The sequence below is a fragment of the Uranotaenia lowii genome, chromosome 1 (assembly GCF_029784155.1).
Source record: "Uranotaenia lowii strain MFRU-FL chromosome 1, ASM2978415v1, whole genome shotgun sequence".
Classification (NCBI taxonomy): Eukaryota; Metazoa; Arthropoda; class Insecta; order Diptera; family Culicidae; genus Uranotaenia; species Uranotaenia lowii.
In genome coordinates, this window is record NC_073691.1 from 210,688,319 (window position 1) to 210,760,407 (window position 72,089).

General features: G+C 35.8%; 3 protein-coding genes across 3 annotated transcripts in view; 2 read left to right on the plus strand and 1 right to left on the minus strand.

Moving 5' to 3' along the window:
• The window catches only part of LOC129738356 (uncharacterized), a 12,348-nt gene extending 1,313 nt beyond the window's left edge, over positions 1–11,035 (plus strand). Inside the window, exon 2 of the mRNA XM_055729539.1 lies at positions 9,744–11,035. Within this exon, the coding sequence (XP_055585514.1) occupies positions 9,744–11,035 (1,292 nt within the window). The remainder of the gene's footprint in view (positions 1–9,743) is intronic.
• Positions 11,036–25,267: 14,232 nt separating this feature from the next.
• LOC129739840 (TP53-regulated inhibitor of apoptosis 1-like) lies at positions 25,268–33,078 on the plus strand. Its single transcript, XM_055731368.1, has 2 exons — positions 25,268–25,519; positions 32,577–33,078. The coding sequence occupies exons 1-2, from the start codon at positions 25,373–25,375 to the stop codon at positions 32,673–32,675; spliced, it is 246 nt and encodes an 81-aa protein (XP_055587343.1). The 5' UTR covers positions 25,268–25,372; the 3' UTR covers positions 32,676–33,078.
• Positions 33,079–70,817: 37,739 nt separating this feature from the next.
• LOC129739843 (cuticle protein-like) lies at positions 70,818–71,807 on the minus strand. Its single transcript, XM_055731373.1, has 2 exons — positions 71,749–71,807; positions 70,818–71,678 (listed from the first exon to the last, which is right to left on the minus strand). Exons 1-2 carry the CDS (start codon positions 71,758–71,760, stop codon positions 70,917–70,919), a joined length of 774 nt encoding a protein of 257 aa, XP_055587348.1. The 5' UTR covers positions 71,761–71,807; the 3' UTR covers positions 70,818–70,916.
• Between the last annotated feature and the right edge of the window lie 282 nt (positions 71,808–72,089).

Here is a 72,089-nt window from a genome sequence, read left to right on the forward strand (position 1 = left end):
AAATGAATTAGAGGAATATTGTTCATCAGGTTACGTCATTAGACGGAGGTAAATTTATTAAATAAATAACGTTTGACAAACGCCTCTTTTAGAGGCTTTACATAAGCTGGGAACAATATTAATGTTAGGAGTAACAAATCATGAATGAATTAATCTCAGTGTGTAAATCGACGAACATTCAAACACCCTTCGTTATGTGTCAAAATATATCGGATATTTCTCCCACTGGGCATCCAACCAACACGGTTAGGTCAAGTCTGATGTAGATTTTTCACAATGATGATCCTGCCAGGAGTATTACTAAATTATTAGCATGCATAATGCCGAGTTTAGAGGAAATCTCTGATTGCTCTGGTGGAAAAATTGCGGTGAGTGTTTTTTTTTCAAAGTGAATCTTAAAGTTCAAAAGTGTGATTGGGTTTAAACAAGTAATTTTATAACCATTTTTTCTTCAAATAGAGTTATTCAAATATATTCCGAATTTGTTGAATATTTTTGGCATTTTTTTACATAAGAAAAAAAATTGTGAGAAAGCGGTTGAAGAGCGGAGTCATGGACTTCGCTCCAGTTAGGACTTTGTTCCAGTTTGGAACTTCAGTCCAGTTTTGGGCCTTGGTTCAGTTTAGGACTTCTGACCAGTTAGGACTTCGGTCCAGTTTAGGAATTCGATCCAGTTTAAGACTTCGGTCCAGTTTAGGGCTTCAGTCCAGTTTAGGAATTCGATCCAGTTAAGGACATCGGTTAAGAACTTTGGTTAAGGACTTCGGTTAAGGACTTTGGTTAAGACTTCGGTACAGTTCTGTGTCGTAGATATATTTATTAAACTTTTCTTCCTGCGATGTAGAACTGCGTCCTTCATCTTCAAATTTCATGGATAGATGAACGCGTTTTTCAATATCCTTTTGTAATCCTTTCCTTAAGAATGTATTGGTTCAATTTGCACGGTGTTGTTCGAAATTTACCACTACAGTTAATTTCAATAAAATCCAACATAAAAGAAAGTTCATGTTTTTTTTCAGTGCTTTCACATTACCACAGTATATTATGTTTCTGTGTTTTCATTAAACTGATTCAACTTCATCCAAGTATGCATTGATCAAAATAGTGAATTTCGCTCAAAGGAAAGGAAATAAAAACATATTGAGAAAGGTATAAAAAGATCATTTGAAATTACAACTTGTTATATGTTCTAGGGTCCTTCTACTACATTCAGGACTTCGGTCCAGTTCAGGACTTCGGCCAGTTTGATAGTACATTGGTGCACATAAGGCAAGTCTTTTGGGGATTTTGGTCCAGATTAGGCAAGTTGACGCAAGGTTGCCAGTTAGGTATCAGATAAGGCAAAGTTACCAGGATGGTTTTGGATCAGTTTGGACATCTGTTCAGTTAACCTTCCAAAGCTGTTCGCAAAATTTCCGTACAAATCTATTTTAGATAAATTTGACCTGTAGTTTACGTACGTTCTTCTGGCCGCAAATATTGACCGATTTCGATGATTTTTAATTCATTGTATAGATAATTTATTCTAGTTTCTCAATATTGAAAAAAAAAATTCGAAATATTTTACGAGATCACCAGTAGCTGATTCCGAATTGAAAAAAAGTCCGAAAAAGAGCTCTTTTTAGAATGCTTATAACTTGTGACAAGTTCCAAATATTGAGCTGATTTTATAATATTTGGAATTGTCAAGAATAAATCTATCCATGGATGTATAATTTTTTGGTGGTCCAAAGGAAATTTTGGCCGCTATCCCGGAACTTCCGGTAGAAAAAATTCTTACTTCAAAAAAGTCACCCTATTTTGGCTTTGCTCGCTTACCAATGGTCCGATTCTCTAAATTTAAATTTTAGTTTTTTTTTCGTTAACTTTATTATTATTGTCGTAGAACATAGTTGGTTCCTCAAAAATCTCAGTTGTTCAGTATATGGTAATGAAACTCACATCTTTTTTGTCATTTTTCAAACTCCCCCACGTGTCAGTGGGTTAACGGGATTTTGTTAGCGTGATTTCTCTAAAATTTGAACTCAAACTGGTCACTTATTATATATCTAGAGATTCATTAGAATCTCCTCTTTCGATGGACATACTTTTTGTGTGGTGTTTTGAAAATTTGTAGCAACGTTTTTCGAATTTACTGAAAGCTGCCAGATTTCCACCAGTTTGGCCTACGTTTTCAGCAGGATGGTGTACAAATCTCGCACCCCTCACGTAGCCGCGGAAGAAACAAACCCTTTAGCTCTCTTTTTGTCGCTCACCAAATCTACCACCCAACCCAGCAGCAGGAGGAACTACCGTCTCGCCGTGTGGTTTGTTGATTGATTGTGCTGATGCTGATGCCTCTTACAAGTGATAATGCAAATTCATTATCACTTAGCTTTTCGAACATACTAAAGTTTGTATCTAGTGTATTTGTGGATTTTCCTTTACATTACCATCCTACTAAATACAAACATAGAGATAAAAGGGCACTCGAGATTGAGACAAAGTTCATGTGGTATTTAAGCAACGGCCATTTCTCTGTGTATCGTGAATTCAGTGTTTTTAATTCTCTTATGAGTTGAATGATCATGACAGAATGATCCGAAGATTCCGTTCAATAAGGTCGTTTGAAGACGTCACCTGTTATAATTTCTACATTTGGGAAGTCCTTTGCTGGAACATTTCCAGAAGTATTGCCGGCTCATCGGTATGAACCCTAGTAAAATTAAGAGATTGCAGGCAGTGGTCGGAAAATCGCTCAAGAAAAGCAATCAGGAATGGTTTCTAGCTAGAATGATGCTACCTCCGAGTGCTGTGATACGCACGTGGTAAAAGTACCCATTGAATATATGTCGAAAATCAACACTAACTTGATACAAGAAGATATACCATGCCCCACCGGAGGCTACCGTTGCTATTCGTCACGTGGCTAATCGACAGTGATCGACATACTTGGTGATACATTTTGAACGTCGCTCCCTCGATCATTCCCGAACGTCTATCCTCGCATCATTGTTGATAATGCTCGTTATTGATAGACGATCATTAATGTTTCAAAAGGAAAAATCTGAATAAATACCAGGACCACATGTTCAAAAAAGCTGTAGCACATGCTGGACAGTTCATTGCGGTTACCTAGTCATGATTTTGTCCTTCTAGGCAAAACGAAAAATAAAAAATCATCTGATAGCCTACATAGATCGCTCAGAACTGATACATATCAGTTATGATCCTAAAGGTTGAAAGTCGTTAGGGGAAGGAAATCAGCATCGAGACGTTCGTTGCTGATAGTCTGCGTCCTTTTTTACCTCATCATGTATCGCAAAAGTGTTTCAAATACAGAAGCGTCGTTGTCATGCATGATTGTTTGTATGATTTGGTTGAAGAAGGAAAATTTGACTGCTTTGATTTTTTGGCTCTGAATGTAGTCAAGCATGGCTCAGTGAAAATGATTGATTTTCGGAAGCATGATTGCAGGTATTCGCTATGGTGACGGTCGCCAAATGAAGAGACAAAAACTAAGTTCTAGAAAATACCATATCATAAAATCATTGATTTTAAGGCTACATTTATTTCAAAACCATTCAAATTTGATAGGATTGTTAAGCTTCTTAAATGACTTTTGCCTGATTTTCTTAAGTAAAACAGTATTTGTGAAATTTTGAAAGTTAATTGATAAACGGACTTTTTCATGCTGAGATGTTATTTTAAAGGATCGACCGAGATGGCCGCTCCCCAGTAGTAGTCAAAAGGCACCATCCACATCACGTGACGATGATTGTGCTAGATGCTGTCGGACAGATGAGAAATTGAATGCAAATTTGCCACTTCTGGGGGCCGCTGCCTGCTTCTGGGTTTTTTTTTGCGACGACCGACAGATGGATGATAATGGCGGTGGGAAATAAGCATTCTGCCTTCCTTCTCGGTGATTGTCTTATGCAAGGTTCGCAAACGAACGAACGAACGAACGAACGAACTTCCTCTTCAGGCAGGACATGATAATGGATGGCATTACATGTACGCGTGACAATGGCTTGAAAGAGCGTGGCGTGGAGTCCGCGTTCACGAGCTCATATCAACGTGATTTGCGGCGCTTGCAGGCTCTAACGAGTTTCGTTAGAGGTATTTTCCTGAGGATGATTGAAAAATTATGTTTGCATTTGAATTTTTGATATAACATCGAGGCGTGCAACAAGATTTAAAAGCTAGGTACGACGGAATGGCCGCAGAGACAATTTCGCTTGATTTTTTTTTTAAACTTCCAATAACTTGAGAAAGAGTACGCGTTGACGTCATTAATAAACCATAAATACTTTAGCAAAAAATTATTTTCAGATGTTAACGCATAGAATCAACAACATTAAACAATGCAGAATTTTTTTTTTAAATAATTGAGAATTAACATTGATTTACACTCTCTGGAGCCATGAAATCAACTGACAGCAACTAAACTCTATGGAGCCACTCTTCCAAACTGTATGTTCTACAAAGGAAAAAAAAATCAACATGTCATATTCAGAAACAAAACTACGTTAAATATTTTTGTATTTTTGCAGTCAATTTTATCATAATTTTTAAAAAAATCTGGGTCATTCTTACGACCATGCATCGTTATTACGACCCGAAAAATGATCCTAAATTTGATTTAAAATTTCTATTCCGCCGGTTCCACATCTGCAAATTAGCTCAACTGGTTTGTTTCTGACTTCCCCCAACTCATTCCTGCCACTTTGGCGTGATTAAAATTGCTGAAAATAGTTTCTGCCCTATAAAGAAAAAATTTTACAGATCATCCTACAAACAATATACCTAATTAATTTTAAAGGTATAAATTCCTAATTTTTCAATGCCTTGCAGTTCTATTTTCTGTGTAGTTCAACAACTTAAAAATATTTTTCTGATGGTATATCTCAAGTTCAAGAGACTAGAGACATTTTAGGTTAGTGTCGGTTTCGCTTTACTCTTATGTCCTGGTTAAGATAACAAAAACTAACTAGCGCTGCTGCAATTGTCTTAAGCATTTTTTTTGACCGGTTCCAGACGACGACGCTGAGAAGGTAAAATAGTCGAAAAAAAAATCCAGCAAACAGGAATATAATGAAAGCACATTACCAACCATAAAAAGCACCCGGAATGATGATCGTACACATTCTCAAGTTCTCTCTGCTTCACTAAACGATCCTTTTTCTCATTCTGGAACGTGTTGTTTCTTTTTTTTTTCGTTGTTGTTTTCTCCCCTCATCTCAAAGCCTGTCTCAGCTTCCATATTGCATTGTTGCTCGGTGTCGCTCGAAGCTGGGGCCTCTTGTATTTGCAAATAGATTTCGTTATTATATGAAATGTTTAAAAGCCAACTGAGCGCAAATAACAGCAGCAGCAACAACAACAAACGACTATTGCGACTTTGCCTGAGCTCGAGAGAAAGAACCGTGTGAGTGGCTCCAGCAGTTCTTGGTTTTTTTGTTTTTTTTTTCATTGAGCCAGCTTCTCGGAATGGCATAAGAACGTTGGCAACGAGGGTTCATTTTTAACGGAGCTGGAAACGTATAGACAGACTTTTAAACACCCATTGGTGGGGAAAATAGTTTCTATTTTTCCCTCCGTTCTTAATTCACTTTTCAGAGGAAGAGGTCCATTATGGGGACATAAAATGCACGAACAAAGTTAAGCCAGAGCGAAGATTGTTTGCTCGAGGGTACATGATTGTGAAAATAAAACCCTTAGATAGGTGGTTTCATCTGGAGTAATTCAATAAACATGGAGAGCTTGTTGATAAATTTTCGTTAGAGAGTGGTTGAATGAGCATTATTATTAGGCGTTGGCTTAGATTTGCGAATGGTTCAATGGGTTCCATTTTTATTTGAGGTTATGTAGTGTTTCCACTATTAGAAAGATTTATCAAACTATTCTTATTGAATCAAACTGGAATAATTGTGTGTTCCAAATCGAAGCGCCAAAGACATCGTGATAAAAACTCAAAACTACCTTATCAAGTACCACCAAATGAGCGCTGTTTGTTATCAATTTGATTCATCTGTCCCCAGGGGGCATCTTTATCGTTGCTGCTGCCCCTGTATAGCTTTCAAAAGTTTTTCCCTCAGCTCAAGACGCCACATTCAAGATGAGAAATCATGCAAAAGCGTTCTACTGGATGGCATGGCCCCCACGACTTTGGATGAGACTTTTCACTTTCGCTACAAGACCTCTAATTGCTATACCTTCTGATTGCGGGTGTGTATGTGTGTTTGTGGCAGAAAAGTTTATATTACTGGAATGTGGTTTTCCACCAATCCAACAACGTGAGGAGGAATGTGTGTATCCATCTTTGTGTAACACGAAGGGAGGTTAGCTAAATGCTAGCGAAGGAAGAATAAAATAAAAAGATCTAGTAAATTAATGGTTGCTCTTGACTTGTTTTTTGTGTTTCGGAAAATGTTGCATCTCCTAGAGCTGTTTAGTTTAGTTTGTTGGCATATTCCAGAACCATCATCATCGTTCGTTCGTTCGTTTGTCGTCGACAGGAATTTTTGGGATGCTGGCTCCTGCTAGATATACTTATGTAGTACCCAAGCAAAAGTCTTCTGCATACTACCCAAACATTTTCTCGTAGCAGTAGTAGCACCAGGCAGCCCAAAACATTCCGGGGACATATGTTCTGATTTGGCTTAATTTATATCGAGTGTGTCGGGCGAACTCCCTGGCTGCTCATTTTCCAGGGGGTTGAACAATGTCGTTCCAGCAGCCGAAAACATCGTCTTCTCATTAATGTAAGCTCCCGCTTGCTCGCTGCTCAAGAATTTTCTTCTCGGGCAGCTCGTTGTTGTTTGGGGATGCCATAAATGTTCCAGGTGAGCTGGCAGGTTGAGTTATCGAGAAATGTCAACCGAGAAGGAGGATGGTGAATTCTTCCCTAAGGAGAAGCTTCAGATTTTCTTTGGAAAATTCTTTTTTCAAATGAGTATGATTAGCTTAATCGGGGCAGTTCAACGCCTCAGAACTTTATATTAAAGATGATTTCAACCAAAACTTTAAAATGCGCCAAAAATTAACTCTGTAACTCTATGCAAATGGACCTATTTTTTGAAAAATAATTAATTCGGTAGTCTCATAAACCTTGGTCAATGTGTTTTTCGATCTTAAAAAAATAATAGGCAGTAAGGTCAAAGAGTTACCACCATTCTGGATTGAATTTTTTAGAACAAAAAACCTTTGTCAGGAAGGAGAGATGAATTATCAACTTTTTCTATAGGTGGGGATGGAAAAGAACGACAACAATTCGAAAAATATGTACAATGTTTACTTTTCAATTAAGTTGAAATATCTCAGTTATTTGTGGGCCAACTTTAACAAAAATTGTCAAAAACTGTTTCTCATCTATGAAGTTCTTCGTAGAACGAAAGTTCTTTGTAAAGACCCATTTACACTTCACGTGAAAATGAACGTAAAAATCTTATTTCGTCAAAAACTTAACAACGCAACGAAACTAGGTTTTGTGACGTAGTGGAATCGATGGGGAAAGGTCGAGAGATGAAATTCCTGTAGGACTCCTTCCTTGAAACCTGATTGAACTTTTTTATTCCGATTCCCCCGCCATGCCGACATTTCCGCGGTGGGGGAATTGAAACAAAAACAGTTCTGAATCGAAGAAACAAGGAACAAGCTCGGATGGAATTTCATCTGTCAACCATTCCCCATCGATTCCACCATGTTACACATGCTAGTTGTGTCACGTTTTTGAGTTATTGATAAAATAAGATTTTTTTACGTTCATTTTCACATGATGTGTTAAGTACTCTTTAGATATAAAGTTGTGGCTCTTAAGCTCACTGCGCAAATATAATATATGTATAAATTTTTGAATAAAATATTGAAAAAAAAATATGTTCAACCAATAATTAATTGAGTCTTGTGACCAGGCACACGGATTTTAGTAGGTTCAGAAGAAAATTTGAAAATAGCATCTGCTGTAGGAACAAGCGAAAAGGACCAAACGGCAAAGTTGGAGCTTTTTGAAGCCTAATTTTACAATTTTCGGCTTTTCACTGCATTTGCATCCGCATAGAGATCAAGATTTAATTTAGCACTAACCTTTGATGCAAAGAATAACTGTTGTTTTAAAACAATAAAAACTAAAATCGAATTATTTATTTCCGTATATATTTTTGAATCAATCGTACACAAAAGTTCTAAAGCTCAACTCAACAACTCAACAGAAAAATAAGAGTTTTTCATTTACAAAAAAAAAAAAATAAATAAATATAGCCTCTGTTTTGTTATTAAACAACGTAACCCTCATTAATTTTTTATATTTTATGCTCTCGCAATCACTTTTTTGCCCTTTATGAAAAATATTCAGTTGGAATTTCCGAAATCATATTTGAATTAATCAACCATTACGAAAAATATTCACAACTTTGATGCGTAACAACATAAAAATATTGGAAATGATTTATTTGAATTTGAAAACGATAATTTTTATGTATCTGAATAATGACTTCATAAGCATAGCCGATTTTCCGAATCTATCCGGGCTTGGCTTTGCTTATGGACAAGCAGTTGGTAACCCTTTCTATGCCTTGTATCCGTTCCATTTTCCAATGGCGTTTAGTTGGATCATACCCCTTTGTTAAGTTAGCGCTCTGTTTGTATTTTTAATTTAAATCAGCTGAGTGTCTTGTTTTTTTTTTCAACCTAGCTGGTAGAAGGAGATGTTTCAAGAAAAAAGATTTTTTTCTACAAACTTTTTTTTTAACAATTTTGAGCTCGGTAGGCTGTGCTTGTAAGTGACGGACACGTTTTTTTTTTGTGCTGAAAAATCATAAAAATTGAAAATCAAGTTTTGAAGAAGAATCAGTTTTTTTTTCTATTTGGATTGTCCCCCGGATTTTGCGGAAAGCATGAGCGCCTGGAAATGCTGTGGTCACCGAATTCAAATGATGCCCACCAGATCAAAACGACTCTTCGAGAGACAACAATTTAACCTTAACCTTCAGAACCAAGGGATCCGGAATCGAAAAATACGGATGAGTATCGTTTTTTTAGTGGGGAAGAGGGGGATCATTGCCAGAACAATTGCTACTAGCTGGTGATCGATACTTCGATATTTTTTATAAATTTGATAGGATAAAATTAAAAGAAAAACCTAACTAACTAACCTGAATCTTATTTCAAAGGTAAGGTAACAGGTGGTGGTTCAGAGGAAGGCTCCCAATTGCCATGCTACGGCAAGTATTTATTCCATTCGAGCACTTCACCCAGTCACACAAACATGCTTTCTAGCTCCATTACATACGCGTTGGATCAGTGGCATTCTCCTCCTACACACAACATAGCCGAAAAACCGTCGATTGGATTTCCGGGGCGCATCGAAACCAGCACAGTGGAGGCCCCCGAGCCCTTCGTCACAGTCGCGCAGTTTCCAGCCAGCGTCAACAGTCGTCCCGGCCCTGTGTTCGAAGAAGGCAACGGGGCTCTCCAGCCTGTGTCGTCAGGCAAGTATCCTTCTTTTAATTTTGATTCGTCCAGTGACTGCCCTACCCCTTCCAGACCTCTCGTATTCGACTATCGCTTGCATGCAAGGAAGACTGTAAAAGGACCTCTCGATGAATTGGATGTTCGCTCAACTGAAAATTTTGCTGTTATTTCGCCGATTGGATTACCGGGATGCAACGAACCAAGCACAAGGGAGGCCCCAGAGCCCTTCGTCACAGTCGCGCAGTTTCCAGCCAGCGTCAACAGTCGTCCCGGCCCTGTGTTCGATGTAGGCAATGGGGCTCTCCAGCCTGTGCAGTCAGGCAAGTACCCTTCTTCAGCTTCCGTTGCGTTCAGTGACTGCCTCTCAACTTCTAGAACTCGTCCCAACGATCATCGGAACACATCACGACAAATAATTGACGCATCTAATTCATCTAATGGTCTGCGGCTGTACTACCAGAACGTGCGTGGTTTGAAATCCAAAATCGCTGAATGCTTCGTTGCTTCATCAGAGCTCGGTTTCGAAATCTACTCATTCACCGAAACTTGGCTCGATTCATCCGTACCGTCAAGTCAGCTATTCAGTTCTGACTATAACGTATTTCGTTGTGACAGAAGTAGTGCCAATAGTCGTCGTAGTAGAGGTGGTGGGGTCCTCATAGCGGTTTCAAGCACGCTTAGCTCATCAATCGTAGCTTGTAATACTAATAGCATAGAAAGTTTGTGGGTGAGAGTGTCAAATGATCACGGCTCATTTTTGATCGGAACAGCTTATGTACCGCCGGAAAAAAGTTACGATTGTACAATTATCGATTTGCATGTTGATGCATTATCAGATGCTAGACTACAACACCCTGAATGTAATGTAATTCTTCTTGGTGAATCGCAATTGTTCTGGATTCCGGGTCAGAGCAACAACATGGTGTTGGAATCTTCTTCCACGATAAATTCTGCTAGTGCTACACTATTGGATGGAACGACATTGAATGGAGTTAGTCAACGAAACGGGATACGAAACTCTCAAAACCGAACGCTGGATTTGGTTTTCTCAGATGATTCTATTTCGATCAGTCCCATTATCGAAGCCAGTGATTTCATTGTGCCGATAGACGTGTATCACCCTCCTTTGGAATTTGAAATTTTCTTCCCGAATCCTATCACTTTTGTTGAAGATTTCGATGTATCAGCCCGTGATTTTAATCGGGTGGATTTTGATACCATGAACCGTGTTCTATCTGAAGCTGACTGGTCTGAAATCCAAAGTTGTACTGACGTTGATGTAGCTGTTTGTATATTAAAAGCAATCCTGGATGACGCTTTTGATAAATCCGTACCCCTGGTGCGGCCTCCTCTTCGACCTCCTTGGACTAATGCTCACTTGAAGCGGTTGAAACAGACACGATCGAAATTGCTACGGAAGTTTAGTAACTCCAGGTGCCCATTCGTGAAAATCAAATTGAACGCGGCTACTAAATGTTACCGGATATACAACCGACTTTGCTATCGTCGTTATGTGCATCGTACTCAGACTGAACTCCAAACGAAAAGAGTCTGGGCTACCAGCTGTACTCCAATTAAATGATCGTATTGCCATGTCAGCTGACGAAAAATGCAACCTTTTTGCGACGCACTTCGCCAGTGTTTTTTCAGTCGAATCGCCAACCGCTAGTCAATTGAACGCCGCAGTAACACGATTACCCATCGATGTGCTGGATCTGGATGTTTTTGCTGTAAGCGAGGAAATGGTGTTAGAGGCAATAATTAATCTGAAAAACTCCACGACAGCCGGACAGGATGGCATACCGGCGTGCGTACTGAAAAAGTGTTGCTCATTACTGGTGAAACCTCTGACAAGCATTTTCACCCAGTCTCTTGAACAGCAAAAATTTCCCACCATCTGGAAAAAATCGTTAATGAGCCCAGTGTACAAAAAAGGTGACAAAAAAGATGTTCTTAACTACCGTGGTGTCACATCGCTAGCTGCCTGCTCGAAAGTATTTGAGAGGATTGTCAACGATGTCATGTTCTCGGCTTGCCGGAACTGGATCTCTGAGAACCAGCATGGATTTTTTCCTAAACGCTCTGTAACTTCAAACCTGATGGTTTTTACATCCTTTTGCATATCAAACATGGATGCCGGCAAACAAATCGACGCGATATATACCGACATTTCCGCGGCATTTGATTCTGTAAACCACGATATTCTTCTGAAAAAATTGCATCGATTGGGATTTTCCGAACGATTGTGTGCGTGGATCAGAAGCTACCTAAGAGATCGTCGATTGGCTGTGAAAATTGGTTCAGCTGAATCTTCTGACTTCATTCCAAAGTCTGGGGTACCCCAAGGCAGCAATTTGGGTCCATTGTTGTTTACGCTGTTTTGTAATGATATCAACTTGTTGCTCATTGGATGTGGAGTTCTCCTGTACGCGGACGACTTAAAAATATTTTTAGTCATAAACAGTAAAGCTGACTGTTATGAATTACAACGCTTCTTGGACACAGTGGTAAACTGCTGCGCCAATAATTTACTAGTTTTGAGCGTTACGAAGTGCTGTATTATCACGTTTGGGCGTAAGAAAAATCCATTCATTCATAATTACGATATTCTGGGCGAGCAGTTGCATCGTGTTGAGGAGATAAAGGATCTTGGCGTTTTGTTGGACAGTCAAATGACTTTTAAGCGGCATTACTCTGTGGTACTCGAGAAAGCTAACCGAATGCTTGGATTTATTATACGTTTGAGTAAAGAATTCACTGATCCTCTCTGCTTGCAAGCTCTGTATTGTTGCCTGGTGCGATCAACATTGGAATCTGCGAACCTAGTATGGTGGCCTTTTGAAGCTTCATGGACAGCGCGTTTTGAAGCAATTCAACGTCGGTTCGTTCGTTATGCTCTTCGTGAACTACCTTGGGAGAATCCTTTAAACCTCCCACCATACGCTCATCGTTGTGCTCTGCTTGGACTTCATACGCTGTCGGATCGTCGTTCCATCGGTCAATCGCTGTTTGTGGCAAAGATTCTTCGGAACGAAATTGACTGCTCCTGGCTACTATCTCGCTGTAATATTTATGCTCCAGAAAGAACCCTACGTAATAGAAACTTGCTCTCCGTGGAACCTAGAAGCACGCGATATGGCAGTAACGACCCTCTCCGTTCCGCAAAAATATGCTTTCTACGTTATTATACTGTCTTCGACTTCAATGTTTCCATTTCAACTTTCAAACGCCGTATTGAATCTGACTTAAGAGACCAACTGAGAAATTAGGAAAAGTATCATGTAATGTACAAATAATATTAAGTAGATCATTAAGACACCTAAAAAGTTGCTTTGTTTCATTTCCAAATCCGGACTGACAAAAAAATTGTAAAATAGTTTAAGTTAGTTAATAAAGTTACAAGACACGAACGCCACAAACGTGGTAAAGTGTCTATAATAAGAGAAAAAAAAAATTAAGACACCTAAATATGTCAGATGATTTTGTATCAAATAAACAACAACAACATAAACAACAGATTTCTATTATTTTCAAATATTTAGTAGATTTTCTATTACACATTTGTCGTTTCAAAATTTTTAGATTACCTTTCAGTTTTATCAGAACATAACACATCTTAATTAATACCTATAGGGTATATTTTTCTTTTTTTTCGATTTTCTTCTTATGAGGCCGGTATGAAAAACGGAGGGTACGACCACGCTTCAAATTAGAATAGAGGTTCCGGATGATATGAAATTGTGATACAAAAGAAGTGAAGAAATTTCAAAGAACCGGAAGTGGCAATTCAAAGGAATCATTTCAAGTTATTCATGAACTTAGCTGGTACAAAATATTGGTGAGCCCTTTCCATTTTTATTTGTGTATCTGTGTTATTTTGAAACATTTTTCCGTATATAAATCCTATTTGCCAAGTAGGATTTCCTTTAAACATAAATAACCCTTCCCTTACCTATCTGAAACAGCATCTTTATATGTAGGGTCGTATGAGTTCTCTGCACCTGAAAAGTTTATTTTGCTGTTTCAGACTATCCCAACATGTTTACATTGACTTGAAACGGTGTGCATTATGGTACCATACTAATCCTCAATAACAACCCTTGAAATGAGTACCAGATACTCATTTTACTCTTGGGTTGGGCTTGATTATTAGTTTTACCCTGTGTATCAGCCAATTCAAGATGTGTGTAGTCACCCAATGCTATGCTATGCTATGCTATGCTACTTTTTTTTTAAACAATTTTTTTTTTCAAAACTAATAACGAATTTTAAAGGTTTGTAGGCTTGTAGGAAACATTGTGCGAATAAGTATTATTGATGATTGGCATCACTATCACTAACCGAAGATGAATTACTCTTCTTGGTAAGAGAGCAAGATCTTTCGTTAGAGCGTGAGAATAAAGTGTGTAGAGTTTCTCAAGAAAAGAGTTCATCGCGTATAGAGGGGGAATGTAAAATCAGTTAACAAATTAACTTTACAGAGTAGAGGTCGGTCGGTAGAAAAATGAAGCGTGAGGAAATTGTAATGTAATTAGAAGAAAACGCGTGGAATAACGGTCGATTTCGACAAGGCTATCGCATAAAGTTAAATTTTTACCAGGAAATAGTTTTAAAAGTGTAATATTGTGAAAAACATCCGCGTCAGTTGAGTTAAAAATCGGTCGCCATCTTTAATTTTCGGTGCATAGCTTGGGACGGATTCCGACGACTACGAGAAACATGGAAAAGACAACCCCAATAGAGGCCTCAAAAAGAGGTGTGGAGAAGGGTGGAAGGATTGCGTGAAAAGACAGGTCAATAACCACCCCAACTCGGAATGCAGTACCTCAACCAACCTTTACATCGAGCCAACCTGCAAAGAATACCCCAGGATCGGTAGCATTGACCCCCTTAGACCACGATAAAGAGTTCTCAAAGCACGTCATCATGTTGGGGAAATTCGTTAAAGAGAAAGTGTTACCGGGGTTGGAGAACATCATCCAAGTGGGAAAATGCGAAGAACTCTATGCCAACCTCATCGGAAACCAAATAAGCTGTGCTTTACTTAAGGAAATCTAGCTGGAAAGGGACGAACTATTCCGACTAAAGGGATTCGATCTGGTGTCGAACAGAAGGACAAACGGGTACGGTAGAGTAGGGATGCTGCTCAGACAGGAACACGAGTGGTTTTGAACCGGTAATCTACTTTTCCGTCTGCTTACCACCAGGCCTACCCCTTGAAAGCAGAGCAATAAAGGCAATTAAGGATCTCTTCGAACACCTGGATAAGGTCAGTGGTGAAATTTAATTGCGTGCGGACTTCAACGCCCACTATCCTACATGGAGCCCACAAACAACACCCCAAACGACCTAAACGTCCTAAACGACCGCATCGACTCATCGAAAATGGTACTATTGAACGACGGCTACAGGATTATGGTGGCAAGCCGAGGACAAAAAGATTCGGCAGTGGACATCACACTGGAAACACCCGGAATAGCTGCAACGGAAACATGGTCAGGAGGAGGAGTTCGGTAGTGTCCACCAAGCAATCTGGATTGAGGTAGGAAACAGCAGACCAGCATACCGAAAAGCAACTAAACGAATCAACAAGGTAAGAGCCACGTATAACTTTAATAACATCCCACCACAATTTATATACTCTCCGGAAGAACTTATCGAAGTCACCTCCGAGGTAATAAAGAACTGTTCCTACACGGTAGAGAACAAAAAATGTAACTACCTAAAAAATTGTGGTCTGATGAGATCAAAATTCTACATATAGATATGCTGAAAAAAGAACGGCACTACGTTCGTACAATAACTCAAGATCCCTAACAAATTTTGTCAAAATACAAAAAGCTAGAGCTAAATTCAAAAAAGTCGTAAGGAAAGTAAAGAAGAACTACGTAGAGGGTTAACTAGCCAGGTAGATGAGTCGACCCGCGTCAGACAGCACTAGAATATTGTAAAAGGAATTGACAACTCTTTGACAGGAAGCCACAGGAACCACACAGAAATTACAAATTCCATTGGAGTTTATTTTATGAACTATTACTTCAAAGGTGGCCTTAAGGAAATCCTTCTACCAATCTTTTCGACCGAAAATAACTTGTCTGGATATGAGTTATCTTTGAAACCGGACGTCGGCGGACGAAATCTTGGACATTCAGAAACCACAAAAAATCACTCTGCTCCTGGAGAAAATAAGTCTTCGTATGACATACTAGGGCTTGTGATATAGCTCAGTTGGCAAGTCAGTTGCTTCTTGAGCCGATGTCCGCGAGTTCGAGCCCAAGAGTAAATATCGAACACAGTTGTACCGGATAAGTTCTTCAATAACGATCCGCCAACTGCAAAAGAGCTTTGGTATAAAAATTTAAATTCAAATCCTCAACAAAAAAGAATACTCACCAGAATCCGATCTGGACACACCGTGACGAAGGAAAGACGAGCCCTATGGAAACTAGAAATAGACAACAAATGTGACGTCTGTAATGAGGTAGAAAACCTATAGATATCATGTTCTCTATAAATGTCATCGAATAGCTTAATTTAGCTGTATAGTGTTTACAATCGTCATTTGGATTTTAAAAACATTTGTAATAATTGACATAAGCATTTTAACGTCACGCTAATGCTAGTGTTGTTATTTGTGCTTGGTTAGCCACTCTTAAATATTAAACATTTTTGGTTATGCGAATGATATAAAGATGTGGGTGAATTTAAGCGCTTTTGAAAAGAGATAAGTTTCTCTGATTTCTTTGTTTAATTTGTTTATTTGATAGGATGGCGTACGCAATTCTGATTAGACAGCCTTTAGTATTGTCTAAATGGATAATTTTGGAATCTCTGCTAGCTTTACATTAATATATGTATGTAGAAAGGACTTAGATTTCTGTTTTTCTACACATGAAAAACAAAGGATTATCTGCACGTAAAACAAATTTCGAGAAACACACTTTAAAAGTCTAAGTTGAGCAAATTTAAAAATATTTTTTGAAAAGGTAAACAATTAAGTTAATCAAAGGTGTGGAGGTTAATATATTGAAATTTGAAATTTACAGAAGACAATTTTTGATGCATTTTTTTTAACTCTTTTTTTCAAAATCGACATAAGAGATAAAACGGCTTTTAAATTGCCGTAAAAACTAAATAATTCACTTTATTTAAATGTTAACTATCAAATTGACATCTACATGATTTTATTTCAATAAAAAATCTTAAAATTGCTATAGAGGAGAATAATTTGTACTGAAATCGATCCTTTGTGTTTAGTAATCTTTGATAATTACATCTTCTGATCAACATTTATTGATACAAAACTTTTCCGCTACTGAAAACATTATAAATGATTGATTAACCTTCCCATGCCGTTCGCAAAATATCCGTTTCGGGGAAATTTGAGTTGTAGTTTGATTTCGTTCTCCTGGCTATAAATGTTAACCGATTTTGATGATATTATATTCATTGTGTAGGTATTTTGTTCTTATTGCTCAAAATTTTTAAATAAAGTCGATATGTATTACCAAGTTATCAGAAACTGGTTCAGAAAGTAAAAAGCCCGAAAAATCAATTTTATTTTTAAAATGCTCATAACTTTTGACAGCTTTTCAGTATTTAAGTGTTTCATTGATGTTTGAAATCGTCAAGAATCCATCTATCCGACAATGTATAGATATGTTGGGGTCCAATGAAAATTTTGACCGCTATCTCAGATCTTCCGGTAGAAAAAAATCTAACTTTAAAAAATCGATATCCAATTTTTGCTTTGCTTAGCTGTATTTCATTTCCCAATGAACCGATTTTCAAAACTCAAATTTCAATTTTTTGACGTTAATTTGATTATTATTTTCATAGAACATACTTGGTCTGTCAAAATTCCTAGTTCTTCAGTATATTGGAATGATGATAAAGAGATTTTAAATATGCGCTTCGGGTCACATTGACCCGAACGGCATGGGAAGGTTAACACAAAAAAACTTTTTTCCACTTTAATTTTTATGTTCGCCATATTTACGTTGAAATTTTTTTTAACCGTGATAAAATCGAAAAACTACTGTAAATTCATCAAGGAAACAAACACTCAAGTCTAAAATAGACAACCCCATAGGAATAAAAACCTTGCTGAACCTGTCTTATAAACACTATTTACAATTTTTTTTCCTGTGAAGCTGAATTCCATCGGAATATTGTCGATTAACAGCCTGAAAGCTTTGAGTGTTCGAAAGGAACCCTCCAAAATGGCATGCTCTATGGGGGTTTAACGGGGCAAGATAACCTAAAGGTTACAAATTAAACAAATCTCTTTACACATTAGGGCCGCGAAGAATTCCAAGACTTAAAACTTAAAATAATTAATTAAAAACCAGGTCGAAAAAATCGTTCGATTTTGAAAACACAAAGTAAATCGTGTTGCCAAAATCCAAAGGGACCTATATTGGTAAGTGAATGAATGATAATTTTTTTTCTTGAATTCCTGATTTATTTCAGGACCCTTTTCAATCCTGAGCCCCCTTAAAAAAAAAGCTGATTAGGCTTGTGTTTGCCCGCGTATAATTAACATAAAATGTTTATTGGTGACATTCGTTCTGTCACCGCCTTTTCAAAGTAGGTAGGTACTATTTATATCCAAGAAACAAAAAAATAAGTATATCTTTGCATGCCTTACCGCTTATTGCTCTCGCCCAAATGGAGGGTCCGAAAGGTCGACCGATCTAAACGGTTAATCGGTTATTTGTGTGTGGGTGGGTGGTCATAATAATTGTTGACGTTGACTTTTATATTTGCCTCTGCTCGCTCCGGAGAAATGATAATTTCAGCCAAAAGGTGTCACCTAAAATGGAATTATCTTTGCACAATTAATACGGTTGTTTGGGAGCAAACGCCGGGAATGAAGAGGTGATGCAGGAAAAAAAAAATCCCAGGATCTTAAAACTGGATTGCTCAGCAAATTGTATTTTTTTCCTTTTTAAGGACGCTAATTATTGTAACAGTCAAAATAGTCCTATTCTTCCCCAGCTGATGTAAATAAGACTTGTATGTTTGCCCACCAAAAATTGAGAAACATTAGCCTACATTTTCGGGTGTTTGAGAAGCGGAAAACAGACAGGCTCGCTCACATTGCGAGGTGGGAGGTGCCGTGATAATAGTAATTGTTATTATTTCCGCCCATCAGGAAGATAATGAAAACGTTTTATGTATTCCGTTCCGGGGATGGAATAAGGAAAAAGTTTAAGGGTGGCTGAGCAGAAAAAAGAGCTCACCAATCTTAAAAAATATAATTATCTGATAGGTTTTTATCTAAAAATTCCAAATAGCTACCAGATGTTGTATGTTAAGTTAAGTTTTAGGCCACACATTTTTTAAGAAGGAAAAACGTTTAAGATGTCTGTTGGATGAGTTCGCGTTGGAGGAGTACGCCATGAGGAAAGTTGCTACATAATTAAATTCGTTCAATGCCTGTGGTGACAGCTTGTCAACACATATTGTAAAGATGTCGGAAGTGCTAACACCGTGGGGTTGAACCATAAATCAGATGACGGCAGATGATAAGTGATATTGGTAGGACAAAAAAAAAACACATATCATAATGATGACGATGAAGATTATGGTTATAACAAAGATGGTAGAGAAACATACCATGGAAACAATTAATCAAACACCTGAAGTCACAGGCCTTTTGCCTCATTCATTAAGACTGCAATAGTCTTAAATTTTACGAGATTGAGAAGCAGGTGTAAGTCAAAGTGTAAGGAATTATTATTCTGAACATTTTCACATTAACATTTCCTGTTGTGATCGCAAAAACTGAAAACAAATCTATAATTAAAGAATTTGTCAATTTGATCCAAAGAAGTTTGAAATTGTATAATAACTTTTTGTTTTATAATATTTTTTTTCCGTGTTACCAAACTGGTATTCCCATATTTTCAGATCTTTCGAAAATATATTCTTATTAATATGGTCGACGCAAATTTAATATGCCAACGTCCCAAGAATGATTCCAATTTTCTTTCTGCCATTGGGCGGTGGTAAAATTTCACCCAATCTGACAATTACAACAACGCAAAAAAACCCCAAGATTCGTGTAATTAAAGTCAAACAGAGTGGGCGCTAGCGGTGAACAAGCTTAGTAAACAATGTGAAGCGAAGCGGTTTTTTCGGGGCCAGGTGTTCCGAAAAACTCGCAGGGTGTGGGTTCCGGCGAAATGGGGTTATACATAAATGTCACGTTTTTAAACGCCGGGTTCAGAAAACAATGCTCCCATCAGTAACGGCCATTTTTGTCTCTTTATCTTTCCCACTTTTTCATAAGCCAAAGCTTGCTGGCTGGCATCATAGAAGGCGTAGCGTTAAGGGTGAATGTCGGGGTTTGTTTTTTCTCTCCGTGTTCCGATCACAAAAGGCAATCTATACGACGATGTTGCAAAACCACAAAAAAGAAACGCGTTTCAATTTGCGTGTCGTTTGATAGAATATTTTTACGAAATAATCATTTTAATTTTTCATTTCGCCCAGTGACGTGTAATGAAATGGCTCGGTTTGCCTTTTGCTGGATGGTACGAAAATAAAAGCTCGCTTTATTGGATCAAAGCGATACATTGACAGATACCTGCCATCGTGATATGGAATATTAATTAAAAGTGTACCATATTGCACCATTTATGGGAAAAATTGATGGGCGTTTGGATTGCTTTAATTATTGAGTTTATTTTTGAAGTCATTAAGATTTTGCGTTGTTTTATTCAACTTTATTTTTCGCTTTAAATAAATTATTTTAACGTTGATTAATTCCCGAAACATCATGTTATTTATTTTAAATTTTCCATCCCCTGGCCTGATCAATTAAGTGAAAATAATTAAATGAGTTCCAGCTAAACAGTTAAGGAAATTTTCAATAATCACTCGGAATGTTATCCAATATCTCAGCATCAACCATATGTTACTGCATGGTTGAAGACCGGTTGATAAAGGGAGCGTGATTGCCCTTAAAACAGGATAATTAGATTCCACCACCTGCCAACAGCAAATAATATAAAACCACACCCTTAAGAAGCTCAATTATGTAAATGAGATGTTGATTGGTTTAATTTTGTAGGTACGAATGCAGTGGTGCATGAATTTTCCGATTTATTGGGTTTGGTTGTGAACGATGAGTTCATTTCAGTACCAATTCATAATTAATTGCTGGATGAGAATTGTTGAAATTTTGTTTTAGAATTTTAGGAATGTAGGCGCCAAATGATCTGTCAAATTTGTTCCTTTAATCCACAAAATATTTTATTGAACATGCTCCATAAAATGAAATTATTCTCTATCAGTGGCACAAAGCATTGTAAAAATAATATCTCTTTTTTTTTTCGAAAACTGAACTTTGTGAATTTCAAGCCAAATGAAAGAAAAGGAAATTCCGGAATTAAAAATGTGAAAATGATAAGTCAACGATTCTCATTCAGTCGCCTTGCTTGCCTCTTCTTGATCGCTATCGCCACCACCGTTAACAAAACCATAATAGCACATTATGGAAATTTATAGCTTTCGCCAGGATTTATGCATACTCACCCGCGCAGCATACTTCCAGGCTTCGTTCGTTCGTTCGGGCTCGCCGGCATTTGCGGAAGAATGCATTTTTCGCTCTATGCGGCCGTCTCGTGGAGCTCCACGACTGATGATAGTTATGGAATCGAGTTGTTCGAGTTTTTTGTCGCTTCAAGCCATTCATCGATGTATGCTTTTTTGCGTGAAAAAAGAGTTTTCTGCTACTTAATTTATTTAATCACGTTTGGCGGATATATTTTCCAATTGTTTTAATACCTTGTGGAATATTTTGAAAAGACTTTTTTGTTTCAGTCACTTAATCTTTTTAGAGGTAATAACACAAACACTGTAAAGACTAATGGAAGTTATTTCTTTAACCTTTCAATGCATAACTTCAATGGATGGGTTAGTTTATCAATAGCGCTTGTCCTTACATTATCATTTTTAAATGTTGTGTAATTTAAAAAAAAGATACTTTAAAAATCATCTTGACCTGAGACCAAAGTACCTAAAGGAAATCGATTTATTTTTACATATTCCAAATAAATTTAAACTGCATAAAATGTCGTAAATTAAATCGACTGTAAGGGACTGAAGATATGAAAAATGACAAAAACAGCAAGTTTATGAAAAATTACAAAACTTACAACAAAGACAAATATGGTAAGAATAACAAAAATGACAAAAAAAAAACATAAAAAACGACAAGAATAAAAATGAAAATGTGAAACAAAATAATATTACATTATTATTAAAACTACGAGAACTTCATAAATCACACTACAGTGTATCGGCTTTGTCATTTTTGTTCAAAACTTGGAAACTTTGTTCAAAACACCGGTTTTTCAAAAAAAAGTGGGGGAGGTAGTAATTTGGCTACGACCGCTAAACGTAGAATTACGCAATTGTTTTTTGTCAATGTATAGAATAATATAAACTTATAGTGCATTTTTGAAATGACCAACATATGAAAGTCAAAATGGCAATATGACGTGACAAATTTCAATCATTTAACAGAATTTAACCATGTGACATAAACCTATCGCCAGAAATAATCTGAGCATGCAGTACATGTGACATAATCGGATCATGCAACATAATCAGATCATGTAACATAATTCGACCAGGTGACCTAATTCAACTATGCAATAAAATCGACCATCTGAGATAATCCGACCATGCAACATAATCGACCATGTGGCACAATCTGATTATGCAATATAATCAACCATGTGACAATATCCGATCATGCAGTTAAATCGAAGATGTGACATTATCTGATCATGCAACATTTTCGACCATGCAACATATTTTGATCATGTGACAAAATCCGACCATGCTACATAACTCGATCATGCAACATAATCCGACCATGTGACAAAATCCAACCATTCAACATAATCGAATCATGCAACATAATCCGACCATGTGACATAATCCGATCCTGTGACATAATCGACCATGCAACAAATATGTGACATAATCCGACCATGTGACATAATCGGACTATGTGACATAATCGGAGCATGCAAGATAACCAGACCATGTGACATAATCCGATTATGTAACAAAATCGGACCATGTGACATAATCCAACCATGCAACATTATCGACCATGTGAAATAATCCGACCATGAACATAATCGACCATGTGACATAATTCGATCATGCAACAAAATCGACCATGTGACATAATCGAATCATGCAACATAATCCGACCATGCAACATAATCGGACCATGTGACAGAATCTGATCATGCAACATAATCCGACCATGCGACAAAATCGGACCATGTGACATAATCCGACCATGCAACATAATCCGACCATGTGACGAAATCCAACCATTTAACATAATGGGACCATGTGACATAATCGACCATGTGACAAAATCCGACCATGCAACATAATCGGACCATGTGACATAATCCGACCATGCAACATAATCCGACCATGTGACAAAATTAAACTATGCAACAGAATCAGACCATGTGACATAATCGCCCATGCAACATTATCGACCATGTGACATAAATCGTTCATGCAAAATAATCGGACCATGTGACATAATCCGATCATGCAACATAATCCGACCATGAGACATAATCCGATCATGCAACATCATCGAACTATGTGACATAATCGATCATGCAACATAAATGGACCCTGTGCCAAAATCCGACCATGCAACATTATCGATCATGTGACATAAATCGATCATGCAACATAATCGAATCATGCAACATAATCGGACCATGTGACATAATCCGATCATGCAACATAGTCCGACCATGAGACATAATCCGATCATGCAACATAATCGGACCATGTGACATAATCGCCCATGCAACATAAATAGACCCTGTGACAAAATCTGACCATGCAACATTATCAACCACGTGACATAAATCAATTATGCAACATAATCCGACCATGCAACATAACCCGACCATGTAACAAAATCTATATATGCAACATAATCTCCCATGCAACATAAATTGACCATGTGACATAATCCGACCATGCAACATAATCGGACCATGTGACATAATTTGACCATGTAACATAATCCGACCATGCTACATAATCCGACCATGTGACGAATTCTAACCATGCAACATAATCGACCATGCAACATAATCGGACCATGTGACAAAATTAAACCATGCGACATAATCGGACCATGTGACATAATCGCTCATGCAACATTATCGACCATGTGACATAAATCGATCATGCAACATAATCGGACCATGTGACATAATCCGACCATGAGACATAATCCGATCATGCAACATAATCGGACTATGTGACATAATCGCCCATGCAACTTAAATGGACCCTGTGACATAATCTGACCATGCAACATTATCGACCATGTGACATAATCGCCCATGCAACATAAATGGACAATGTGACATAATCCGACCATGCAACATAATCCAACCATGCAGCATAATCGATCATGCAACATAATCAGACCATGTGACATAATCCGACCATGCAACATGATCGGACCATGTGACATAATCCGACCATGCAACATTATCGACCATGTGACATAAATCGATCACGCAACATAATCGGACCATGACACAATCCGACCATGCAATATAAATCGACCATGTGACGAAATCTAACCATGCAACATAATCGGACTATGTGACATAATCCGACCTTGCAACATAATCCGACCATGTGACGAAATCCAACCATCGACCATGTGACATAATCCGACCATGCAACATAATCCGACCATGTAACAAAATCCAACTATGCAACATAATCGCCCATGCAACATAAATTGACCATGTGACATAATTCGACCATGCAACGCCACTTGCGATGACCTGTAGGATCCCTGCCACTGCCACTGGAGTCCTCCGCCACTGAACGCCTCCGCCGCTGGCTGTCTACGCTGGTGTGGTGGCCGTCATCGCTGCTCACCGTCATCGTTGCTCACTGGTCCACGGTTGCCACTGAACTACTGCAAATCGATATCTGAGTCGGATTACCACTGGTGGGGTCCACACTCAGATCGAAGCGCAGCAACGGTCTGTTCAGCTTGACGGCAAACAGAGAAAGAAACCGAGTCGACCGACGGGCCCTTTGTTTTATACCTTTCGTAGGTAGGGAAAAACAAAACCCATCAAAGCAGGCGTTGGTGATGACGTCATAATCCTTTAGATAGGATGTCTGTGAGATGGAAAGTTTTCGTGACGCGAGATCTGTTCGCAAATTTCAATTTGCCCCCCTATAGTGTTGCCGTAAGACGTAATTCTACGTCAAAAAACACGAAGTTAAAAAAAAAGTCGGTTTTCAGCCACATTTTTTTAAATAACACTTTGATTCATTGTGCTAGGGATTATCTATAGATTTTGGGGAAAGGATTCGCAACTCAGAAAACTTTTTGCTGCTGAATTGTTGAATGAACACATTCGTATATACCAAACAAGTCACTCAACCCATTCGATACGGAGGCCTTTTTGCGACATTTGAACTCATAGTACTTTACTCTTAGATAACTTTTATGTTGTTTGATTTTCATTAAAATCAACTATCAATACATTTTGCCTAAACTTTACGAATTCCTTAATAAATTGGAACAATTATCATCAAAACGCGCTCGAACGTCGATTATAATGGACCATGTGTTCGATATCACATGGCGACGCTCAATCCCGCATGCGCGCCGCTTTTTTTGCTCAATCCCGCCCGCTCCGTTTGACAGCTGCTCTGAGAACAGGCGGCATGACGAAGCATGGAACCAAAACAAAAACGCCGAATCATAACAACGAGAAATCCGTGCGACTTCGTTCTGTTTTGCTGCTGATAGCGCTCGTTTCGCATCACAATCAGGGTTGTTCGTCGGTTTTTGCATGAAATTCCTGGCCGCAGGATGAACAGTATCGGTGAGAATTGTACGGATTTGAAGAAGAAATACGACTCCTGTTTCAATCAGTGGTTTTCGGAACGATTCCTGAAGGGCGATACCGATGATTCCGTGTGCGCTCCGCTCTTCAAGGTGTACCAGCAATGTGTTAAGGTGAGTGGCCGCAAGTTCACGTTTTGGTTATTATGATTCGAAACTTCTTATTATAAGCTTTATTTAATGAAATAATAATGATGGTTTCATGGATAAAATGTGCACAGCTAATACCATTTTATTTGTGCTCTGTAATAAAAGCATTTTTTTCTCAATTTCGAACATAACAATTGAATTATATTCGTTAATTATGTAACACAATAGCTACATTCGCAGATTTGCAATCAATCATTATTCATTAATCGTTCGGAATACAAATGAAGGGCTTAGAGACAATGCGGTGTAAGTCCTTTTAAACCTTTTAAAAATAAATGCTGTATAACTTTCTTTGACCACTTATTTCATGTTAAAATTGATGCTGCAACCGACAATAAATAATTAAAACTGGTATTTAAGCCAAAGCTTTATAAGAAAATTGTTAAGATTGGATAAATTTGTTAATGCAATTGATGGTAAAATAAATGATCATGAAAATAGAATCAAACTTTATTCTTAGACCTTAAGGAATAAATATAATGAAAATAAATTTGCTAATTCCCGAAATTTTAAGCAAACGTGGAATATAATCAACAACGTTCTAGGTCATTCGAAATCCATTATATTAGTACATGAACGTCATGACAACAATATGCAAATCATCTAAAGGGCCGTTAAAATATTACGTAACGCAATTTTCGGTTATTTTCGACAAACCACCACCCCACCTCCCCTACCCCCCACCTAACACATTTTTATCAGATTTTCTATCATAAATTCACAAACCGTAACAAACTGATTGGCACGAATGCTAAAGCGTTGGTAAAGTGTCACAAATAAACAAAAAAAAGTAACAAGCTGATATACCCCCTTCCCTCCACCCTAAACGCGTTACGTAATATTTGAATGGTCCCTAAGACAAACAATCCATAGCTAATAATTTCAATAGTTAATTTTCAACCTTCGGCAAAACTATGGCATCCAAAATTATCTTAAATAGTAATGATACAATTAACAAGTTTAATACTCTACCCCAGGGGTGAGCAACCTTTTGAACAAACGGGCCAATTTAAATTTGAAATCTTGTCGGCGGGCCGCACTCAATATAATTTTTTTTTGTGATAGTTATCAGAACTTCACAAAATTTTCATAACTACAAATTTTTGGCAAAAACGAATCTGAAAAAGAAAAGATAAAACGAATTCACGTGTTCAAAACAGTAATTCATCACTGCATTATAAATATCGGTATTGAAAAGGTACCTCGCTAAAGCTTTGTCATTTTTAAATTCTCTAAATTTATTAATAGTACTTCTTGGCGAACATTCGTTCTGACAACATTCTGTTTAAAACGATAGTACTATTCGTCTTCACTTCCATTTAAAAACCGTTTAGAGCTTACCACAGTTATAACTAAGTGTGTGATAAATATATTTTTTTTAGAAATCACAGTCTTCTTGGCGTTGGACGTTGATCGCTAATTGACTTTCTGAGATTTTTTTTCCACCTTTTAAACTAGTTCTCAAAGCCTAGATTTTTTTCCTACAAACGTTAAAAAACTGTTTTGTTTAAATTGAAGTTCTGTATTGGATCATTGTAAAGAGACTACGTACATGTTTACTACAGGCTCGTTAGATCATTGCATTCAGATGTTGAGCAAGGTTGTCAAATCTTATTAAGATATCATTGTGATAGAATTTCTAAAGCTATATTTTTACTCTGGTAATGTGGATTGCGAATTATAAGTGAAATACTCAACTCACAGATAATCGTCAAAGATATTTTGAGTGGAATCACAGAATTTCAGATATCAATTGTTTTCATCAAGAACTTATAATTTTTGTGTGTTGATTCATGTTGATAAACAATCTAAAATCGCTTTATTTAATTTTCGTAATTTTCGTCAATACTCGGAAATAAAAAACATAGAAATCACAGGTTTTTGGTTTTTTTTCAGTTTTTGAATGCTAACAGAACAAGCTTTTTTGCCGAATTGGATAGAATAATTAAAAAAAGATAATCTGCAAAGCATATTTTTTATCATTCAACTTTATATTTTTGCTTGAAACGAAAATAGGTTATGACATCACTAAACCGACTTCGAAATTCCTTTGACCATGTGTAGGTTCCGATTTTTGGCTGTTCTTCCGACTCACTTTAATGGATTTTGCTCTCAAAGTGGTAGGAGTTAAATAAGGAAAAAAGGTTGCTGAATAAAAAACACTCCAATATTACGTTATGCTAATATGATTAATATTACATTTAGCCTTGAACAATACATAATGAACGCTTAAAATTCCAGAAAAAAGTTATCAATCTGAAATTTTCCTTACTATCCATTGTAGAAAAAAAGTTAAGGTATTAAAATTTGAATAAAGCTTCGCGGGCCGCACACAAGGGTCTCGCGGGCCACATGCGGCCCGCGGGCCGCGGGTTGCTCACCCCTGCTCTACCCAGTTCTAACAGCACGTTTTTCCGCTCACCTACAGATGAAATAGAAATATCTTTCCTAATTAAATGATTTTGCAATCACACTAGTCCATGTCGTGATAATATTAGTTTACATGTCCTAAAATCCGTCAGTGACATCTTAACTCAAGTAAACCACTAAAAACTAGCACCAATCCTGCTCTTCACGGAGAAAAATATATAGATTTATCAGCGATATTACGCGTCTACATGAACATAAATATGATTGTTTGGTCTGACCCGAAAATACAATCAAGCCAACCATTTGATTATACGTTGCCACAAATGGATAAATAGATGATTTAGCGATCGCATCAGCTTCGAGAATCCAACAGGAATTTTAAGTCAATCATTCGTATGGCTGTTTTAACTGTAATACTGTTCCCCATGAACGTCGGAAATTGTAGATTCAAATGTTAATTAAAATTAATTTGAGCATTTAACTGCATTGTTTTTCCTTTTTATTTTTTAAAAGACATATGTTTTTTATTGAATCATATATTACATCAGTGGCATATTTTTTTATTCTAACCAATGCAAAAAACTAAATTGATGCTGCTGCTCCGCCGTTTCCAGAAGGATAATTTTCGAGGCTTGCTCGGAAAACACCACCCTGGCCCTGAAACAAAATTAAAAAAAAATCGTTAAGAACAAAATTACTTTTCTTTCTACCAAGAGAACATTATTAATATTCAAAAAACATCGAAGCACTTACGTGATAAAATTGATTTGGAGACATTTTGGGGGATTTTGTTATTTCCCTTTACCTCGGCCTACCGGGATCGAAGTATGCGCGCTGCCACTGATATGTCCAAGCGGATGAATCTGAAACTGAATAAAACTGTTAGTAGAACAAATAAACGTACACAACAAATTTAACTTACATTTTCGCTTTCTGATGTGTGTTCGCCAAAAAATAACTTCCATCATCTTCTGTTTTTGTGACATTCTAAAACTAAATTTTAAAATCTTTAAATTGACCTGAATAAAATAGCCAAATCCGCCATATGTTAGCCATATTAGCGATGAGCAGATGAGAAATCCTCGATAGCCAAAACAACTCTACAGCAACGCTGATTTATTCGTAGATATCGATGTTGATCAAGTAAAACGGTACGTTGAATTGAAAATCATTGGCATGGAAGAGGCAACCATACGAACTTTTATAACAACTACCTAGTAGACTTTTTTAACCGTGTAGTGCTTGATTCTATGCATCTATTATTAGCTCTGTGAGCCAGGTTTGGCGAAAGACCCAAATTACGTGTTCCATTATATCAGTTTCATCTCGAAATATTTTAGAACTGGTAAAAGAATTGCTCAAAAATTGATGAGATTTGGATCGAATTTGACGCACTTCTTAATCGTTTGACAGTTAATGGAACACGAGTGGTGTTGCCAGTTTTTTTTCACTAGATTGGATCTAATTTCGTTGTTTCAGTTCTTGTATAAATTAAAACCCAAGAATGGACCACGGATACAGGTTCTCTTAGTGCAGAAACTGGTGGGTATAACCCTATATAAAAGCAATGTATTAAAAAACGAACACAAACACAAACAGAATCTCAATAAGATGTTTTCTCAAAGAGATTCCTTTTACTTAACTCTAAGCGTTCATATTTCGAGGATATTATGGCTAGCATCTTACAAATGCTTGAACCACCAACCCACAGAAAATGTACCTACTATGTATGCCGTGACCAGGATTCGATCTCATGCCCGCTGGCTTAGAAGACTTGAAAGTTTTCCTCTACGCCGCTGCGACTTGGTTGATACTATAGCGTTGGCGGGAAAAAGGCTTAAGAGGATCCCCCGGGTTGAATTTCCTACATGATTTTTTTAATTTTTCTGCTGAAAATGACCTGGAATTAAAATCATTACATTTATGGTCCGTAAATTTTTCAGTGACTTTACTTGTGGAACAGGTCCGCGTTAGATCTTGAAAAAAAAAAGGCGTATTTGAATCAAATTTCAAGCAACCGGTGCCCTGAATTTACATTAATTCAGCACCAATCAATGTTAATGTCACTGTACTGCCCTTCTAAGCAAGATTGTCCCATGTGGAAAAACGAGCAACTGAGAAAAACGCGATTGAAATTTTGATCTGTTTTTCGGATTTTCGTTAAATTTATGGCTCTTCCGCACCTTTCATGCATATTGTTTTTGTAGTTAGTCAATTTACATAGGATCTATACTTACTTTTTTGATTTTTTTGCTCAAAGCAGAGGATAATCGTCAAAAACGCTTCGTGTGACACTTTTGCGTAGAATATGAGCGTGTGTTTTTTGTTTCTATGGAAAAACTGTCACACGAGCTCTTTTTTCTTCTTTGTTATTGTGCGGGAACGGGAAAAATTTTAAAGTGTTCCGGAAATTATAATTGTAATTGAAATTATAATTGTAATATAATTATAATTGAGCGTTCAAAACTATAGATAAGATGAGTGCATTATTGATACTGAAGGTTTACGGTTTGGAGTCAAGTTTAGAGAACAGTGATAGACAGTAATGACGATTCCCTCGGATTCAATGACACCGAAATCAGAATTGGATCAGAACGGTTCTTAAAATGTTTTTCTAAGTTTAAGGATGATCCGAATGAATCCGATTCAAGTTTTTTTTTAAACTTTTTTTTAGAACTATGAAAGAAATAGTCGAGGAAGATTCTACGCGGAAGCGCAATATTGCGCATCGATTAATTGTTTTCCTGTGGATGCCGGAAACATTGCCATAACCATATTAGCCGGGATGATCGAGCTCATTTGAATAACACATTCTGGAGCTTCGATAACGTAGGCCAAAAAATACTATAAATATCCGTAAATGTGCTTATTATGAGGAACCAAAAATAAGACAAAATGATGGATCTGAACCGGAAGTGGAAAAAAAAGCTTTCACTGAAGTGACCTCCTCTCTCTTGTCCATCCCCGTGGCCTTCATTTACAAAAAAAATACATTTAACGTTCAACATTACAGTTCAATGTGTCACTAAAGCGATTTTTGAGGAATTATGCTACAGTCGAGTGGTTTTTGAAGAGTTTTTCTCAGTGGGACATTCTTGCGTAGAAACATAAACAAAGAGACAACCACCTAGATGAAAATTTCGTAGATGTTCAGAACAAAGTATACTTTTTTGTGTTTGTATTCGAAAGATAACACCATAATAAGCAGTTTTCAGCAAAAAAGTGAAAATGACCCAAAAGTCACATGGGACATTCTTGCGTAGAACGGCAGTGTAGTTCTTGAAAGTTTGAAAGCAAGCTTTTGTGATGCCAATTCAATAGTGCTAAGAAAATATAGCATTTGATTATGGTTACTTGGGAAGTCCTGTTCTATCTGATATTTTGAATTTTTGATTTGATCTTAGTATTTATCCTAGTTGTCTCAAAATAGCAAAAGACCCATTTTTAAATCCGGAAATCCCTCATTATGTCACCCCTGCATTATTTCATAACAATAACAGCTCAGAAGAAGATGAAAATATTACCTGTGTTCCGATATGACATTATTGATCGATTTTTTTTTTGTATAAATAAATTGACTTTAAATAAAGATAAATTAAACATAATAGCTTTCCAAACTTCTCAACGGCAAAGTTCTAATCCCTTAGTTCTTACTAAATCTGTTTTTTCCTAGTTTGAAAGTTGTAACTGACTGTAAATATTTATTTCTACTGACTGTTTGAATTGGAACATACATATTGATAACTTATTACAAAAACTTAACAACGTAACTGGTTTAGTTTGTAAAGTCAAACATAGAATTCCGTCTAATATTCTTCATATAGTATATCTTTCACTTTTTCAGTCTATATTAATGTACCTTATTTTTTTCTTGGGGCAATGCTTGTTATACTCGACTTAATTTACTTCACGTAGCACAAAATAAAATCCTTCGTCTTGCTGGAGCGCTACAGCTCTGCGTATGACTGAAGGAAAAAAATAATAATAACCGTTTTCACTTTCCAAAAATAAAAATAAAGTATATTTTTCTCATTTCTATACTATGCTGTGGTATAGCTGCAAAAGACTTCGGATTGAAAGTTTTGAGGAAAAGTACCGTTAGGCAGATTTAAGCAAAAAGAGCTTTTTCTCAGAAAATGAATCAAACGTTTTCATGACTCAAAGAGCTTTTAAAATTTTCTGTACGAAAAAAATAGGGTTGTTTATGTTTGGACGAACGAAAGTTTGTGTAGAAGTTCAAATTAATTGAGAAACTAAATCGTTCAAAAATGATTCAATAAAGTTCTGCAAATTATCGACTAGTGATATTTTAAGTCCAAATAGCCCGTTAGTTTAAGAAGTTGCCCTCCCATGTTCTCAATTTTCTCTGTATTTCTCGAAATACAGTTGTTTAATTTAATTTTTATAAGTACCACACGACATGATAGTTTACATAATAATAAACTGGCAAAATGTTCTTAAAATGAAATGAAATAAAAATAAAACTAGTAACAGAAAATTCTTTAAATCACAAAAAATGTGTCTTTTATATATAGACTTAGACTGGTTAGTCCACGCGAAACGAAAATTGAAAATTTGCAACAGCTTCCGCCGCATTCCTGAAAGATAATACTAAACTGACTTTTATATACCCTTCCCTATCTTCCACCAGGACGCCATGAAGGCCCAACATATTGAATTCAAAGAGATCGAAAGCGACTACCTGGGCTCGGAAAAGGAGCAACAGGTACCCCCGAAAAAAGGTAGTTGACCGTCGTCGTAAGAAAGCTGTGCATCATCATCCCCCCTTACCCCTTAAATATCTCCGGAAGGATCGCATGTGGTTAGCGTTTTGGAAAAAATGTACAAATTGGTTGACAAATGGCGTTATCTGTCAATTGTTTGTGATAGTGATATTGGAAAGTTGGCCCGCCACAGTTGCTCTAGTCGCGTGATTTAAAAGTATAGTTAAATAAGACCACAATGCTTGTCGAATTGAAACTGACCATAATGACAAAACTATGCTACGTTAGTCGAGAACAACTTTACTGTAATTGCATTTAAAATCGTTCGATGAATGATTTCACATCCAGTAAGAACATTTCCTTTAGTTGGTATACAGTTTCTAAGTTAGCGAATTAATCACCTTTTTTATTGACGGTACATAAAGTTGTTGAGTGAATTAAAATCGCGTTTTTATGTAAAGAAGCGTTCCGAAAAATCCTTTTCTGCTTTAATTTTGGAAAAATTTCCCCTTTTCTAAAACTTTAACTCAATCAGAGCTCATCTCTTTGGGTGCACCGATTACCTACTCGTCTCACTATTTTTAATGATGCGTTAAATTAAATCTTTTCAACAGTTTATCGAAACCAGCTGGAGTGTTAATCGGGTGGAAAACAAAAACCATAGATCAGAGGCAACCGATTCGAGTGCCTGCGCTCTTATCGCATTAACAGTAATGGTTTTTCGATTCCATGAGTGAGCGCCACTCGTCGTTCGTGATGCATGTTCCGCAGCTTAGAATTACACATTCCCCCATTATAGCAAACGTAACGACCAGGGAAGCTCAGCATAAAAGGATTCCATCGGTGCGGAATTTTAAATGAAAGGATCGAACCAAGCGGCACCGGTGTGTTTTGTCCCATTTGAAGGATGATTGCTTGTGCCTAAAAGAATTCTTTTGATTGGAAAATTCGAACTCACAGGTTTTGTGAAAAATAGTCGTTGAAGCAGAACAAAAGATGCAACCGTTATTTAATCTTCAATTAAATTCTAGAACAAATGATAAGCTGCAGAACGATTTTCGTCTCCATCAGCTTAACAATCATTGGAATCAACCCGATTGACAGCGCAAACAGTGCATTTAACGCTCAAACAGAATAACGAACACTAGACTATAGCTAAGAGCTGTCAATCGATAGCATCAGGAGAGTGACAATCGTCTTAGGAAAATCTGATGTTCGCAGAATTTGAATCCGAATGGTTGGAAGTGTTTCTGATTATATTGCAAGGTGATTTGTCAGCGATTCGGTAAGTTGTCTTATGCGCTAAGGTTTTTTCCTAATTTATTCGCATGTGCTTGTCTTGTAAGACAAGTTTCAATACATAAATATTTAGATTTGCTGACTGATGAGCTCTTCAAAGTGTACAAAAGACAACGTTGAAGAAAATAGCAGCACTTTATCAGCAGTTCCAAGAAAGCAGTATGCTTAAGGTAGCTATTCAGCGGGTTTCCTTTTACCGTTCGTGGTACAGCATGTTCCCAAATTCTAGGACTTTGTAAATAGAGTTAGTGATTTTTTTTTATTTCCATGATTTTAATTGTTCTGTCTGAAAAGAATGAGTTTGATTAAATTTATTTCTTTTTAAGGTTTCTAAGCGGTTTGGTTTAAATTTCTGAGCTGATTGCCTCTCAAAAACACACAAAAAACTTAGCTAATATTCGAGACCAATTCTCGATAAACTAGCATAGCATGGCATTTTGCTTTGGATGCTATCTGTTTCCAGATTCCAGGGTCCCCTGTTCCTAGCAAGGATGAGCAGCAGCAGAAGTAGGTACTAGGTAGTAGCAGCAACAAAGTCATCGAACATTGACGAAGATTATTCCACTCGAACGAATCGAACTTGAATTCAAGTGCTGTAAGTTCTGATGCAGTCAAACTCTCCGCCCGCTTGCTTGCTTCGCTATAGCTGCCCTATCATCAGATAGGAAGAATCAACGGAGACATCGGTTGTTCCCCCTAAAGTCCCCCTAACTAATCGGTGGTGCGGATAAGAACGAAGAACAGAACCGTTAGAGAGACAAAAGCCCTCCAGATCTGCAGTCACTGCCATGATGCCGTTCTTCGTTGCTGAAGCTGATTTTGCCATGCTGTTCCGATTTCGGGCGATGGAATGCAATTTTCAGGGTAGAGAAAATTTAATTGTGTCAATAGCAGCAGTATTTAATTAGTACTTTCGAGCACTTCTCTCAGGACGATGATATTCCATCCCAGCCCAGCTGCCGAGTTTGTTCGATCGATGATCAAAATAGCAAACGATGAGAGTCCTCCAACCCATTTAGGTTGGGTTTGGGCTGGGAACGTTTGGAAGGAACAACAACTCTCACGTCTCTTCCTTTTATCTTTAGCCGGCATCGTTGGCTTTTAGCTTATCGGTACCTTCCTACTATGTACATTCGAGGGCAACAAATGGCAACTTATGTGGATACACTTTGGGATGAATCACAATCGTGTCTAGATTACATTAGAAATAGTTTCTGCACATTCTGGAATGTTGCAGTGCGTTCGATTTGATTACAAGAATCCTTTCCTGTCATGCAACGGATTAATTTGTATCAATTTTATCTTAAGATTTCTTTTTTAAATGAAGTTAAAAGGAATTTAGATAGATAGAAATTAAAAAAAAATCACAAAACGCAATGTTTATAAGGCATCTGAGACACAATTTACACTAAGGTGGTCCATTTTTTCCTCTAGGGTGTTCTTGAAAATTTCAAAACCCAAATGAAAAATATTTAAAAACCAATTTATAACAACAAGAAATACAAGGCAACTTTAAAAAAATGACAAAAATGACAAAAATGGCAAAATGACAAAAATGACGAAATTGACAAAAATAATAAAAATGACAAAAATGACGATAACAACAAAAATGTAAAAAATCTAAAAAATTACAAAAAAAATTACATAAAAAATATCATAAAAACAAAAATTGCAAAAATTATAAAAATTACGAAAATGAAAAAAAAAACAAAAATTATAAGAATTACAAAAATGACCAAAACGACAAAAATGACAAAAATGACAAAAATGACAAAAATGACAAAAATGACAAAAATGACAAAAATGACAAAAATGACAAAAATGACAAAAATGACAAAAATGACAAAAATGACAAAAATGACAAAAATGACAAAAATGACAAAAATGACAAAAATGACAAGAATGACAAAAATGACAAAAATGACAAAAATTACAAAAATTACAAAAATGACAAAAATGATTAAGATGACAAAAATGACAAAAATGATAAGAATGACAAAAATTATACAAATGACAGAAGTGATAAAAATGACAAAAATGACAAAAATGACAAAAATGACAAAAATGATAAAAATGACAAAAATGACAAAAATGACAAAAATGACAAAAATGACAAAAATGACAAAAATGACAAAAATGACAAAAATGACAAAAATGACAAAAATGACAAAAATGACAAAAATGACAAAAATGACAAAAATGACAAAAATGACAAAAATGACAAAAATGACAAAAATGACAAAAATGACTAAAATGACAAAAATGACAAAAATGACAAAAATGACAAAAATGACTGTTCGCACAAAAATTAGTCATCGATGTTTTGGGTGTACTCGCGCCACACCAAATTTCGCCACATCAATTGCGCGCACCTCCTTTGTCGAGCCTCAAGTACTGTTGGTCATTTTTCGTTTGGAGACCGAACATCCGCACAAAACAGAGAAGTAAAAAAAACTTCACTTGCGAGTGTACAATCAACGCACGTAGTTCTTTCGCTATCATTTTTATCACGGTCTGATCGATTAGAATAAATCATTATACTTAAACGTTTACGGTCATTATTTGTTTCAAATACACGGGATTAAGTGGAGATAAAGTGAATATCTAGTAAATCCGAAACACTTAGATTTCGTCGAAACATTTTGGTCCTTCGGAAAGCCGGATAACGGGACTCGCTAGTTCCGTAATATCAGTGGACAATAGTTGTGTAGTGTACTCGGTTGAAACAAACTGGCAGACAATAGGCGACAAATCGCGCGCGCGCCTTTTTTGATTCGCTTGGCTTTTGATGCTGTTTATTTGGGGGATAATATTTTAGCCACCGTGGGCAAGTGATTGGGGGCCCAATTGACGGCTAATTAAATCATCCGATGTGCTCTTGGGAAAAGTGAAACTATTCTGTGGCTAGTGCAACTCCCTCACCCCTTTTAGTCTGTCGCTGCTGCCTTATTAAAGTTCACTTTTAACAAAAAAAAAGGTGTTTTTTTGTATCGAGCCTTCACCGAAGGCAACTGCTGGCTACTACAGAACCTGTACAATCCGGTACACAACACCCGAATTCACTTTGCGTTGCTCCTGTGCTACCCTCTTCCGGTCCTGCAGTACATGGCTCGGATCTAACCCCGTCGGACAGTTCATCATCAACAGATAAGTACAAATTTGCATTCTGTGTGTTTGGATAGTCTGTGGAGGAAAACAAAACCCCACAGTTTGGCATACATTTTCTCGTTCCGGATTGAGTTGTTGGAATTAACAACTGCCTAATCCGTGATAAATTGAAGTGGGTCGGTTGGTTGGAAGTTGCCGATATATTTTCCAGTTATCAGCTTGAGTATTTCTGTGTCGAGCGGAAGTTTGCGAGACGTTGAGTCGATTCGGCGGTCTGTCAATTTCAACATAACAGTGAAAAAGAGTGAAAAAGTGGTATCCTAGCTGGAACTGTAAGAATAGCCAGTGTAGATTAGTTTGTGATCATGCGTGACCTTCGTGAATTGTACAAGCTGGAAAGCAACCTGTGTCGTACTTTTGAAACAGTGCGTCATTTCATCGCGAATGCAAACTCAAGTGTCATTACCAGTGAACTGATCGGTGTACGTCTAGAACGGCTAGAAGATGCGTTCAAGCAGTTCCAGCTAGTGCGTACGGAAATTGAGCTGCAGACCGACGCCGAAGTGACCGGTGTTGATGATCCTGAGCAGGAGCTGGCGCTGATGAACGCACGGGCCGACGAAGATGCGAGCATTGCGATGGAGAAGGAAAACGATTTTTGCAACCTCAAAGGTGAACTACTCCGCCTTCTGTCTTTAACAAGTGGATCAGATCATGTAGCGAAAAAATCAAGCACAAGCATTAGTGAACCTTTAGAAACAACAGCGAGTTTGGCGAGGGTTAAATTGCCTGAAATACGTCTGCCAACCTTCAATGGAGACATCAACTTTTGGGTAACATTCAGAGATTCGTTCCACAGTCTTATACATTCGAGCGATCAGCTGACGGCGATGGATAAGTTTTTCTACCTTCGCTCCGCCCTCACAGGAGAAGCTTTGCAAGAGGTTAGCTCAGTCGAGATGACTGCAGCTAACTACGACGTGGCATGGGCTGCATTGAAAAGGCGATACGAAAATCGTAAGCTTATAGTTAAAAATTACATTAATGCACTTTTCAACGTTGAAGTAATTCGGAAAGAAAGCTACGATGGGCTAAACAAACTCATCAGTGAGTTCGAAAAGAACATTCTTATGCTGGAGAAAGTGGGCGAAAACTCCGAAGGCTGGAGTACTCTACTGTCACATATGGTTTGCGCTCGGCTGGACCCGATGACTCTGCGCCACTGGGAAACACATCACAATTCTCGAGAGGTGCCGAAGTTTCGACAGTTGATGTGCTTTCTCAGAGATCACTGTGCAATTCTACAAACCCTCGCGCACCAGGAAACCAATTCTACAAATATGCAGGACAGACGACCGAGGTTTGGAGTCAGCCATCCTTCAAGTGTAGAATCTTCAAGCGAATGTCTATTTTGTGGTGGAAACTTTCATTCTGTTTTTCGGTGCCTGAGATTTTTGAAGCTGACAGTCGAAGAACGCAGTGAGCTAGTGTTGAAAGCTCGACTGTGCCTCAATTGCTTATCACCCGGTCACATGGCTCGCGTCTGTAGCAGAGGCTCGTGTCATCATTGTGGATCGCGTCACCATTCGTTGCTGCATTCAGACCTTTCATCCTCCGTCTCGCAAACTCCTGAGAACCCCCAGCAGTCAGTGCCGCAAGCTCCTCAACTCCAACCACAATTGCCTCCACCTTCCCAACCGATACCATCCACAAGCCATCATTCCAACCCTCAAATCTCATCCTCGTTTGCCGCCACACAAATGCCAAAAAACCCCACAGACTTCTCCAGAAGATTCCAACACACAAATGTACTTTGCACGCAAACACACACTCCAACACGCCAAGTTTTGCTGTCAACTGCCGTTGTGCGTGTCCAAGATCAAGCTGGAAACTTCCGGTTAGCCAGAGCCTTGTTAGATTCTGGTTCACAGTTCTGTTTCATGACAACGAGCTTCAGCAAACGTTTGAAACTTCGAAGTTCTTCAGATTTCCTCACCGTCCAGGGCATCGGTGGTTCTACAGCGGTGTCACAAAAGCAGGTGATGGCGTCAGTTTTTCCTCGTTGTTCGGGAATTTCATCATACCGTTCATCGATGTCGTTCTTCGTACTCCCTGAGCTAACAGCGACCCTCCCAGCCGGTCGTGTTCGATGCAAGTCGTGGGCTTTGCCAGATGGTGTTATACTTGCTGATCCCAACTTCAGTCACCCAGGGAAGATTGACCTCATAATTGGCGCTCAATTCTTTTTCGATTGTCTCTGTGATGGTCGATTCAAGATTTCTGAAGATGGTCCTAGCCTCCAGAACACCGTTTTTGGGTGGATTATAGCTGGCACAGTGCCAGATTCCAGGGATCGCCGTCCATTAATAGTCACAGCGTGTCCAGCTGTTTCAGTAAATAATAAAAGCATTTCCTCTACTAACGATATGGTACGATTTGGCGGCCGGCGACAATGGGCACCAAAAACGCAAGAGAGGAAGCACCGGATGAACCCCAGAAGTCAACACTCTTTTTCCAAAATGAAATCAGAACCGTTTTACCACCAGCTTGGTACGCCAGATCCATTCTTCTACCTGATAAATTGCTTCCGTTCCTGTTCGTCGTTTATGCGATCGTTGATGTTCATTCTGTCGCTAAGCTTTCTGGGCCAACGCTGTTTAGAGAAAACATGCGACTGTTGTTTTGATCCAACGAAGAGACATCATAGGTTCGTCGCTGGCTCCGCATCAACGAATCTGATCTTCCCAGAGTTTGGCCAATTGTTCCCAGAGAACATCGTCGGTGAGATCCAGAATAAACGCAGCACAGATAACTCTCCAGCTAAGATCAGCCTAGTCGTGCAGATTCTTCGTTCCAACCATTGCAATAGGGCAAACAGACAACGCTAGTCTGAGCAGAGTTCCAGCACCAAAGCCTTCAGGGGTGACGCGGTTGCGATCGGACGGGTCGGACCTGTTACCCCACCGCTAACCTTCGTTAAGTACCCTATCCAATTGAAAGTCCAATGCGGACACTTACCCATTCTTACGTCGTAGGTTGCAGATCGTCGTGCTGGAACTCCCTATCCAGTAATCACCATGAGTCAGTCTAATGAAGCAGCAACGGCAGCGGCCAGCGTATTAATCCACATCATCATCATCTTCAAGTTATCAGGGTTCCCGGTGTCGACCGGTAGCATGTCATACAGTTCTGTAATAGTTCATCAGTTGCTAAGTTGCAACCAGACAAAGCAAGTGTGTCGTGGGATCCAGCTCTAAAGCAATCGGGGGTGACGCGGTCGTGATCGGACGGATCGGACCTGTCACCCCACTGCAGCCATCCGATAAGTACCCTTCAAATCCAACGTCCAATTTGGACATTGACTCGTTTCTTCTCTCAGGTTGCGGTACGTCGAGCTGAAATCTTCCGTTCTGTTTACAAGTTGCAGTCAGCGCAGCATCACCCATCCAGTCCATCATGTAGTCATGTGAATAGATATAGTCCTAGAGAGTTTTTTGAAATTCGTTAATATTTCAAGGCGGCCGGTATGTTCGCACAAAAATTAGTCATCGATGTTTTGGGTGTACTCGCGCCACACCAAATTTCGCCACATCAATTGCGCGCACCTCCTTTGTCGAGCCTCAAGTACTGTTGGTCATTTTTCGTTTGGAGACCGAACATCCGCACAAAACAGAGAAGTAAAAAAAACTTCACTTGCGAGTGTACAATCAACGCACGTAGTTCTTTCGCTATCATTTTTATCACGGTCTGATCGATTAGAATAAATCATTATACTTAAACGTTTACGGTCATTATTTGTTTCAAATACACGGGATTAAGTGGAGATAAAGTGAATATCTAGTAAATCCGAAACACTTAGATTTCGTCGAAACAATGACAAAAATGACAAAAATGACAAAAATGACAAAAATGGCAAAAATGACAAAAATGACAAAAATGACAAAAATGACAAAAATGACAAAAATGACAAAAATGACAAAAATGACAAAAATGACAAAAATGACAAAAATGACAAAAATGACAAAAATGACAAAAATGACAAAAATGACAAAAATGACAAAAATGACAAAAATGACAAAAATGACAAAAATGACAAAAATGACAAAAATGACAAAAATGACAAAAATGACAAAAATGACAAAAATGATAAAAAAGACAAAAATGACAAAAATGACAAAAATGACAAAAATGACAAAAATGACAAAAATGACAAAAATGACAAAAATGACAAAAATGACAAAAATGACAAAAATGACAAAAATGACAAAAATGACAAAAATGACAAAAATGACAAAAATGACAAAAATGACAAAAATGACAAAAATGACAAAAATGACAAAAATGACAAAAATGACAAAAATGACAAAAATGACAAAAATGACAAAAATGACAAAAATGACAAAAATGACAAAAATGACAAAATTGACAAAATTGACAAAAATGACAAAAATGACAAAAATGACAAAAATGACAAAAATGATAAAAATGATAAAAATGATAAAAATGACAAAAATGACAAAAATGACAAAAATGACAAAATGACAAAAATGACAAAAGTGACAAAAATGACAAAAATGACAAAAATGACAAAAATGACAAAAATGACAAAAATGACAAAAATGACAAAAATGACAAAAATGACAAAAATGACAAAAATGACAAAAATGACAAAAATGACAAAAATGACAAAAATGACAAAAATGACAAAAATGACAAAAATGACAAAAATGACAAAAATGACAAAAATGACAAAAATGACAAAAATGACAAAAATGACAAAAATGACAAAAATGACAAAAATGACAAAAATGACAAAAATGACAAAAATGACAAAAATGACAAAAATGACAAAAATGACAAAAATGACAAAAATGACAAAAATGACAAAAATGACAAAAATGACAAAAATGACAAAAATGACAAAAATGACAAAAATGACAAAAATGACAAAAATGAAAAAAATGACAAAAATGACAAAAATGACAAATATGTCAAATATGTCAAAAATGACAACTATGACAAGTATGTCAAATATGTCAAATATGTCAAAAATGTCAAAAATGTCTAAAATGACTAAAATGTCTAAAATGTCAAAAATTACAAAAATTACAAAAATTACAAAAAATTACAAAAATGACAAAAATGACAAAAATGATAAAACTGACAAAAATGACAAAAATGACAAAAATGACAAAAATGACAAAAATGACAAAAATGACAAAAATGATAAAAATGACAAAAATGACGAAAATGACAAAAATGACAAAAATGACAAAAATGACAAAAATGACAAAAATGACAAAAATGACAAAAATGACAAAAATGACAAAAATGACAAAAATGACAAAAATGACAAAAATGACAAAAATGACAAAAATGACAAAAATGACAAAACTGACAAAAAATGACAAAAATGACAAAAATAACAAAAATGACAAAAATGACAAATATGTCAAATATGTCAAAAATGTCTAAAATGTCAAAAATGTCTAAAATGTCTAAAATGTCAAAAATGACAAAAATGACAAAAATGACAAAAATGACAAAAATGACAAAAATGACAAAAATGACAAAAATGACAAAAATGACAAAAATGACAAAAATGACAAAAATGACAAAAATGACAAAAATGACAAAAATGACAAAAATGACAAAAATGACAAAAATGACAAAAATGACAAAAATGACAAAAATGACAAAAATGACAAAAATGACAAAAATGACAAAAATGACAAAAATGACAAAAATGACAAAAATGACAAAAATGACAAAAATGACAAAAATGACAAAAATGACAAAAATGACAAAAATGACAAAAATGACAAAAATGACAAAAATGACAAAAATGACAAAAATGACAAAAATGACAAAAATGACAAAAATGACAAAAATGACAAAAATGACAAAAATGACAAAAATGACAAAAATGACAAAAATGACAAAAATGACAAAAATGACAAAAATGACAAAAATGACAAAAATGACAAAAATGACAAAAATGACAAAAATGACAAAAATGACAAAAATGACAAAAATGACAAAAATGACAAAAATGACAAAAATGACAAAAATGACAAAAATGACAAAAATGACAAAAATGACAAAAATGACAAAAATGACAAAAATGGCAAAAATGACAAAAATGACAAAAATGACAAAAATGACAAAAATGACAAAAATGACAAAAATGACAAAAATGACAAAAATGACAAAAATGACAAAAATGACAAAAATGACAAAAATGACAAAAATGACAAAAATGACAAAAATGACAAAAATGACAAAAATGACAAAAATGACAAAAATGACAAAAATGACAAAAATGACAAAAATGACAAAAATGACAAAAATGACAAAAATGACAAAAATGACAAAAATGACAAAAATGACAAAAATGACAAAAATGACAAAAATGACAAAAATGACAAAAATGACAAAAATGACAAAAATGACAAAAATGACAAAAATGACAAAAATGACAAAAATGACAAAAATGACAAAAATGACAAAAATGACAAAAATGACAAAAATGACCAAAATGACAAAAATGACAAGAATGACAAAAATGACAAAAATGACAAAAATGACAAAAATGACAAAAATGACAAAAATGACAAAAATGACAAAAATGACAAAAATGACAAAAATGACAAAAATGACAATAATGACAAAAATGACAAAAATGACAAAAATGACAAAAATGACAAAAATGACAAAAATGACAAAAATGACAAAAATGACAAAAATGACAAAAAATGACAAAAATGACAAAAATGACAAAAATGACAAAAATGACAAAAATGACAAAAATGACAAAAATGACAAAAATGACAAAAATGACAAAAATTCACAAAAATCTAAAAAATCACAAAATTGACAAAAATGACAAAATTTACAAAAATGACAAAAATGACAAAAATGACAAAAATGACAAAAATGACAAAAATTAAAAAAATGACAAAAAGAACGAAATGGACAAAAAGGACAAAAATTACAAAAATTACAAAAATGACAAAAATTACAAAAATTACAAAAATTACAAAAATTACAAAAATTACAGAAATTACAAAAATTACAAAAATTACAAAAATTACAAAAATTACAAAAATTACAAAAATTACAAAAATGACAAAAATGACAAAAATGACAAAAATGACAAAAATGACAAAAATGACAAAAATGACAAAAATGACAAAAATGACAAAAATGACAAAAATGACAAAAATGACAAAAATGACAAAAATGACAAAAATGACAAAAATGACAAAAATGACAAAAATGACAAAAATGACAAAAATGACAAAAATGACAAAAATGACAAAAATGACAAAAATGACAAAAATGACAAAAATGACAAAAATGACAAAAATGACAAAAATGACAAAAATGACAAAAATGACAAAAATGACAAAAATGACAAAAATGACAAAAATGACAAAAATGACAAAAATGACAAAAATGACAAAAATGACAAAAATGACAAAAATGACAAAAATGACAAAAATGACAAAAATGACAAAAATTCACAAAAATCTAAAAAATCACAAAATTGACAAAAATGACAAAATTTACAAAAATGACAAAAATGACAAAAATGACAAAAATGACAAAAATGACAAAAATGACAAAAATGACAAAAATTAAAAAAATGACAAAAAGAACGAAATGGACAAAAAGGACAAAAATTACAAAAATTACAAAAATTACAAAAATGACAAAAATTACAAAAATTACAAAAATTACAAAAATTACAAAAATTACAAAAATTACAAAAATTACAAAAATTACAAAAATTACAAAAATTACAAAAATTACAAAAATGACAAAAATTACAAAAATGACAAAAATGACAAAAATGACAAAAATTACAAAAATGACAAAAATGACAAAAATGACAAAAATGACAAAAATGACAAAAATGACAAAAATGACAAAAATGACAAAAATGACAAAAATGACAAAAATGACAAAAATGACAAAAATGACAAAAATGACAAAAATGACAAAAATGACAAAAATGACAAAAATGACAAAATGACAAAAATGACAAAAATGACAAAAATGACAAAAATGACAAAAATGACAAAAATGACAAAAATGACAAAAATGACAAAAATGACAAAAATGACAAAAATGACAAAAATGACAAAAATGACAAAAATGACAAAAATGACAAAAATGACAAAAATGACAAAAATGACAGAAATGACAAAAATGACAAAAATGACAAAAATGACAAAAATGACAAAAATGACAAAAATGACAAAAATGACAAAAATGACAAAAATGACAAAAATGACAAAAATGATAAAAATGACAAAAATGACAAAAATGACAAAAGTGTCAAAAGTGACAAAAGTGAAAAAAAAATTAACAGAAATAGCAAAAATGAGAAAAATTAGAAAAAAATGACACAAATGACAAAAATTACAAAAATAACAAAAATGGCAAAAATGACAAACATGACAAAAATCACAGAAATGACAAAAATACCAAAAATACAAAAATGACAAAAATGGCGAAAATGGCGAAAATGACAAAAATGACGAAAAAGACAAAAATGACGAAAACTACAAAAGTGACAAAAATGACAAAAATGGACAGAAATAGTAAAAATGAGAAAAATAAGAAAAAAATGACAAAAATAACAAAAATGGCAAAAATGACAAAAAAATGACAAAAGTGACAAACATGACAAAAATGACAGAAATGGCAAAAATGAAAAAAAAAATGACAAAAATGACAAAAATGTAATAAGTGATAAAACTGACAATAACAATTGAAAATGACAAAAACGACAAAAATGACTAAAATGATTAAAAATTTAAAAAATGACAAGAATGACAAAGATGACTAAATTGATAAAAATGGTAAAATTGGCATAAATGACGAAAATGCCAAAAAGGACAAAAATACAAAAAAAGACAAAGATGACAAAAATAACAGAAATGACATAAATGTAAAAAATGACCAAAATTTCATAACTGACAAAGCTGACACAAATGACAAAAATTACAAAAACTACAAAAGTTACAAAAGTTACAAAAATTACAAAAATGACAAAAACTACAAAAATGACAAAAAATACAAAAATCACAAAAATTACAAGATTGAAAGAAATGACAAAAATGTCAAAATCACAAATGATTTGGAGTCAATTCTCTTCGATTATGTACTTTAATCCATTTTAGCAAGTAGTTTACTGATCATGATTTTCAATTTATATTTGGATGCTTTGATTTATGACATAATGTCCTTTTTACTGGGAACCATCAAAAGCTCATCCTCACATAATACGGTTTCTGGGCATTGACATATTATATGGCATCAGAAAGCTATTAGCTGGAACAATTGGAAGCAAATGCAAAATTCGAATAACACTGTTCACATCTACACAAGCCGTGAATGAATAATTTTTCCTAGAATTTTTGTCAATGAATTCTACCATCATCGAAAATGCACATCGTCATGTTTATTTACAATTGAAAAAACTCTTACCCCGTGGATATTTCCCTGCGCTTCGCTTGGTCATCCATTAGAAAGATAAAATTATTTTCGCAATGTTCCCAAATCAAACAAACTGGACTCGACTGGATTCATCACATACATGCACACATATACACATGCCACAAATCCTCACAGATTGGCGCCATCAATCAGATCCGGGCCACCACGTGGAGTGAAAATCAAAGCCTGGATGCAGACACACCGAAAATTGAGCATCAAACCGAAACTAAACAAACACGGAACGTGATAGTTCAATCGCTGTGGAACAATCGATAAGAGCGTATGTTAAGCGGATAGAGTAGGAAAAATGGAAATTTGTAAGGACATGTCCTAGAATGGTGAAGTTATTAAAAGGAATGAAAAAAAATCAGATTTTTCAGAGGTTTATGATAAAAAGAATGTGTTTGAAAGAGCACCTTCGATGAAACTGGATGGTTGCTCAGAATTTTAATCAAATAATCCTGCTGGCTCCTGGAAAAGGGATGGAGCAGCTGAAATGTGATAAATGCACCGACTCCAAGAATGTGTACAAAGTGAATGGATATGTTGATAGGCAAGACTGGCTCGGTCGTTTATGTGAAAAGATTACCGATGAAACGAAGGCCAGCTCGGGGGTTCAGTAAAATGATTGAATCCTTGAAATAAATGTTGGAGCCGCAGGAAGAGTGCAAATTTCAAACGTTACATATTCAAAATAATGTGAAATTTTAAGTTAATACACTTATTCAGAATAAGTTACAAACCCAGAATATAAGAAAAAGTCACTCGGGCAAAAGAAGGTTTCCAGAATGATCGTGCAAAAGAAATTGCTATGAAGTAGGATATTTGTTTCGAATTTTACAGCAAAAATCCAGCAACGATTTTTTTAAAGCTCAACGCATTTGGAAAACGTCATTAACTTAGCTTAAGGAACGGTTAAAAATAGATTATATTTCGAGGCGACACACAATATCACCGTCATTATTTTTGGAGGCGTGAGTAGTAAACACAACACTAACTCGGCTACACCAAATAGCCATTGACCGACCTTCTCCCTATTTTTAAGCTACGACAAAATTACCATTTTCTTTTGCAATTTTAACGGAAGATGACCGCAAAACTATGCTTAAATATTCTCTTTTTCACCGGCGGCGCCATGCAAATTTGCCATCAGTCGAACTCAACGGAGGAATAATCCCCGACTGATGACTACATTTTGTTGACTGTGAGCTACAGAGGCGTGCTTTTTCTAAGGAAAAATGTGAAAAAATTAAAACGAATCGAATTTGTTTTAATTTAGTTGAATCCGTTCCATTTAAAAACAATAAACTGTTCCTGGAAAAAGGTTTGTTTTTGACGTCAAGCAATCAAAAACTTCGGCCTAAACATCAAACCTACACTCCACTCGTTTAACAATATGGCAGAGATCATTTGAATACTGTTTTCATTCTTAAGCTCGTTCATCGTAAGGAAGGGAAAGAAGGTAAGCCAGACCAAAAGCAACTCACTGACGAACTTTTGTCAGAAATGATGGCGGAGCCTCAGCAATGACGCAACGTGGATGATGCCATTGCTTGCTTCAAGCACTCGTTGTGAGGATTTATTATTCTAATGAATGAATAATTAATTCCGGTTTATAATTTCATTCATCACAAGGCTCTTTCTTATATTTGCTTTGCCGACTTTTGACTTCCTGACGACTCGAATCCTGCTGAAGTTAGTCAAGTTCCGGACGAAGCCACTACCAGAGATCAGTTAGGCCCCATAAATTGAAGCCATTTGGGGATGATTGAATCCGGCGACGACGACATCACCCGGGCTTCGAATGGGGAATCTCGATAGAATCCGACAAAAGCGGCACGTGTGACCTCCGGGCGAAAATTTCTATCCAGCCGTGTGTGTATTGTTTCATGTTATATTCAGCTCATAACTTTGCGAGAAAAAAAGCCGAAAAAAAAAACAAAATGACAGACATATTTTCGAATCTCGAAGAAAGTCTGAAAATATGCTCCTGGGCATGTTAGCTGAAGTTCTTAACATAAGATTTCCTTCTGATAGGTCACTGTTAAAAATCTTTTTTTTTTCTATATAAGCCTTGTTTGAAATTAGAGTAGTTTTGACGAATATTACGAGTTACATTCCACTTTTTCCTACCCCATTCTACTAATTATACTCTCTTATCGATAATCCCATCGCGATTGAACTATCACGTTTCGTATCCGTTTAGTTTTGGTATGATGCTCGATTTTGGCTGTGTTCTTGTGCATTCCGGCTTTGATTTTCACTTCACGTGGTCGCCCGGATCTGATTGATGGAACCGATCTGTGAGGATTTGTGGTTCGCGTGAATGTGTGTATGTGCAACGTACATAAGGGTGGCAATGGATGTATGGAAAAATTTAATGGTCGAATTTTAAATACCGACTCAGGTAGATTGGCTCGAAAAACTGACTAGTGCAAAATTTTAGCTAAATCGGACTTGAGTAAAATGTGCCTTGAAGCGTTAAAAGTTTCGATTTTTGAACCTTGAAAATCACCAAAAGGGGAACCAAAGGAAATCGGAAAAAACACAATTTTAACTCTGATGCCAATTGACTTAGAAATGTCGTCGAGATCTGCTGTTGTGGCTTTTTTGAACTTGACCTCTGAAAACCGGCCGTTTTTCGGAAAACTAAAAAACTCTCAGAAATGTCATTTTTTTTCATTATTATTTTTTCGAGATACGACCATATCTCGACGTTTCATGCATTTTGAAGTCACTTGGCACTAAAATTAAAATATCGTGATTTTTTAAACTTCGAAGTCGACACACCAGATTTCGACTTTTTAAGCATTTTAAGTCATTTGGCACTTAAATTAAAATTTCGATTTTCCCGATTTCCTCTGGTCCCCCCTTTATTGATTCCAAATGAAAGTCCAATCGAGCTGAAACTTTGCACAGATTGTAACCGGTTGGATACAAATCGTTTGATTTTTGTTTAATTTTGTAGTTTTGTATATTTAGCTCTAGAAAATTCATGTTCCTTGTACAGTCTCACAACGAGATAGCACCACAGTAGGCTACATTTTACTGCTGGCTGCTGTCAATTAACAGAGGAGGCCAAGGAGGAAAGAAAAAGAGAACATGGAAGGCGAAAAGGAAGCTTGCTTCCGAAAAATTTGCTCTCTTCTGTACCAGGCGTCCGTGTGTGAAGTCATAGTCCTGCATAGTGTTTGTGAACGTCCACGGAATTCACCCGAATACCGGCACGGTTCGGCCCGCAGACCCTTTGTGGTGTCGCGCCTAAAAAGTAAAGGATCAGCATCAACGTCTTCGGGTTCTGCGGATCCCTAATTAGAGGACATCCCTTATCGGCCTGTCCGGATACGAGGGGAGTCTCGTGGGCAGGCCGATTAATAGCCAACGAAAGAAGACGCCTGCAACAACCGAGTCCAGCAACGCCCACTGGCGCCGACGGTTTCGGCACCCCGTCGATACGCCCTTAAATCGACGGCCCTCCTGCTTCCGGAACTGAATTTCCGGAACTACGACGTCGCAACGCAGCAGTGACAGCAGCGCATCACGGTTAGTGAAACAATTACACGCCACACAAGACACAGAACATTGTTTTATATATGAGGTTCCGTACTTTTAGAGTAATTTGCCTTGGCCGGTCTAACCGCTGCTTTTCTATCCGTGACAAGATCAGGCCAATCTACAAAATGTATATGGTCGGTTTTGATATTCGACATGACCCATTCGGCTGCCACCCTAATGTATGAGTTTTGGTCCAGCCAGTCCAGTTCGTTTAATTTGGGAATATTGCGGAACTAATTCTATCTATGCAAGCGGGGTGACCAAGCGAAGCGGAGGAAAATAGCCACGGAGTAAGAATTTTTTCAACTGTAAATAAACATGACGATGTGCATTTTCGATTATGATAGGATTCATTGGACAAAAATTCTAGGAAAAAGTGATTTGAATTCATTGACGATCTGCGTTGGTGTCGAGATATTCTATTTGATGGTGCAGTGTAAATCGGGTTTCGCCTTTATTTCAAATTGATTCAGCTAATAGCTTTTTGATGCCATATAATGTGTCCCCGTCAGAAACCGTACATGGTGAGAATAAGCTTTTGATGATTGCCAGTTAATGCAACACAATTTTATGGTTAAAAACATTTAGAAATCATTTGTAGGCAAACTGTATTAGGGGAGAATGAGGATGCTTGATCCCTGGGGTGACTTGATTTCTTATCTACATATATCTCGAAATGGGAATGGCTTATAATTATCAAACGTTCTAGTAAAATATTCCAAATAGAAAAAAAAAACAACAAAGCTGTTATCTCAAAAAATGAAATTAATAAAATTGAACTTTGTTTGAAAAATATTAGGGGAGTGTGGGGTAACGTGGGCCACTCCTAAACGCTAGAGGAGCATATCTTAAAACCCCCTTTTAAAGACTTTGGAATTATAGAAAACTCCTTAAAATGCAGTTATCTATCGAAATAATTCATAGAAGTATTATTATTCACTTTTACACAGATAATTTCAGAAATAATCTTGTTTTTGTTGAAAAACACAAGTGGTACTATTCTTATTTCGCACCCTTTTTTTCCATATTTCTGATCCTCTACACCAATTTCAACGTCCAAAAAAAGTAAACTTATGCATTATTTATCTGTTGAATAATTCAAAACAAATTGTAGAAGAACATTTTGGTGATTTTCAATAATTCATATTTTTCATCGTGTTGACATTCATCGTGTTGATCGTAATGAAACACTGAGTGATTTGCAGTTCGCACAGATCGTTAGCCTCCTCAAATACTAGACATTGAATTTTTAATTTTTTTCTCCTTGTTTATCTCCGGAAAAATTGTCAACGAAAAGTTTGTGGCTGGAAACCTGCTTGGTGAGCACTAAAGAGTTCGTTTTGCTGTCTATTACAAATTTTTTCAAAATATCTCCCCACTCGCAGTCCAAATACTTTGCGCGCGGTTTGCCCACCGTATTTTGATCATTTTACCGGTGTTAGTCAGCTTTTCTACCTTGTAGAAATGAATCAGCTAGACCAACCAGTCAGAAATTGGTTTTATCGCTTCCCCAATTGATATTTTTGGATTGACCTTAAAACACCTCTCGGATTCCTTAACTTCATGGATTCAATCATCTTAACTTTTATACAAATTTTAACTCACCACTAGGACTTCTTAAAGAATTTACCATGTGAACTTCAGTTGAATAGATGAATTCCAGCTGTTTTGGGAGTCCCACTGTTACTTTTCTGGAATTTTTCTCATTTCTGCAGAAAAATTTTTGTCAATGAACTTCAGTCTTGGACAGGATCTCAAAAATCACTTGACAGATTGTCACCAAATTTTGTGCACCTTACTCTACCAGGCAGCTTTACTGAAAGGTGCAACAAATTCCATTCATGCATTCAAAAATTATTCACAAAATAAAGTGTTTGCATTTTTTTCGAATACACTCCTTAGTTAGAAAAGTTTCGACAACCGGAAATGGGATCGGTAGGACACCGATAAGTGGTTCCAACAACCGAAATTCTATGCTGCATGAGAAAAACTAAGCGTTTGTATTCTGGTGAGTTCGATTTATGATAATTTTTTTTTGAAATCTATTAGACCGATGTTTTTTTGTTGACATTTTTCTGGGAATTTACCTTATAGGTGAATTTCATGAAGCATTAATTCTTAAAGGGAAGTGTTTACATATTTATTTCGTTGCATTTACGTGAAGATCAATTGGATAAAAATTATGTAGTTGATGGATAAAAATTATGTAGTTTACGCTTCTTAAGGCCAGTAAACGCATTTTAAAGTTTTGATCTCAAATTAGGCTCAGAATCGCCGAAAAACGCTTCTAGAGGCCAGAAAATGCATTCGAAAGTTGTGAACCAAAATTAAGCTCAGAATCGCTGAAAAAGCTTCTAAAGGCCAGAAAACGCATTTTAAAGTTGTGATTCCAAATTAAGCTCAGAATCGCCGGAAAACGGTTTTAAAAGCCAGAAACGCATTTTAAAGTTGTGATCCCAAATTAAGCTCATGATCGCCGAAAAACGTTCAGTAAGGCCAGAAAACGCATTCTAAAGTTGTGATCCAAAATTAAGCTCAGAATCGCCGAAAAATGCTTCTAAAGGCCAGAAAAGGCATTTTTAAGATGTGAAGTAAACGCATTTTATAGCTGTGATCCCAAATTAAGCTCAGAATCGCCGAAAAACGCAGCTAAAGGCCAAAAAACGTATATTAAAGTTGTAATCACAAATTTAAACCATAATGTAGTGGCATCAAAATACCATCGCGTTTTTCTCAATTGAAGAAAACATATTTCAATATGGCTCTCCTTAAAAAACGGAGCAGCAAATCGAGATTGGGTCCGAATCCGAAGGCATTTGTCTTATGAATGAAAAGCTGAAGGATCTATCGTCTCGATCTCAGCATATTTTACGCATGCGTCTCTCCAATGGTTCTAATTCCCACCACCAGAGGTAGACCAAAATTACTTTCAGAATGAATGGGTGGGTGAGACAGGAAGGAAGTTCGTTTGTCAACCAGAGAAAAACCAGTTGAGTGAGAGCTTTCAACAGCTGATTTTTCAAACCTGACCCCGACACGGACAGAGAGAACTCTCTCAACTAGTCCGCGAGATTCGGCTTTTGCACGGTGGCAAAAAACGGGGGTAGTTGGTAGTAAATTGGAGTTTGGTAAGCTGGCTTTACTTTCCTTTCCTTCTTTCTTTCGATGTAGGGTTGGGCAGGGTTTTTGGACGGTGAAAAGCCGCTTTTCATTGAGGCTGGTACCGGACGTGAAAATTGGTTCACTTTCACTACTGCGGGAGGGATGTGATTTGGCTTTCTTCTTCTTGTGTGTTGGAAAGACTTTTCTCTGCAGTAAGCGTCGCACAGCGTGATGTTGCCATTTATGTGCCGGGGCTTTGCTCTAGCCATCTAGCGTTCAGGATTCAGAAGCCTGGTGTGAGCATAAATTGAGGCGCTGGTTTTGGTTTTCATCCATCACAACAACACAACTTGCCTCGCAGGCCGCTATATTCGTCCATAATATGGAGGATTAAATTTTCCGTGCGGTATTAAAGTTCATTTTCGATTCCGAGGGAAAACGCACAAGAATTCCAACACCGCTCATAATACTCGGGTGACATTTTCGTCGGAAATTCGATATAGTCAAGTGAAATAACCGGTCTGGCGTCGGAATCATAAAAAAGTAATCTGAATTGCGTGCCAAAATTTGCCAATTCCTGATTGCGTGGCTATGATTGGCCGCTCGCTCGCCGATTTTGCGTTCGTTTCCTATTTCTTTTGACGATTTCGTGGAAGCAATTGGCGTGCTGGTTGGTATTTATTCTGGCCTGGCCTTCCTGTACCTATTATTGCTAGCACTGACTGGATTCCGTACGCTGCCTGGCGTTGCTCTCTTGGGAAGTTTCGACTATTTTCGTTGGTGCGTGTAGAAGGATCACGCGCCCGTGCAAATGTGTGAAATTTGCCACCATTAATGGCTGGCGCTGATCGCCGAAACGCTAAATCTGTGTCACCAGCCAGCCAGCGAAGGATTATTTGTTCTGGAAGGCACTTTGAATACGATGACTAGGGATGACCGTAAGTGGTTTTCAATCTGTTTGATTGAGCAAAAGATTTCGAATTCAGCATCGGAATTAAAATTGAGAATCAAAAATTGAAGTTGAAAAATCAAAAGTTGAAGTTATGAAATTGGAAATTTTTGATAAAGTACTGACAAAATCAAAAAATGCAAAAATGACAAAATTGACAAAAATGACAAAAATGACAAAAATGACAAAAATGACAAAAATGACAAAAATGACAAAAATGACAAAAATGACAAAAATGACAAAAATGACAAAAATGACAAAAATGACAAAAATGACAAAAATGACAAAAAGTTTTTAATATGTTTTATTATAATAAAAAAGGAAAAAAAATGTCTTTTTTATCGCAATTTTCAATCAAAATCAAAATACGTTGACAATAAGGTAGCCAAAATTTATTCAACACGCATCTGGGTCGGAAAAATCCGGGTTTATTTGTTCAAAACCCTGTAAAAACAGGGCATTTTATTTCAAAATTTTCGACCGACAATTCAGGTAATACCCGAGCAAATTTAGGCAATGCCCAGAAAGTATTCAACAAAAATCAATAAAAAAGTTAGAATTTTTTTTTTGTAAATTGGACAGCAGATTTGTAATCGAATTGAAGGCGCTCTAAAAACCTTTCATGATTATTTTTTATAAAAATTGCTTTAAAAATTCGTTTTGAACGCAAACATAAAACATAAATCTAACACATTTTTTTTTTCGTTTGATTTGGCAAATAAACTGAATTAAACGGTCCAGTAGGCGTTGCCTTGTAAAGTCGTCAAAATTATCGCTCCGATAAAAAAGTTTTTTCTGAAGTTAGAAAATAGTACAAAAAAGATTGAAAGAACATCGAATTCAGCTGATTATAACTACGAAGATAAACATTATAGTGAAGTGCGCAGTTACGTTTCAAAAAATCTCGTCTATATTTCATACACCGGAAAGATGTGAGAAGTGGCTTCAAGCTTCCGGTGCCAAAGTTCCCAGTATCAAAAACGCATCAGTCCTGCTTCTGCAAACTAAAATGCACAAATTTGGATTCGCGCAAAACGTATCCGCTCGATTAGATTCAATGCATGTTTACATGTTACAGAGATTACGTGGAAAAGAAAAACGAAGGACACAAGTCTTCCATTTTCCAGGATGCTTACGTGTTTTGGCTATGTTGGTAAAAAGAAGAAGAAAGAAGAAAAGAGGATTTGGCAAATAAAGTGAATTAATCCGGGCTAAATCCGGACTTTATTCAATGAAATCCGGGTAAAATTTCAATTTTTCTATCAAATACCTGGGCAAACCCGGATAATACCGGGTTATCTGTCAGGCTTGGTTTACAATCAATGTGCACTTTGCAGGGATGAATGACATCAATCTTAAAATTTCGTGAATAAATCAATCTATTATAATAATAATGGGAACTTGTCCTAGTGGAAGTCACCTTTTCGTCAATACTTTTTATAATGAACGGAATTGTCTTCTTGCAAGCCTCCTCCAATCGACAAATTTTTCTTTAGATTAACATTTAAACATCCGAGGGCTTGTGATATAGCTCAGTTGGCAAGTCTGTTGTCTCCTGAGCCGATGTCCGCGAGTTCGAGCCCAAGAGTAAACATCGAACACAGTTGTACCGGATAAGTTTCTCAATAACGATCCGCCAACTGTAACGTTGATAAAGTCGCGAATGCCATAAAGATGGTAAAACGACTATAATCGAAACAAAAAAAAAATTAAACATCCAGTACCGAGGTGGGAATGGAACTCTCCCAAAATACTCTTCTGCGACCTTTGCTACTAACAAACGGAAAGGAAATTTACAGGAAAAAAATCACAAAGACGAGTCCCATTACAACGCATGTGGCAAAAAGTGTTAACTCATGTTATTCTCGCTACTTTTGACTCACCAGTTTTTAGCTCTCCGCTACTAGTAATCTGGAAAACTTATAACGATTTTTTTTTTGAATAAAAGATTTTGAATCTCAAAAAGTTTGAAGACTATCTTCGACGTTATGGGAATACAAATGATACAAATTCCTTTTAGTTAAGCAGTAACAAGGATTGGAAACAAATGAAAAAAAAAACGAATATGACATCAAAGCTCTGCAGATAAATTCACCGAATCTTACAAGTTGTAGCTTTGACATGTGCCTTGAGAACCACCGAGCCTCCTGTAGTTCATGCGTGACATGTTTGTCCGATATTTTGTGAGCCATAAGCGAAAATCATTGAAAGTTTCGCGAATTCCCGATAGGAAGACATTCGTTTTCGAAGAAGGAATGAAGGAATAAGCGGCGTGAAGGGGTAAGCGCACTCAATTACCGATTCCGTGCACGCAAAACGCAATCCTCGTACATACGTGTGTGTGTGTGTGTATGAAAATTTGTATATGTGTGTGCTATCACTTGAATTCCGCTATGTTGGACTCATAGAAATTTCATATTGAATCAACAAAGAAGACATTTGGCTCCGTTTCGATCCTTTCTGGGGATTCGCTGGATGTTTTGGCTGGTGGCGGTTTTATTCGATGCTATTTCTGGGATTTGCTGCCACCAATAGGAAGGTACTAAGAGCTGGTGGCTAAGTGGGTTGGTGTTTCGGTTTTATGTTGTCTGCCCAAACAGAGCGTCGAGTGTCGAGCGCACTGTCGCTGTGACAGTTATCCAAAAAATTGTTATTCTAAGGTGCTCCAGACATGCACACGACTCTATGAAGAGCATGTTTGTTTTCGACATAATCGAACTGTTTATTGAAGCAAAGAATATCTGTTTTTCATGCATAGAGTTGCAGATATGTATTATCAATAATAACGATTAGGAGGACGGTTGAAGTTTCTAGATCTGAGTAAGTTACTGCCCTTGCCGAGCCAATAATTGGAAGTGATTATGAAAAAGCAAAGCAGAAAAATGAGCAAAATTCCTAACCAATAAAACACACAAATTAGTGATTAAATGACAATCGAGATTTGTTTCTTGAGTGGCACTTTTGCATGGATGCTGGGAAAAAACAAAAAAAAACTCTCAGGACTCAAGGAAAGCAATTTGGGTCAGGAAAATGTACAAATCTTTCCCTGCTGACTGAAAAGATGCCAGAACCAACAACTTTGATTTATGTGTTGGCAACAATCGTTCTCTTCAACTACACATAGAATACGCGATAGGACGATGGCAATGGGGGAGTCTGCGTCTACATGGCAATATAAGATGCTGTAGTTGTACTTTTGTCTGGATGGAAAAATGTAAAGATACATCGAGACTGGTCATTACATACATTCGGGGGTGATACTCCTTGGGAAGGGAAGAAAACTTTTGGACGTAAAGTTGAGCACGAAGAAGAACTTGTGTCAGAACGTTTCCGATGCCACTTTTTGCTAGTTAATAAACCTTCTTCATGCAAAATTTATTGTTATCTTCGTTTTGAAAAATTTAATCAGAACAAAAAAATTAAAATCGTAGATTACCTAAAACTTTTTAATTGAAATTTAACCCTGTATTGTTCACTTTTAAAAGCGCGGTTACAAGTTGTATTCAATAAAACTATTTACCTGAAATGGATTAAATTATAGTATCAATTTCGTCATCGAATAAATTGCGGTGGTCTTTTTCTACTGTCGTAATCAATATTCAAATAGCACACTTTAGTACGACATTTAATTTATTCTCAATCCCTGTTCTGAAGGGAAAAAGCGCGGAACTACAAAAAAAACCATTCGAAAACAAACGTCCAACGTGAAAATCAGATCGGGAAAAGAACAAACATAGGAAAGCGCCTGCCAGCCAGTTATTTATCCAACGAGGGCAGGAAAGTGTGCTCCGGGATTCGCGCTAAAAATTACCATAAATTGTGCTCAATTTAATTTTCATATTTTGATCATTAATTCAAAAACAGATCGCACTCATTTGGTGCTGGTAGGAAAGTTGGCTGTCTGGCTGTCTCGCTGGGCATCATAATCATCATCAGTGAATGGCTGCCTGGATTGTCCCGAGCCGTGGCTTTTTAGGTGAAAGCAATTTAAATTCAATTAACCGCAAAACATAAACCACAGCATAATCACCTAATTGCGAATTCTCACTCATACCCGATACGCATTTTTGTGAGGACACCTGCATGTGGGCGTTCATCGAAAGTTTGTGGAAGCTTTAGTAAACTGAAGAATATTTTGAGTAGTAGGGCACGAGGACTTTGTTCATTAGTTTTTTTTGGAAAAAAACAGAGTGACAAAGTGACCTAAACCACATATTATGTTCGGATCACTGAAGCAAACTCAGCATGTAAGTAGTTATTTTCTCCAAACATGTACGAATAATCTTGACTTTTTCTTAAATATGAAATTATTCTCAGTTGTTTTTATAATTTTTGACATTTTTGACATTTTTGACATTTTCGACTATTTTGACATTTTTAACAGTTTTGACATTTTTGACATTTTTGACATTTTTGACATTTTTGACATTTTTGACATTTTTGACATTTTTGACATTTTTGACATTTTTGACATTTTTGACATTTTTGTCATTTTTGTCATTTTTGTCACTTTTGACATTTTCGTCATTTTTGACATTTGACCTTTTTAACATTTTTGTCATTTTTGTCATTTTTGACTTTTTTGTCATTTTTGTCATTTATGTCATTTTTGTCATTTTTGTCATTTTTGTCATTTTTGTCATTTTTGTCATTTTTGTCATTTTTGTCATTTTTGTCATTTTTGACATTTTAAATATTTTATACATTTTATAAATTTTTGTCATTTTTGTTATTTTTGTCATTTTTGTCATTTTTGTATTTTTTGTCATTTTCGTCATTTTTGTCATTTTTGTCATTTTTGTCATTTTTGTCATTTTTGTCATTTTTGTCATTTTTGTCATTTTTGTCATTTTTGTCATTTTTGTCATTTTTGTCATTTTTGTCATTTTTGTCATTTTTGTCATTTTTGTCATTTTTGTCATTTTTGTCATTTTTGTCATTTTTGTCATTTTTGTCATTTTTGTCATTTTTGTCATTTTTGTCATTTCTGTCATTTTTGTCATTTTTGTCATTTTTGTCATTTTTGTCATTTTTGTCATTTTTGTCATTTTTGTCATTTTTGTCATTTTTGTCATTTTTGTCATTTTTGTCATTTTTGTCATTTTTGTCATTTTTGTCATTTTTGTCATTTTTGTCATTTTTGTCATTTTTGTCATTTTTGTCATTTTTGTCATTTTTGTCATTTTTGTCATTTTTGTCATTTTTGTCATTTTTGTCATTTTTGTCATTTTTGTCATTTTTGTCATTTTTGTCATTTTTGTCATTTTTGTCATTTTTGTCATTTTTGTCATTTTTGTCATTTTTGTCATTTTTGTCATTTTTGTCATTTTTGTCATTTTTGTCATTTTTGTCATTTTTGTCATTTTTGTCATTTTTGTCATTTTTGTCATTTTTGTCATTTTTGTCATTTTTGTCATTTTTGTCATTTTTGTCATTTTTGTCATTTTTGTCATTTTTGTCATTTTTGTCATTTTTGTCATTTTTGTCATTTTTGTCATTTTTGTCATTTTTGTCATTTTTGTCATTTTTGTCATTTTTGTCATTTTTGTCATTTTTGTCATTTTTGTCATTTTTGTCATTTTTGTCATTTTTGTCATTTTTGTCATTTTTGTCATTTTTGTCATTTTTGTCATTTTTGTCATTTTTGTCATTTTTGTCATTTTTGTCATTTTTGTCATTTTTGTCATTTTTGTCATTTTTGTCATTTTTGTCATTTTTGTCATTTTTGTCATTTTTGTCATTTTTGTCATTTTTGTCATTTTTGTCATTTTTGTCATTTTTGTCATTTTTGTCATTTTTGTCATTTTTGTCACTTTTGACATTTTCGTCATTTTTGACATTTGACCTTTTTAACATTTTTGTCATTTTTGTCATTTTTGACTTTTTTGTCATTTTTGTCATTTATGTCATTTTTGTCATTTTTGTCATTTTTGTCATTTTTGTCATTTTTGTCATTTTTGTCATTTTTGTCATTTTTGTCATTTTTGTCATTTTTGTCATTTTTGACATTTTAAATATTTTATACATTTTATAAATTTTTGTCATTTTTGTTATTTTTGTCATTTTTGTATTTTTTGTCATTTTCGTCATTTTTGTCATTTTTGTCATTTTTGTCATTTTTGTCATTTTTGTCATTTTTGTCATTTTTGTCATTTTTGTCATTTTTGTCATTTTTGTCATTTTTGTCATTTTTGTCATTTTTGTCATTTTTGTCATTTTTGTCATTTTTGTCATTTTTGTCATTTTTGTCATTTTTGTCATTTTTGTCATTTTTGTCATTTTTGTCATTTTTGTCATTTTTGTCATTTCTGTCATTTTTGTCATTTTTGTCATTTTTGTCATTTTTGTCATTTTTGTCATTTTTGTCATTTTTGTCATTTTTGTCATTTTTGTCATTTTTGTCATTTTTGTCATTTTTGTCATTTTTGTCATTTTTGTCATTTTTGTCATTTTTGTCATTTTTGTCATTTTTGTCATTTTTGTCATTTTTGTCATTTTTGTCATTTTTGTCATTTTTGTCATTTTTGTCATTTTTGTCATTTTTGTCATTTTTGTCATTTTTGTCATTTTTGTCATTTTTGTCATTTTTGTCATTTTTGTCATTTTTGTCATTTTTGTCATTTTTGTCATTTTTGTCATTTTTGTCATTTTTGTCATTTTTGTCATTTTTGTCATTTTTGTCATTTTTGTCATTTTTGTCATTTTTGTCATTTTTGTCATTTTTGTCATTTTTGTCATTTTTGTCATTTTTGTCATTTTTGTCATTTTTGTCATTTTTGTCATTTTTGTCATTTTTGTCATTTTTGTCATTTTTGTCATTTTTGTCATTTTTGTCATTTTTGTCATTTTTGTCATTTTTGTCATTTTTGTCATTTTTGTCATTTTTGTCATTTTTGTCATTTTTGTCATTTTTGTCATTTTTGTCATTTTTGTCATTTTTGTCATTTTTGTCATTTTTGTCATTTTTGTCATTTTTGTCATTTTTGTCATTTTTGTCATTTTTGTCATTTTTGTCATTTTTGTCATTTTTGTCATTTTTGTCATTTTTGTCATTTTTGTCATTTTTGTCATTTTTGTCATTTTTGTCATTTTTGTCATTTTTGTCATTTTTGTCATTTTTGTCATTTTTGTCATTTTTGTCATTTTTGTCATTTTTGTCATTTTTGTCATTTTTGTCATTTTTGTCATTTTTGTCATTTTTGTCATTTTTGTCATTTTTGTCATTTTTGTCATTTTTGTCATTTTTGTCATTTTTGTCATTTTTGTCATTTTTGTCATTTTTGTCATTTTTGTCATTTTTGTCATTTTTGTCATTTTTGTCATTTTTGTCATTTTTGTCATTTTTGTCATTTTTGTCATTTTTGTCATTTTTGTCATTTTTGTCATTTTTGTCATTTTTGTCATTTTTGTCATTTTTGTCATTTTTGTCATTTTTGTCATTTTTGTCATTTTTGTCATTTTTGTCATTTTTGTCATTTTTGTCATTTTTGTCATTTTTGTCATTTTTGTCATTTTTGTCATTTTTGTCATTTTTGTCATTTTTGTCATTTTTGTCATTTTTGTCATTTTTGTCATTTTTGTCATTTTTGTCATTTTTGTCATTTTTGTCATTTTTGTCATTTTTGTCATTTTTGTCATTTTTGTCATTTTTGTCATTTTTGTCATTTTTGTCATTTTTGTCATTTTTGTCATTTTTGTCATTTTTGTCATTTTTGTCATTTTTGTCATTTTTGTCATTTTTGTCATTTTTGTCATTTTTGTCATTTTTGTCATTTTTGTCATTTTTGTCATTTTTGTCATTTTTGTCATTTTTGTCATTTTTGTCATTTTTGTCATTTTTGTCATTTTTGTCATTTTTGTCATTTTTGTCATTTTTGTCATTTTTGTCATTTTTGTCATTTTTGTCATTTTTGTCATTTTTGTCATTTTTGTCATTTTTGTCATTTTTGTCATTTCTGTCATTTTTGACATTTTTGACATTTTTTACATTGTTGACATTTTGACATTTTTGACATTTTTGACATTTTTGACATTTTTGACATTTTTGACATTTTTGACATTTTTGACATTTTTGACATTTTTGACATTTTTGACATTTTTGACATGTTTGACATTTTTGACATTTTTGACATTTTTGACATTTTTGACATTTTTGACATTTTTGACATTTTTGACATTTTTAACATTTTTGACATTTTTGACATTTTTGACATTTTTGACATTTTTGACATTTTTGACATTTTTGACATTTTTGACATTTTTGACATTTTTGACATTTTTGACATTTTTGACATTTTTGACATTTTTGACATTTTTGACATTTTTGTCATTTTTGTCATTTTTGTAATTTTTGACATTTTTGACATTTTTGACATTTTTGACATTTTTGTCATTTTTGTCATTTTTGACATTTTTGTCATTTTTGTCATTTTTGTCATTTTTGTCATTTTTGACATTTTTTACATTTTTGACATTTTTGACATTATTAACATTTTTGACAGTTTGGACATTTTTGTCATTTTTGAAAATTTTGTCAATTTATTCAATTTGGTTTCAATTTAGTGTCAACTTTTGTTAACTTGGTGTCAGTTTTGTATCATTGTTGTGTCAATTTTGTGTTAATTTTGTATCAATTTTGTTTCAGTTTTGTGTCAATCTCGTGTAAATTTTTTTTTTATTTTTGTTTCAAGTTTGAGCAAATTTTGTTTCAATTTAGTCAATTTGGTCTATTTTGTCAATTTTGTCAATTTTTCAATTTGCCATTTTTGTCAGTTTTATCATGTGTCGATTTTAGTGGTTTTTCTCATTTTTAGCTGATTTGAAATTTTGGATTATTTTGATGTTTTTGAAATGTTTGACTTTTTTTTCTGTTTTTTCATGTTTCACATTTTTGATTTTGCCGACTTTTTTGACTTTCATAAAATTTATTATATTTTTGAATTTGTTTTTCTTTCGTTTCATTTTGACATTTTTTACAATTTCAAAATTTTTCACAATATGTTCCTCGGTGCCTTTTGACTTTTTATCTTAAGCGTGTAATGTTTCCATTATTTGACGTTCTTGACATTGTTTTAATTTCTGACCCTGAGATATTCTTGTCATTTTTGATATTCAAAAATGCTCAAATCAATTATTTATAAACTTAGCGAAAAATTGGTAAATATGATAGAATACTGATTTTCGAGATTTTTTAAAAAAATTTTTTTATTAATTTTCACTTTCTAGAAATTTTGACAATTTAAACATTCTAACATTTTAGACAGTTTGGATAATTATCGCCGTTTTTTGAACAATTTAATTTGAGCAATATTCTTCGTAAAAAAAAATTCAATTTAGAGATTTCTGAAATTTTAGATTTGTGACACTTCAAAATTTGAATTTTTTTTACTCTGTTTGAAAATTCCTAAATTTTCCACCTGCCTATGAGTTCAAATAATTCAAAACAAATTTTCCTTTTTTCTTTTTCCGACAATAATTAACTAATGCAGTGCTACATAGTGGCGCATTTGATGTTTGCTCTCGTTTATGATGATTATGATGACGACGGTGGTGATGTCGGCAGCAGTAAATTTATTTTGCAAATTATCAACAGGAATTGAAAATCATTTCAGTTCTCTGGCACCTTTCCATTTCAACACCTGGTTTCCGATTAATTAGGTAGCTAGGTAAATGAATGATGATGATGTCATGCTGAGTGAAAAAGAATTCCAGGTTCGATTAATTTCGTAATCCGGTCACATTGTTGACATCAAACGGTTCATTAGTGGTATTTTCCCATGGGTGAGGTCGTTGAAAATAATCGCTGAAAGGGACGGAATTGGATTTAATCCCTTTGTTTGTTTCACAAAGTTGTAAACTGAAGTGTTCTATTGACGATATCAAGCTTGTTTAGAGGTTGTCATAATTTTTCGTAAAGCTTTTTACAGTTGCAATAAAGTCTGCTTCATTTAATATTGGAACAAATTCTTTTGCTCATTGTGGCGCTCCTAGTGGACGGATTTGGAAACTTTTTTCACCCACGTGTCGGGAAATTCATTACCTTTCACCATGTATTTATGTCATAACAACAAACGATAGCATTTTGTAAACAACCGCCATGGAAGCCGAACGGAGAGATCAAATTGTGCACAGTTTTCTTGAAAATCCATTGTTGTCGGCATCGAAGCTAGCTAAACAGCTTAAAATGCCCAGAAATACCGTATGGCGTGTTATCAAGCAGTACAAGGAAACATTGACGACGGCTCGGAAGCCGCATTCGAAGCGTCGGAGTGGAACTGTCGACCGGAAACTGCGTGGGAAAGTCATCAAGGCCGTCAAGAGGAATCCCAATCTTTCAGACCGCGATTTGGCCAATAAGTTCCAGGCCGCTCACAGTACGGTGCGACGAATTCGTCTCCGGGAAGGAATAAGGTCATTCCGAGCCAGCAAACAGCCAAATCGGACGCTGAAGCAGAACAATGTGGCCAGAATCCGTGCTCGAAAGCTGTACGACCAAGTGCTGACCAAGTTCGACGGATGTAAAGTCTGCTTCATTTAATATTGGAACACAAACAATTGCGTGTAGTTCAGTCATTTATTAACGAATTCATAATTTGTTTTTCATACAAATGTAGCATTTTTTTTACTCTTTCATAAAAAAAAATTAAAAAAATTATTCATTGCTGTTTCGAAGAAATTCTCGTACTCGTACTCGTAAGAAAACTGTGCACAATTTGATCTCTCCGTTCGGCTTCCATGGCGGTTGTTTACAAAAAGCTATCGTTTGGTGTTATGACATAAATACATGGTGAAAGGTAATGAATTTCCCGACACGTGGGTGAAAAAAGTTTCCAAATCCGTCCACTAGGAGCGCCACAATGAGCAAAAGAATTTGTTCCAATATTAAATGAAGCAGACTTTACCTCAAAAAAGTTGCTTTGAATCCGTTTTTAAACGTTAGCATTTTGTTGAGTATTATAAAATCATCACACATATTTAATCCAGGTGTCATAATGAAGGCTTCCTTATTTTGAACTTTCAAGGTTTTCAGGCTGCTCGTGGCTGTTCGCTTTTCACCTTCCAGAGTCGGTTGTTGCACAATAAATCAAAACTCTTTGCTTAAGTATGTATGAAAGACGTCTCGGCAAAGTAGAGATTCATGACTCATCGCTTGAGGAAGTTTAGAGAAAAACTTTTCTTCTCATAAATATTTTAGCTCGCAATTGATGATAATTACGTAATTGATGCTAATGTATTGTTTGACAACAGTAGTTCGGTGGGAAATATAACTTTTATCGGTTGGAGATATTCTTTTTTAAACACAATTATAAATTTTGGTAAAGTTTTTGTGAGTATCGAGAACATGACCAAATTATCCAAACAAAGTTGAAAAATTGTTTGGTGGATCAAAATTGCGTCAACGCTTAAAACGTCAAACCTAAATCCTTCCAGGAACTCATAAGTGACTTGATTAAACTTTGTTTAGCCCCAAAAAGTTCAGTGAATTGTTACAAAGCCTGTTCGCCAAACGTTGGAGAAATGTTGTTCAAAAACGAGGTGTGGGCGTTCGGTCGGCAACGTCTTAATCAGCAGCTAATCCTTGCCACGTGCATGGCGGAGAAACGAGGGCCCATACACTTCACTGTCAGAAACATCAAAATGAAACTCTCTTCCCAGTCAGTAGATGCTGTTTCGATTCCTTCCGACCTTCCACCTTACGCACTGCTTATCGGAATCATCCGGGTGGGAAACCGGGAAAACTGGAGCTGGGGCACAACGAACGTCGTCGGTAAACAAAACAGCACAGATCTTGATCCCGTTCGTGCTCCCCTGAGACTTTCCGAGACGTTTGCTCTCTATACTAGAAGAGCAGCAGCAACAACAACAGTAACAACAATAGGTTCCCATCACGGCACAGCGGCAATGTCATCGGCCTGCCAACTCAATGGAAAGGGATCCGTTTCCGTGACTGCCATAGTGATTAGGGATTTGACTCCAACAGGGATTCCATCCCGCTCCACTTCCGGACAACCCGTTCACTGCTTTCCTACCGGGGATCTAGTCAAGATGTCCCCGGGTGCGAATGTGCGTAGCTTAGGTCCTATAATCGTGCCTGTGTATGTGTTTTATATTTAGTCTTCTAAGGAGAAAAAAGAGTTACGTTGATTTTTTTTTGGGGCTTCCGCTTTTCTCCCCAATCCAAATAGACAGGACGAAAAAATGAAGATAACAGTTTCGTTCCAGCCCTACCACGCACCGTCAAGGGATGTTCCATGAATCCTTCCGTCGTCTTCCTGCTTCCTGTTTCGTGTTTCCAGTTGATGACAGCTAAATGCCGTGAAATGATTCATAACAATTTGTTCACCAGGGCTCTCGAGGATCTGTGGTGAAAAACCTAGAAATGATAAGGATGAAGCCCGGAGAAAAAAAAACGAACAACGGAAGCGTGTCTAATTTATGGGGTGCCTGGTTGTTGAAGGAAACCTATGATGAATCAAGAAGCAGCCGAAGTGGTGGTAGGCAAACTTTGCAACCGGGGTATTAATTTTTTCGCTCACTTTTACCGAAAACCCCTTTTGATACCTTCATTGGTGGGGTTTGTATCCTGACAGCCAGCCGTGGCAAAAGATCGATTTAGACAATTTGTTTTGATGGGCGTTGTCTACATTTTAGCGACGGCGACGATGGGGGGATTAATGGTATCTTGTTACCCTTCCTACCTGAAGGCACAAAGCTCCCCGGGGTGATGTAAGTGAGAACCAAAGTTTTTAACCTATTTGGTATGCAAAGAGAGCTGGCGTTGTTGCGGGACCCATTTTTGGAACGCCGGGCCCGATTCGTGGGGACTAGGTTACGCAGAACTATTTCTGGCTTAGCGTTTCCGCTTCCTAGCGGCTAAACATTGGATTAGTTTTATGGAGTAGTGTTTGACAAAAAACGTAAAATCTATAAAATCTAAAATAAAATCACAAAATTTATCAATTTTAATCTAGCTTCTAAAATCTGCTGAAAACAACGTGTTTCAAAAACTACGGTACATCCATGCACTCATGGTGGATTGAACCTACATAGAGCTTGCTTTTATTTAGAATTGGAACAAACTTTTACCTATATTGTGACGCTCCTGTTGGACGAATTTGGAAGTTCTTCGCGCCCACGTGTCGGAAATTTTGTCACCTTCACGAATATTCAGAACAATAATAACCCAAAATTAATAACGCCAGAGCATCCAAACAAAGTTCACCTGTTATTCTTAATTTTGGGTTGCTGTCAATACCCCAAAATGGAAATTCGTAGCTCAATCTTACCGCCCGAAAAAAACCCTTTGTTTTTGATTAGTTTTGCTGCGTTCTCAAACAAGTAGGTCGCAATCGAGAAAAAAAAGTCTTGATTATTGGTGGTCAATATTGATTTTCTTACCGGAACGTCCACTCATTGCAGAAGAGTGATGCAACTTAACAATTATCACTATGCTGGAGCTACCCAGAGCAGACTGCAATGACAGAATAAATCACTGAAGATTTTCCCGAACGAGTTTTTCCAGACAATCCTACAGTTCCATCCTAAGTAGTCAATTCCAGTGAGGATTTAGCATAGCTTTCAACGGTTCCATTTACTTTACGAAGATGAGAAATAGAAAAAATAACATTACTCTATCAGGTTTGGTCAGCTCAACCGTGTATTATAATACAACTTCTTTTCAGCTCAATTTTTAAATAGATAACGAACTTTAGGGTTGATAAAATGTTCGCATAAATTGCTAAACAACTGCTAATAAGCTTCAAAAATCACTTTAACCAGCAGTACAAAAAATCGAAAAAATAAGAATAAAGTGAAGAAGTGGTCAGAATTGGGAGCTGAAGTAGGCGTTGAGGGAATCGGAAGTATAATTTTTTTTCCGCGTGTGTTAAAATCGTGGCTGGAAAAATATGTGTTTTCAAATTTTTTCAATGATTGGAGGAAAAGTTATACAGGGTAGTTTTCACTAATTGCGAAGCTGGATCAACCTTGAATACCGATGCTGTTCTTCCCGGAACGTCCTGGTGCGAGTGAGCAAGCCTAGTGGGGTGTAGTGTTGTTCCCAAGGCCGGGTGTGGCCCAGCGGCCCACAAATGTCCATTCCAGACTGCGGACGAGTCTGCACAGTCCTCTTAGTCAAAATTGGAAAAAATGAAGAAAGCCAAAGCTAAGTATCCTTTACTTTTCAGTTCATTCTTAAAAAGGGAAATCGATTTATTCAAAAAGTTTTAGGATGCACATTAATTGCTTTGAGTATAGCTATTTAGCATGGAGATTTACTTTCCCGTACCATTTGAAAATTCAAGTTCAAATTCATTATTGACAAATTAAATAAATAATAATAATTATTGACAAATATCTAAAATTTTAATTTAAAAGTTCTTATTTTGCTTGAATTTGATATGTTGAATGTTGATATTGTTAATATTTTTGAAATCATTTGCTTACAGATTTTCAACGTGAAGATTACTACGATGCCTTAAATATTCTCGTGTATGCATTGGTGATAATTGTTGTCATCATTTAAATTTTGTCTATACATTTCAATTGCAAGTTGTGGTACATTTTTTTTAATCTAAATGAGCAGATTTTGAATCCTTTAAAGAGGAAATATATAAATATTTTTTTAAGTGTTTGGTTCCGTATTGCGATTTGCGAATGGTAACAAGGTAAGATGTAAAACATAAGTAAAAATATGCATTTTTTGTTTTTGATTATATATTTAAATAGCTTAACTCTATTATGGGGTTTAGTGGGGGGATTGGACAGGACATCAAACGATCGGACGACTGATATACAATGGATTCTGGGTTCAAGCCAGCCGGAGTATCTCGGCAAATATGGAATCATGAGAAGTCTACCTTGGGTACCTTTTAAGAATTCTTTATTTGTTTCGAACAGTTGGAAGAGAGTTTGGTGAGTCAAACCTATCCCAAACCAGTGGTAACGGACCCCTTGGTTGTGCTGCAATTATTGTTGATGAGTTAAGCATGAACAATTTTTGAATGTGCGATCGAGACTTCCCGTACCGACTCGGGTCGAAAGACCTATCAGCCACTTGTGGGTTCTCATACATACATACATATATACATACAGTACAAAAAATCGAAAAAAATACTTTTTAGCTCCTTCATATGCCTTAACTCAAGTTCGCTAATTTGATTCAAATAATGAAGCATATTTGATACTCACTTCTATTCGAATAGTAGTTGAAACATTCTCCCGGAACTAAAAGTAAACTTCATATTGTCGTTTCCCAAGTAACGATGAGTTTCTTTATGTAAACATGGGTTGAAATTCGAAACATGTAGAATTAAGCCTCTAAATCTACTTCAAAGTTCCTATATTGGAACGTTGCTTTTGATCGCTCGTAGGAACTAATTAAAAACTTTCAAGTTTACAAAAGAGTACAACAGAGATTTTCAACAAACTATTGAGCTGACAAAAAAGACTGGCAACCCTTTGATAGCTACTTGACGTTGAAAAAATGATAAGTATGTAACAAGTAGATTGTTTTTCTTCATACCAGCTTTAAGGTTCCTAAAAAGTAGAAACAGAAACCAAAACAGTACTTCAAAGCCTTTTTTGAGTATTGGCTGAACTTGATAAAGAATGAAGTTCCATGGGCCTCGAAATAGCATTTTGTACAGCAAAAAAGTTCACCAGAACTTTTGTACAGCTCTATGTGAACTTATGAGTTTGTTCATTAAGTGATATTCGAACTTTGGTTGCCTGGGACTTCTCGATGGTAAATCGTTAAATTTTTATCAAATTGCTTTCTCTATTCCTGCCGTGGTCAGACGATTAGAAAACATGTTTTTAATAAAGTAAATGTAGTGATCATAAATAATGAAATTTCATTCATGATTTATGTATAATCTCTTTTCAAAAGTAGTTGTTGAAACAAAAAATCCCTGCGAGAAGACGCTTATTCTCAAGTTTGCGAAAACAACCCCACACTTATTTTTGTCGGGCCAGTTTCATCCGATTTTGCGGCATTACAACCTCATTTTGGGTTATAGCGGCTTAGAGTGTATGTATTTTTGACATTCCGCTAATTGTCTGTACTTTGTAAACAATCAATATGGAAGCCGAAAGAAGGGAACAAATTTTGAACAGTTTTTTGGAAAATCCAAACGGTATAACGAAACATTGATGACGATTCGGAAGCCTCAAGCCAACCGGAAAGTGCGTGGTAAGATTTTGAAGATAATTAAAAGGAATACCAATCTGTCGGACCGTGATTTGAGCAGAAAATTCGGTGCTGCCCATAATATGGTGAGGAGAATTCGACTCCGGGAAGGAATCAAGCTCGGGAATGTAAGTGGAGATGGATTGGGCACACGCTGCGAAGAGGTGAGAACGAGATTTTCAGAGAGGCGCTTGAATGGAATCCAGTGGGACATTGAAGGAGAGGCAGACCCAGAAACCCCAGAATAAATTACTGAAATACAGGCAATTGTTTTGGTTCTAATTCTATCTTAAGTAAGCTTTAGATATAGTCTGTTATGACACTAAGATTTTATTTGATTTTCTTCAAACAAATAGTTGAGAGTTGAAATCACACCAAAGAGTGCAGTTACATCATTTGGAGATTAAAGTTTATTATCTCCACAGGATAAAGTTTCACAAATTGAGTAGGCCGCAGAAATAGTCATGCGTTCATTTATTGAATATCAATAATCAATAATATTGATTAAATATTTGTGTAGCTGCGGGGTGTCTTCATACAAATTTAACCATATTGCTTTCAGTTGGTGTAAGCATAGGTACCAGAAGAGGCATAACTGGCCAGACCTGGCTGCGATACGATGGTCTTGGTGGCCAGAGGAGCGGCGTATGTGGCGTAGGCTGGCTGAGATACAAAGGTTTTGGCCAACGGAGCGGAGTAAGAGGCGTAAGCTGGCTGAGAGACAACAGTCTTGGTGGCCAAAGGAGTGGCGTACGAAGCATAAGCAGGTTGAGAGACGTAGGTCTTGGCCACTGGAGTAGAATACGAGGCATAAGCTGGCTGAGAAACGATGGTCTTGGAGGCCAGAGGAGTCGAATAAGAGGCGTAAGCAGGTTGAGCGATCACAGTCTTAGCGATGGCTGGCTGAGCGATCAAACTCTTGGAGGCAATAACTGGGGCAGTGGCAATGGTCTTGACATTCAATGGTTCCCGGCTGACAACGGCGTTGAATCCCTGATAAGCATCAGCGGTGTACTGAACAGTTCGCTTGGTGCCATCAGGTTCAATCAGAGAGTAAGCTCCCTGGACAACATCTCCGTTTCGAGATTCCTGCTGCGACTTCTGGTCACCAGTCACTGCATCGGACACTCCGTACGAGAATGAGTACTGTGGGTTGGTGTTGTACGCTTCGGCGATGATCTGCTTCTGCACTGGAGCGGCCACCAAGGTTTTGGTCAACGGTGCGGAATAGGTCAGAGGAGCTGAGGCGGTGTAGGCCAGGCCCGGGGATGAGATGACTCCGGCTTGTGCGACAGCTAGCAGAGCGCACAGGCAACCGAACTAAAATTAAATTCAAAGAAAAGATAGACATTAGCTTATTTAAAATACTATCATAAAGGATATCCAATACCTTAAAAGCCATTGTGTCTGAAGATTATTAGGATGAAGTTTACTGAACGAAGTAAGCAGTCGAACTGTAACAAATTGTAGAACTCGAACCATTTTATAGCAAGGAACTTCTCGAAATCAGTAATCAATTTCTGGAGTTCTGGAGTGGTGGAACTTTTCCCACTACTTCCCATTTGATGGTAAAGGTGAACACTATTCTACGGTTAACATACATTTGTTCTTGTTTGCATGGATTTATTCTACATTCTATATTGCTAACTGCATGATGCAATTGGCCAAAAGATTGACTTGTGAAATTATCCAGCCCATTCAACTAGGCGATGAATAAAAATATTGGAACCC

Bases quoted from the DNA above. Each gene is read 5' to 3' on its own strand.
- LOC129739840 (XM_055731368.1), top strand. From the start codon at position 25,373: ATGAACAGTATCGGTGAGAATTGTACGGATTTGAAGAAGAAATACGAC. The intron at 25,520-32,576 runs GTGAGTGGCCGC...ATCTTCCACCAG, and splicing joins TGTACCAGCAATGTGTTAAG to GACGCCATGAAGGCCCAACA.